We start from the raw sequence: 69,829 nt of genomic DNA on the forward strand, positions 1-69,829 counted from the left end.
AAGGCAAAAGATAACTATGGATCAAACTAAGATAAGTAAAGGCAAAAGATAGTCAGGGTGATACGATACCGGGGCACCTCCCCCAAGCTTGGCGCAAGCCAAGGGGAGTGCCCATAACCGATACTCAATTTTCTTTTGGTGATGAAGGAGGTGGTGGTGAAGTGGTAGCGATCTTGTCCTTCTTCCTTAGCTTACACTTGAGGAAGAAATCACCTTGCAAGCCAATACGCACGATAGCCCAAACAACAGGTTTATGACCAAGAATATGCATTTTCATCTTATGCTTCCAACAAGCAAAATTAGTACTATCAAATTAAGGAACTCTATAGTGGTAATTTCCCTCGCTAGACGCCATACTCTCCTAGATTGTGAAACCAAGGATATGATCACCAAAGCTATGGAAATCAAGGCAAATGAAGACCAAAGCTCTGATACCACTTGTAGGATCGAAAGTATGTCCAGGGGTGTCGTGGAATTATCACGACAGATGTCCTAGTGAAAGGACTTAGTCGTGGAGCCATCGCAACTAGGAAGCTTAAAGGGGTTAATCGAGACAAAGGACATGAGAGGTTTATACTGGTTCGGCCCCTTGCGGTGAAGGTAAAGCCTAGTCCAGTTGTTGTGGTATTGCTAGGTTTCGATGACCAAGGAGCGAAATACGCTAGCTTGGCTCTCGATCTGTTGTTTCTTGCCTAAGCTGCCGCCGGGTCGTCCCCTTATATACACGGGTTGACGCCTGGCGGCCTACAGAGTCCCGGCCGACTCATACAGCGTGTTTGGCTCGGTAACTTCTTTTACATGCCTTTCTTTACAAGTCTTATTCATACATGGCGGTTTACAATTACGGGCCTTAAGCCGCCTCTAGGCTTGGGCCTATTACAAGCTCTATCATGAACCGTCACCTTTTATACTCGTCGGCCTTCTTTTAAGTAACCCGCCATGGTGATTGACCCGGCCCATCCTGGGCGGGTCATACCTGGTAGTTATATCCCCAACATTAGGCCCCAGGTTGATTTGAACTCTGTTCTTGTCAATCTCCAACACTTAGACGAAATCCATCTTCTCCTGTTTGTAAAGCTCTGGAACCTGCCATGGCGTCATCTTGAGAAAATTTGGAAACCCGCCACGACGTCATCTGTAACGGATCTTTATCTTAAATGGTTTCCGAAAATCGAGGCGTCCATTTAGCTGGATAATCATTTACTTTTAGCCTTCCTCGATTTTTGTGCCTGCATGTTCACCTATCTCCTTATAAATAGGCACGGCTGGTCCTTCCTCTTTCTTCTTCTTCCTTCTCTCGCCACCTCTCTGTCATTCGAGCTCCGCCGCCGCCGCAGCGCTCACCGTCATCCTCAACTTTGGCCGCTTCATCACCCTGAGCTCGTCCAGAGAACGGCGACGATCCTCCGCAGTAGATCTGCATCCGTAAGTTCTTGCTTTCTCACACCTTAGATCTGCATTAGGGTTCGTGAGTTTCTTTCTTGTGTTCTTCACTGTTCATCGCAGATTCCTTGCAGTTTCTCCACCGCCCCGTCCTTTGATCTAAAAGAAGTATCGAACCGATGTGGTAGTTGTTTTGCATCCATTTCAGATGCTAGCAGATCCCTTTCTCTTGTACAAAGGTCCCCTTAGAACCGATGAACTCCTCTGTGCTGGTTTTTTAGGTCTAGATTTATTTTTCTTTTTTGAACCATCTTGATCCAAAATAATAGCAATAGCTTGTGAAACTTGTTTGCCTCAGAACTTAGTCAATTCTGTCTCAGACAACCTTCAAATATCTTTCGCCATGGCGGCTTATCATACCAGCTCATTTCTCCTTCATATATCATTAGCCCTTACTTAAGCCGCCATTACTCATCTGTATTATAATCATTTAACCTGTAATTACACCAATTGATTTGAACTGGCAAATTACTTTCTTTTCAGCTTGTCCTTTTTCATCATGCCGTCAAAAGCGCCAACAGTCTGCAACTGAGTCCCTTCCACAGTTACTGATGACACCTTGAAAGATTTTGTCACCATCGGATATTTGCCGGAGAAGAATATTATGTCCTATCATGCTCCTGACCCGTCCGAAGAACGACCTCAACCCAAAGACGGTGAAGTCATCATCTTTACTGATCACATGAATCAGGGTTTTTCTCCACCCGGCTCAAAGTTCTTCAGAGACGTTTTGTATTTTTTCAAGCTTCATCCACAAGATCTAGGACCCAACTCCATATCCAACATCTGCAACTTTCAAGTTCTCTGTGAGGTTTATCTTTAAGAAGAACCTACTATTGAACTCTTCAGAGAGTACTTCTATTTGAACCGCCAGAATGAGTGCACCAACGGCCTTAGCTAGAACTTGGTGGAATCTCAATTCAGCGCCGACAGGGTGCTGTTTTTCCCTTAATAGTCTTACCAAGCCATCCCAAGGATTGGAACCAAACTTGGTTTTATTGCAAAGACACATCACCAGCTGATGAAAGACCATTGCTGGGTTATCGCGTGGAGCGCCTTGATTCTAAGTTTGTGCTCCCTGACAAGCTTACTGTTGTTGAACGCAAGAAGCTTATCCCGTCTATCAAAAGGATTCAAGCCTTATTGGGAAAGGGCCTAAGTGGAGTTGATCTGATCCGTTGCTAGATCGCATGGCGGGTCATCCCTTTGAGCCACCGTTCTGCCTTGATGCATACCTATGCCGGAGGACCAGATGACCCTCTGCGTCATAGCCCTCTGGAACTGACTGAAGAGGCCATTGTGGAGATGTCAACCACCCTTGTAAACAGTAAATACGAGGACTGCAGTAAGGTTGGATTAAATCCTTTCTGCAAACTTAACCCGGCACCAGAGGTGAACCCCCTTGACCTCCTTTTTTCTTCAGTAGTTAAATACTTGCATGACTTTTAACCTGTTATTTGCCTATAGGCCAAATCTGACTTCTGGAAGGCCAAATATGATCATGAAGCCGCCAAAAAGGCTAGAGCCACTGCCATAGCCACCAGGAAGACAACCCGAAAGTCCAAGAAGAAAAAGACTGCTTCTAATATGTTCAAGCTGGATGATGTTTCTGAGTCGGAGGTAGCCCTTGGCTCCCTTGGCATGTTTTTTAACAACCTTATTGACATTGACTATTGCCAGGACGACACGGGGGCCAGCCAGGCAGTAGAAAAAGAGGTAACTATTTCCTTCGACTCAGAACCTTTGCCAAGACCGAAACCTCGACTGGTAACCCGGAAAGTAAGGTTTTCACACCCTTTGGCTTATTTGGATCCTCATTTTCTTTTGAAAAAGCAGCAACATGAGAGCCGCCGTCAGGCCCGGACCAATGACGATAATGAACTGCCCTCTGGCTTACAAAAAACTCCTCGAAAATGCCAGAATGAGGTTTCTTTCACCTTTGTCTCTTGCTTTTATCAATGAATCTATTTCCTTACTCTCTTAACTTTATTTTACTTTTGCAGGAGGTTTCTTGCTCTTTTGGCGATTCTTAACAAACTCAATTCCCGGCTTTCAAGACTGCCCCTGGGTAAGGAAAATTATGTTTCTTCTGCATCTTTAAGTCTGCATCATTATACTAACTCATGAAATCCTTCTTAGCGGTCAAGCAAAGTCCAAGAAAGCCAAGGTGGCTAAACCGGCGGAAGACCCGAAAGACCCTGCTCCTGAACCGGCAATACCAACTCCTCCTGAACAATCTGAAGCACCAGAAGATCCTGCTGTCCACGTTCAATCAGACCCTCCTGAGTCGTTAGTTGATGAGACCATTCTCAATCCGTCTACCGCTGAGCCATCTAGCTTAGATAACCCGCCGTCGACTTCTGACAATGATGTCTTAATTACTGGTAGTCGATTCGTTGATCCGGGCAACCCAACTGTACTGGCCCGGCACTCTGCCAAGCAAGAGGCTTTAGAAAGGCAGAAGGTGCGGTTTGACGTCTCTCACTACGCTCACATGAATGTTAGTGATGTGTTGTCTGGATACCTCAGTCATGTGCATTCCAGCCGTGACTCGGAAATTGAGATGGTCAAGCAACTGCAACTGAAATATGAGGTACGTTCTCCGGCTTTCACTAGTGTACATATGCTCTGCTAGCCCCCAAGTCTCCGGATTATGATGAAACTGAATGATCTGTAGACTTGTGATATAGGTTGATGCTCTGTCTTTAGATTTTCCTTAAGTCCAGCATAAATTTCACCTGTAGTCCCCAAGGGCCGGCTCAATTTATCATAAAATAAGCCGGTACTTGACTTCATAACTGTCTTGAATCAGTCCAAACAAATAGTGTGATTCGGCTCAACATGAAAAACTTTCTTAATATCATGCATTAGCCCCCAAGTGCCAAGCATTGTTACTTGTAAAACACTTGGGACTTTAAACATAGAAGAGCCATTTTGCATTTAAAAATTGCTTTGGCAGACATTAGCCCCCAAGTGCCGAGTGGTGTTGTGTTGCAAAGCACTTGGGACTTTAATCATTAGAACTTTTATTGAAATAAACTTTGACACACCTGTGCATGTTTGTAGACCGCCCTAACTGAAGTGGGTTCTCAATTGACTGATGCAAAGACCCGGCTAGTGGATCAAGAGGCGGAGATAAAGAACGCTGACTCCAAACTCCAGTTGAGCCTCTCTGAAGCTGAAAAACTGAAGACCAGTTTTGACGCGGAGAAGAAATCCTGGGCCGATGAGAAAACCTTGCTGATACAGCGTGCCGAGACAGCGGAGGCGGCTCTCAAGGAGGTTACCACGGAGCTCACCGGCTTAAAAACCGTGTGTCTCAGATGGTCTCCGCAATCTTTGGTGAGTCATTTGCATTAGTTACTTGCACTCTATTTTTGCCAGAAATATAAGCTGCCTCCTTAACCTTTTTAAAATACTCATAGGTCCGCGGAGTAACAATCTGAGTCAAAACAGCGTGACAAAACTCAAGGCGGTTTACACCTTGGTGGAGCAATTGTATACTGGGGCTCAACGGGCGCTTGCTATTATCTCCCCAGCCAACCAAGGACCCAACCTCTTGAGTGAAGTTTTGAAGAAGCTATCTATTTTACCCATCAGATTCCAAGAGGTCAAGTGGTCTTGTGCAAGAGCCGGAGCCCTAACTGCCCTAAGTCGTTCCAAAGCCTGTGTGTCGGAACTAGACCCGGCTGACGTAGCCAAGGGGTATCCCCCTTTGAAGGAAGACGGGGCTTTGTTTGATCAAGATGACTTTGTTGCTTGTGTGAGGGGAGTTCGTCCTCATGCTACCATCCTTGGCGAGGAAACCAACATTGATAAATATCAGCCGGATTTTGATGTTGATAATAAGAAGATGGCGACTCCCTCGTATAAAGTGACAGATCTTATCCCGCCGGTTCGCCAACACACCTTTGCCCTAGAAATTGACCCGGCTGGTCTAATTGACGATGAAGCTAAGTTCGTTGCTCTGAATGACTTTGATTGGTCCAAGCCCAGCTTCCAACCAGTGGAGGGAGGTGAACCGGCGAGGGAGGAGTCATAACTGTCCGAATAATCCGGCCAAGACTTAATGAACCGGCCTTAGCTTGACATCTGGTTAGGAGAGAAAACAATTTTAACCTTTTGGGCTCTCAATGCCTTGTAATAGGTTAGCTTGAAAACTGCATGTTTTGCTTATGCCGTCATGCATATGATGTTGCATATGATTGTTTTACCCGTCATGTCAATGTATGCATTATATCCTTTATCACATTTGTAGTGTTTAAATCTGTTCCTGTATGCAAAAGTGAAAAAACTGTCCTAGCGGTTTATCGCTGGACGGGTCAAAACACCCGATACAAAACTATGAAATTATCATAGTGGAATAATCCGGACCAGATGTAAAGATAAACAAGGCTGAAAAAGCCTTTGATTAACGAAAAACACAGATAAGTCTGCTTATGAACGATAATGTCATACCTATGTTCTTTGATTTTGAACTGCCGGCTTATATGACCCAGATAGTAAGGGTGATAACCCAATCGTTTTATAAGTCAATACTCCATATGCCCGATGACTGTTATACATTGGCAACTTATTGTCAAAGGATGAAGCCGGTTTAAATTGAAACCAATCTTATAGTTAGATTCGAGACAACAAAAAACCAATAAAACAAAAGAGTATCTTTCAAATAATGTAAATCAAGCGGTAAGAAAAATTTGGAGGCTTCTGATTCGAATACGATCAGTAAACCAGACCAAAGGGGTTAAGCTAGGATTCGAATACGATCATGTAGCCCCCAGTGGCTTTGGCGTTGCGCCGATCAAGAGGGTACCGACAGCTATGTTCTCTTTTGTTCGAATACGACCTATGTTTGAACAGGAAGCCCCCAAATGACCTTGAGAGGTTTTTAACGACCCTGATTCGAATACGATCCAAGTTGGACCCAAAAGGGGTTAAGTTACGATTCAGGCACGATCAAGAAGCCCCCTAGTGAGTTTGGCTTTGCGCCGATCAAAAGGGTTACGACAGCTATGTTCTCTTTGGTTCGAATGTGACCTATGTTTGAACAGGAAGCCCCCCTGGTGACCATGAGGTTTAACGGCTAGATTGGAATACGATCATGAGCCGGACCAAAAGGGTTAAGCTAGATTCGAATACGATCAGCCCCCAACTACTCGTTTTGAATAATTAGAATGATAAAGATATATGATCAAAAAAGGACAAAGGTCTTGCTTTATTACTTATCATAATATATACAACATCAAAGTATGTACATTATGAGAGCCGGTGGCTCAAGTGTAGTAAGGCCGAAGATGAGCAATATTCCACGGCCGGCGGGTCTCCTCCTCCGACTTACGTGAGTCTTGGTGCTCTTGAACATCGATAAGGTAATATGACCCGTTGTTTAAGTTCTTGCTGACCACAAAGGGTCCTTCCCAAGGTGGGGATAGCTTGTGTGCATCAGACTTATCCTGGATGAGCCGGAGCACCAGGTCACCTTCTTGAAAGGTTCTGGACTTAACCCGGCGGCTGTGATAACAGTGCAGGTCTTGCTGATAAATTGCTGATCGGGCTGCTGCCAAGTCTCGCTCCTCATCTAGTAAGTCAAGCGCATCCTATTGGGCTTGCTCGTTATCAGCTTCAACGTAAGCCGCCACGCGGGGCGAGTCATGATGGATGTCACTAGGCAGAACTGCCTCCGCTCCATAAACCATGAAGAAAGGCGTATAACTCGTAGACCTGTTAGGAGTAGTATTGATCTTCCATATCACAGAGGGTAATTCTTCCACCCAACAACCTGGCGTCCGTTGTAAAGGGACCATAAGCCGTGGTTTTAGACCTTTCAGGATTTCCTGATTGGCTCTTTCAGCTTGACCATTGGATTGGGGTGAGCTACTAATGAAACATCAAGTCGGATATGCTCCCGTTGACAGAACTCTTCCATGTCTCCTTGGGACAAGTTGGTGCCATTGTCAGTGATAATGCTATGTGGAAAGCCAAAACGAAAGATCACCTTCTTCATGAATTGAACCGTCGTGGCCGCATCACACTTACTCACCGGCTCTGCCTCAACCCATTTTGTGAACTTGTCCACTGCCACCAAAAGGTGCGTCTCATTATCTTTAGACATTTTGAAAGGTCCAACCATGTCAAGCCCCCATACTGCAAACAGCCAAGTGATTGGAATCATCTGCAATTCCTGAGCCGGCACGTGCGCTCGTCGTGAAATTTTTTGACACCCATCGCACCTACTGACCAGATCCTCCGCATCAGCGTGAGTCGTTAGCCAGTAAAAACCATGACGAAAAGCTTTGGCCACAAGAGACTTTGAACTGGCATGATGGCCACAATCTCCTTCATGGATCTCACGAATAATTTCTTGACCTTCTTCAGGAGAGACACAACATTGAAACGCTCCGGTGACACTGCGATGATACAACTCACCATTGGAAATTGTCATTGACTTAGACCGCCGGGTTATCTGTCGAGCCAAGGTCTCATCCTCCGGCAACTCACCCCGGGTCATGTAAGCCAAATATGGCACTGTCCAATCTGGAATGACATGAAGAGCCGCCACCAATTGTGCTTCTGGGTCTGGAATAGCCAAGTCCTCTTCTGTAGGAAACTTGACAGAAGGGTTAGGCAGAACATCTAAAAAGGTGTTAGGCGGCACCGGCTTACACTGAGATCCCAACCGGCTTAAAGCATCGGCCGCTTCATTCTTTTTGCGGTCAATGTGCTCCACCTGATAACCCTTGAAGTGTCCAGCAACAACGTCAACCTCACGGCGATAAGCCACCATGAGAGGGTCCTTGGAATCCCACTTGCCTTATACTTGCTGAGCCACCAGATCTGAGTCGCTGAGGCACCGTACACGGCTTAAACTCATCTCTCTAGCCATTCGAAGCCCATGGAGTAAGGCCTCATACTCAGCTGCATTGTTAGTACAAGGAAACATCAATCGCAACACATAACAAATTTTTCACCTTGAGGAGAAGTTAAAACAACTCCAGCCCTCGAGCCTTCCAATTGTCTCGACCCATCAAAATGAATCATCCAATATGTGTTGTCTGGCTTCTCTTCAGGTATCTGCAACTCCGTCCAATCGTTAATGAAGTCCACCGGTGCTTGAGATTTGATGGCAGTACGTGGCACATACTTTAAACCATGAGACCCAAGCTCAATGGCCCACTTGGCAACTCGTCCCGTGGCTTCTCTATTTTGAATAATATCTCCTAAAGGAACAGATCTAACCACAGTGATAGGATGACCCTGAAAATAATGCTTAAGCTTCCGGCTTGCCATGAACACCCCATAAACAAGCTTCTGCCAATGTGGATATCTCTATTTGGACTCAATGAGCACTTCACTGACGTAATAAACCAGCCGTTGAACTGGATGTTCCTTGACAGCCTCCTTGCGCTCGACAACAATGGCCACACTGACAACACGTGCGTTAGCAGCCACATATAACAACAGTGGCTCCTTCTCAACCGGAGCAGCAAGGACCGGCGGTTCGAAGAGCTGTCGTTTCAGATCTTCAAAGGCAGAGTTAGCAGCGTCACTCCAGACAAAATCATCCATCTTCTTCATCATTTGATACAAAGGCATAGCCTTCTCACCCAACCGGCTTATGAACCGACTCAAAGCTGCAACGCGACCCGCCAGCCGCTGAACGCCATTGATGCACGCCGGTTTAGCCAAAGATGTAATTGCCTTAATTTTTTCTGGGTTAGCCTCAATGCCTCTGTTAGACACCAAAAAGCCCAAAAGCTTGCCAGCTGGGACTCCAAAAACGCACTTGGCCGGGTTAAGCATCATCTTGTAGACCCGGAGGTTATCAAAGGTTAATTTCCTTCAGATCAGCTACCAAGGTTTCCTTCTCTCTGGATTTCACCACTACATCGTCCACGTAAGCATGAACATTGCGCCCAATCTGATTATGAAGGCAATTCTGTACACACCGCTGATAAGTCGCCTGGGCACTCTTAATCCCAAAAGGCATAGACACATAGCAGAAGGCTCCAAACGGAGTAATGAAAGCCGTCTTCTCCTGGTCCTTAACTGCCATTTTGATCTGATGATAGCCAGAATAAGCAACCAAAAAGCTCAAACGCTCGCAACCCGTCGTAGCATCAATGATTTGATCAATACGAGGGAGAGCAAAAGGATCAGCCGGACAAGCTTTGTTTAAATCTGTGTAATCCACACACATAGGCCAAGTGCCATTCTTTTTGAGCACAAGCACCGGGTTAGCCAACCACTCTGGGTGAAAATCTTCAACAATAAACCCGACCGCCAAGAGTCGGGCCACCTCTTCTCCAATAGCCTTATGCCTTTCCTCGTTGAACCACTGAATAAACTGCCTGACTGGTTTAAACTTGGGGTCAATATTGAGAGTGTGCTCAGTGAGTTCTCTCGGTACAACCGGCATGTCAGAAGGCTTCCATGCAAAGATGTCCCGGTTCTCACAGATGAACTCGATGAGCGCGCTTTCCTATTTGGGATCCAAGTTAGCACTGATAATGAATTGTTTGGATGAGTCGCCAGGCACAAAATCAATCATCTTGGTATCGTCAGCTGACTTAAATTTCAACGCCGGCTCATGCTCAGTAGTTGGCTTCTTCAAAGAGGTCATGTCCGCCGGGTCAACATTATCCTTGTAAAACTTCAATTCCTCTGTTGCACAAACAGATTCGGCGTAAGCAGCATCACCTTCTTCACATTCCAAGGCTATCTTCCGGCTTCCATGCACTGTGATAGTGCCCTTATAACCCGGCATCTTGAGCTGCAGATAAACATAACACGGTCGTGCCATGAATTTTGCATAAGCCGGCCGTCCAAACAGGGCGTGATACGGGCTTTTGATTTTGACCACTTCAAAAGTTAACTTCTCTGCCCTAGAATCATGCTCATCTCCAAAGGCTACTTCCAGCTCAATCTTACCAACTGGATATGCCGACTTACCAGGCACTACTCCATGGAAAACGGTGTTGGATGTCTTAAGACTTTTGTTAGTCAACCCCATGTGACGGAACGTCTCATAATAGAGAATGTTGATACTACTACCTCCATCCATGAGTACTTTAGTGAATTTGTATCCACCAACCTGAGGGGCCACCACCAAAGCCAAGTGACCCGGATTATTGACCCAGAGAGGGTGATCTTACCTACTCCACACAATAGGCTGCTCAGACCATCTCAAATAACATGGAACCGCCGGTTCAACCGCATTCACAACTCTCTTATGAAGTTTCTGGTCCCTTTTGCATAAACTGGTGGTGAACATGTGGTACTGCCCACTGTTTAGTTGCTTTGTGTTACTCTGATACCCGGATTGCCGCTGCTGTTGACTACCTTGGCCAGATTGCTGATTATAGCCGCCTTGATTGCCCCGAGGGCCCTGGCCATGAAAACCTCCACCACTTGAGCCGCCGCCCGGGCCATGGAAACCTCCACCGCCTGAGCCACTGCTAGGTCCATGTTACCGTCAAACATGTTAGAATTCTTGAAAGCCTTCATGATCGTACAGTCTTTCCATAGATGGGTGGCCGGCTTCTCCCGGGTGTCGTGTCTCGGGCAGGGTTCATTTAGCAACTGTTCGAGAGTGGGACCTGGCCCGCCTGACCGAGGAGGTGGCCTCCCCTTGCACCGTTGATTGTTTCCCTGTGCGTTGGTGTTAGCCACAAACTCCAGACTACCATCAGCCTTACGTTTATTGTTACCTCCTTGATTTGCCGGGTTATGCTGGTGACCCTTGTCGTTCTTCTTTCCCTTCCCTGTCTTCTCTTTGTCAGACGCGGGATCCTTGGTACTATCAGAGTTGGCGTACTTGACCAGAGCATCCATCAGCTGGCCCATGTCATTACAATCACGCTTGAGCCGCCCCAGCTTCTGTTTTAGAGGTTCAAAACGGCAATTTTTCTCCAACATTAAGACCGTGGAGCCGGCATCCATCTTATCAGATGAATGTATTATTTCCTTCACCCGGCGCACCCAATGGGTCGTGGATTCACCTTCCTATTGCTTGCAATTAGTCAAATCCACAATCGACATGGGCTGCTTGAATGTATCTTTGAAGTTCTGAATGAACCGGGCTTTTAACTCTGCCCATGAGCCGATGGAATTGGGTGGCAACCCCTTTAACCAAGTGCGAGCTGTTCCATCTAGCATCATAGTGAAGTACTTGGCCATTGCTGCTTCACTGACCTCCAACAATTCCATGGCCATCTCGTAACTTTCAATCCATGCCCCAGGCTGTAAGTCGGCTGTGTAATTAGGCACCTTGCGAGGCCCCTTAAAGTCCTTTGGCAAACGCTCATTATGCAAAGCTGACACCAGACAAGGGACACCTCCTGTCCTTGTGGCCACACCTGCTTCAATAGAGGCCATTGGATAAACCGGAAAAGCCTGGTGAGCCGCCTGCTCCGCTGCCTGTTGAACTGCCCGCTCAGCCTCTTGGCGGATCCTCTCCTAGTCCACCAAGTTAAGAGCTCCATCATGCGTCGGGTCATACCTGCGTGGCTGGTTATGACGCTGAGCATTGCTTGACATGGCCACTGAATCCATATGCCTGCTATAGCCTGGGCTCCGGCTTGGGCGAGGATTGAATGGATCCTGTCTCGACTATAAGAGTATGACTCCTGCTGTGCCAGAGCTGTCTGAAGAAGATCTCTGACCCTTCGCGTTTCGATCGCCGTCAGGGAATCGCCTTCCATTGGGAGAGCCGCCAGACGTGTCGATGCAGCAATCAGATTCTCCAAAGGGCTAGAAAAATGACCCGGCGGTGTTGGTGTATGACGAGACGAAGCCGTATTCACCCGAGGGGGTTCCATAGCTCGCGGCTGACCCAATGCCCTAGCCCTGGGTGTTGCAATCTGGTTGGCCTCCGGCGGGTTACTGGGACCAGCCCCAGGTGTGTGGAAGAGATTCCTAGGATCATAAGTCAGGGGCAGACGTGATTGAGTCTTCTGGTGCCTTCTCCTCATGACCTCATTTGACGCGTTTAGATTCATCGAAAGCTGAAAAGCCTCTGATTGAAGCGGTTGAGCCCGAGCGTCGAAAGCTGCCCGTTCCGTAGCCATCTAGACGTCCTCTGCCGCCAAGTTTTCCTTGGCTTGAGCTACCTCCCCACGTAACCGTGCCACCTCCGCATCATGCCGAGCTTTGTCCGTCGGTTCAACCACGGCGGTCAGTAAGGTCGTCATCCTATCCATGAGATCCATCAGTACCTGAGCCGGCGGGCGTGCGGGGTCTCCTGACCTGGCTGCTCCTGACCCAGAGGTTATCGCTGCTGCAGCCGTAGAGTTTTGAACAGGATGCGTACCATCCATGAAGATCCCAGCTCTGTTCGGCGGCTCAAAGGGGTCTGGAATACTACTGCCATTGGAACAGCCCCCAAGCCCGCCATCCTGTAGTTGATACAATGAATCTGTCTCACCTGTGGACGACTCGCCGTCAGAGTGGATAGTCGTCTCACCGCCATCCACAGATCCTTCAGAAAACTCCCCTTCATGGATGCAACCCACGAAGGCATGCCTCACGGCGGGCTGAGTCTGGGTGGGTCTCGCACGCTGAGCCGTCTCGATGAGGTCTGTGCAGATGTCCGGCTCAGGGCCCGGCTCGCCGATCCGGCCGATGAAGACATGGATTACATAGAAGGGGACCCAGTACCCGTACTCAATTGAGCCTGCGTCGTCGATGCAGAGTTTGCCGCGACGACTCTTGGTCATCTGGCCCACAACATATCCCTTGAGCCCTTCGAAGCTGCCCTTCAAGAACTCAAATCCACCGTGCGCTGGCCCCACGGTGGGCGCCAACTGTCGTGGAATTGTCACGGCAGATGTCCTAGTGAAAGGACTTAGTCGTGGAGCCATCGCAACTAGGAAGCTTAAAGGGGTTAATCGAGACAAAGGACACAAGAGGTTTATACTGGTTCGGCCCCTTGCGGTGAAGGTAAAGCCTAGTCCAGTTGTTGTAGTATTGCTAAGTTTCGATGACCAAGGAGTGAAATGCGCTAGCTTGGCTCTCGATCTGTTGTTTCTTGCCCTAAGCCGCCGCCGGGTCGTCCCCTTATATACACAGGTTAACGCCTGGCGGCCTACAGAGTCCCGGCCGGCTCATACAACGTGTCCGGCTCGGTGACTTCTTTTACATGCCTTTCTTTACAAGTCTTATCCATACATGGCGGTTCACAATTACAGGCCTTAAGCCGCCTCTGGGCTTGGGCCTATTACAAGCTTTATCATGAACCGTCGCCTTGTATACTCGTCGGGCTTCTTTTAAGTAACCCGCCATGGTGATTGACCCGGCCCACCCTGGGCGGGTCATACCTGGTAGTTATATCCCCAACAAGGGGGGTGATTAAACTACTTGACCAAATAAAAATCTAACTTTTCCCAATTTTAGTTGTGGGCAGATTTTGGCAACTAACACAAGTCTGGCAACTAACACAAGTCAAGCAATCAACCTACACATGTAATTCTAAGAGTGTAGCAGCGGAAAGTAGAACATTGCATATGAAGGTAAAGGTAAGGGTTTGGAGAGTGCAAACGCAATGAAGACATGGAGATGTTTGGCGTGGTTCCGATAGGTGGTGCTATCGTACATCCACGTTGATGGAGACTTCAACCCACGAAGGGTAACAGTTGCGTGAGTCCATGGAGGGCTCCACCCACGAAGGGTCCACAAAGAAGCAACCTTGTATATCCCACCATGGCCATCGCCCACGAAGGACTTGCCTCACTTGGATAGATCTTCACGAAGTAGGCGATCTCCTTGCCCTTACAAACTTCTTGGTTCAACTCCACAACTTGACGGAGGCTCCCAAGCGACACCTAACCAATCTAGGAGACACCACTCTCCAAAAGGTAATAGATGGTGTGTTGATGATGAACTCCTTGCTCTTGTGCTTCAAATGATAGTCTCCCCAACACTCAACTCTCTCTCATAGATTTGGATATGGTGGAAAGATGACTTGAGTGGAAAGCAACTTGGGGAAGGCTAGAAATCAAGAATCTTGTGGTAGGATTGGAATATCTTGATCTCACACATGAGTTGGTGGTTCTCTCTCAGAAAATGTATGTTGGAAGTGTAGGCACGTTCTGATGGTTCTATCACAAATGGATAAGGGAGTGGAGGGGTATAAATAGCTTCCACACAAAATCCAACTGTTACACACATTTGACCCAACTCGATCAGACCGAATAGATGAACTCGGTGAGACCGATTTTAGTTCAAAATGTGAATGTTAGGAATCTCGATGGGACCGACTGGAACAACTCATTGGGACCGATGTGCTAGGGCTTAGGGAAAACCTCATCTCGATGGCGTCGATTGCATCAACTCGGTGAGGCCGAAGTGAAGCAATAGGGCAACAGAGAATTGGCAAGGTCATCTCGGTGAGACCGAGATCCATATCGGTGTGACCGAATTGTCAGGGTTTCTGGCTGTGGCTATGTCATATGAACTCGGTGGCTATGGATAGGATGAATCGGTGGGACCGAGTTGGAGTTTAGGGTTTTGACATATCTGGAATGAGAAAGTGGTTGAGGGTATTTGGAGTAATATCACTAAGCATTTGAGCAAGCAAGCCATTAAGAAACACCTCATCCCATTTAATAGTATTGGCTTTCCTATGGACTCAATGTGATCTTGGATCACTAAAAAAAGATGAAGAGTCTTGAGCTTTTGCCAATATGCGTCCTTAACATTTTGAGGGGTCCACATTCCTAGTCCATGCCATGCCATTCATTGAACTTCCTGAAATATTTATCTTGAACGGATGTTAGTTCACTGAGCTATATGTTGTTATGAATTAACAAAATCACCCGGGGATTAGTTGCACTTTCACAAGTGACTCAACAAATATAGCTATGCTCCCCGGCAACGGTGCCAAAAAAAGGTCTTGATAACCCACAAGTATAGGGGATCGCAACAGTTTTCGAGCATAGAGTATTCAACCCAATTTTATTGATTCGACGCAAAGGGGAGCCAAAGAATACTTGTAAGTATCAGCAGTTGAGTTGTCAATTCAACCACACATGAAGACTAAATATCTATAGTAGCACCATAGTATGATAAGTTGGTGGTAGTGGTAATAGCAGCAACAGGAGCGGCAATAGTAGTAGCAGTAGTTTTGTAGCAGTTGTGACAGTAGTTGCAACAGTAGTAACTTAGCAAGAACAATTATGTGAAAAGCTCGTAGGCATTGGATCGGTAATAACGTTGATAATATTCATCATATAACAGTCATAAACTAGGGCGACACAGAACTAGCTCCAATTCATCAATGTAATGTAGGCATGTATTCCGTAAATAGTCATACGTGCTTATGAAAAAGAACTTGCATGACATCTTTTGTCCTCCATCCCATGACAGCGGGGTCCACAAGGAAACTAAGGGATATTAAGGCCTCCTTTTAACAGAGAACCGAAACAAAGCATTAACACATAGTGAATACATGAACTCCTCAGACAACGGTAATCACCGGAAAGAATGCCAATTATTGTCACCTTGGGGTATGCAGATCATAACTTGTAGCAGGTGCATATAACTTGCATGGTAGGATCAAGAACACAAATATATTCATGAAAAAACAAAGGGTTCAAATCTGAAATCATGGCACTCGGACCCTAGTGACAAGCATTAAGCATAGCAAAGTCATAGCAACATCAATATCAGAACATAGTGGATACTAGGGATCAAGCCCTAATAAAACTAACCCGATTACATGATGAATCTCATCCAACCCATCACCGTCCCGAAAGCCTACGAAGGAATTACTCACTCCCAGCGGTGAGCATCAAGAAATTGGTGATGGAGGATGGTTGATGATGACGAAGACGGAAGATCCCCCTCTCCGGAGCCCCGAACGGACTCCACATCTGGCCTGCCGATGAAGAACAGGAGGTGGCGACGGGTTCGTATCGTAAAACGCGATGAAACTTGTTCTCTTATTTTTTTTCTTGAGAAATATGAATTTATAGTGTCCAGATTAGGGTCAGCGGAGCCACGAGGGCCCGACCACCCACCAGGGCGTGCCTGGGAGGGGGGTAGGCGCGCCATGGTGCCTTGTGGGCATAGGGTGGCCCTCCTCCATTGGGTCCTGGCTCTAGTATTATTCATTTATTTCATAAAAAATCTCCAAAAAGTTTCGTCCAATTCCGAGAACTTTTATTTCTGCACAAAAACAACACCATGGTAGTTGTGCTGAAAACAGCGCCAGTCCGGGTTAGTTTCATTCAAATCGTGCAAATTAGAGTCCAAAATAAGAGCAAAAGTGTTTGAAAAAGTAGATATGACAGGGACGTATCAGTCTAATCCGTCCCAACGAAAGAACTTGAGGAGGATTGGAGCCCGAAAGACAAACTCGGAGAAGAATCGTCATCCATCAAACACCGTCCCTGCGAGGACTAAAACCCTAACTATCAACTAGCCAGAGCCAAAAGCACTAGGAATCCCTCCCCGCCACGGGCCGCCGGAGTGCCAAGCGGAGGGGAGGTGAATCCACAGGCTTGCTGACAGAGATTGAGGGACCGAAGGCTTTCCGTAGTCGCCTTGCGGGAGGGGGAAGAAACCATTGTGTAAGACCATAAAGTTATACATATAATTATTTTGTATAAATTACTATTAAGAGGCCAACAGGGCTCAAGAAACTGATAAGAAAATATTAATGTCGCCAACACTTTGTTAATAATGGGTCAAAATATATGCTCTAATCAAGTCCAAAAGGGGAGATGATTTTTTTGATCTTCAATGCTACGGTTGCAAAGAAAACTATAAACCGGCAAGGATGAGAGGAAAAAAACACCCATCGAGATACCATCGTCGCGATATTATAGTTTTGCCACAAGACCCGCTACCACAGGCTCATCCATTTGTTTTGATCCGAATCACACTCTGTGTCAGCTCTTCTTATAGATAAGGAACTCCACTCCTTAAAAACTGATTCATCTAAGTGCTCATTCAAATGATATACTAAAAACAACATATGCCAACTTGAATGAACTTGGTTAAATAAAGTCATTCCATAGCATACTTTCTAAATATAGATGTGTAAGCACCGCCGATACAAATGCCACATAATATCACTTATTAATCATAGAAACCCATCAACAACCCCCACGTGTATGCCAATGGGCTGGGTATCAAATTACTCCCTCCGTTCGAAATTACTTGTCTCGGATATGGATGTATCTAGAACTAAAATACATCTAGATACATCCATTTCCGCGACAAGTAATTCCGAACGGAGGGAGTAATACTCAAGATACATACTAACTTTGAGCATAATTGTTATCATATCCGTATTTGTTTACTTACTAGGTTGTATACCATTTTATTTTGCAACAAAATACATCTTTATTACTTTGCATAGAATTACAATTAGCCAAACATGAAATCCTATGTGATCTAGAACAGTGCAACCCAATACCGCCCCCCTAAAGGCAAACACTAGTGCACTCATGTTGTGCTGACACATGACTTTCTTGAGCAAGAACTCGCCGTTTGTAGAAACAAGCCACTTAATCACAAACTATGTGACGATGAACTAAAGCGTATGTTGATTTATCAAAGCCTCATAGTCTAATGAACAACCATTGAGCGATCAGATCCTCAAGGACTATAGCAAAACCTTGAAAATTCCATTTCAAGAGGCTTGTCATAAATCGTCAAGTAAGTCTCCATGACGTGAAGAGGAAATCATAGTATATGGCACGCAAGACCATGCTAGCAATGGTTGAACCATGCAAACGGTAATTCATTGATGGTCATGTTGTGGTACACTGGTACAATGTACATATCATACACATCATTCTAGAATCAACGACTCACCCAAGGTGCCATAGTGATTGTTTGATTTTGATGGAAGCTATATTCATTTGTTGCCAGAATTTCTATGGTGAACCAAAATAATTAAATATAACTCCTTAATACTACCTCTACTCGATTTACAAGTCGGGCACATGTTTTTAGATCCTTAATTTAAATAGCAAAATGTGTGTCATATGTTAGTACAAAAAATATAGTAACCTGAGATTCATCGCTGAATGAAGTTTCTAAACAGATATTGTTTGCGCATATTACACATATTTTGTTTTGTTATTCAAAATCAAAACCTAGAAAATCATGTCGAACTTACAAAAACCGAACGAAGGAAGAACTTCAACCTTAAAAGCTTTGTCCAGCACAGCACCACCTCATTTCACAGCCCCCAAATAACACGGATATATTAATAGCAAAAAATGCCGTATTTATTTGGTTCTTTATTTGCCAAATGCTGTCGCAAGACACTCAACCATACACTGATTTATGACAGCATAATAAATCCGCATCATCATAATATAAACCAGCAACAACACTCCCGGAAAAGAAAAAGAAAAAGAAAAAGAAAAACACTTTCCAATCGCACTCCCAAACCACAGGGGCCCACACTGGCAGCGCTATAACGGCAGCTACCAACGCGCTCCAAATCTGGGACCTCCCACCGGCCCTACACGTTAGCCTGCCTCCCCCGTTCAATCAACGACCAGCACAATAACGAACTCCTAGATCCGACGGCCTGGATCCGCCGCCAGCCCGCTATATATCCAGTCACCTCACCCACGGGCACCCTCTCTTTCCGCCCTCCGCAACCTCACGAGACTCCCCCAACCCCAGGCGACCCTCCTCGGCGGCGGCGGCGCGGGCGGCGATGCAGATGGCGGCGACCACAACGGAGCCACAGGTGGCCGTGCCGCCTCACCACCCCCACGCGCACCCGCATCCGCACCCACCTCCGCATCACCCGCACCCGCACCACCACATGCCGCAGCCGCGGTGGGTCGTCCTCCCCTACCCGCCGCCGTCCATGGTGGCCGCCCCGCCGCCTCCGCCGCCGCAGTTCGCCAAGCACTACGCGCCGGGGCCGCCGCCTCCCCCTGCCGCGGCCGGGCGACGCACGCCGACCCCACCCGCGGCCGGATCCGGCGGGAACGGCTGCGAGGAGAATAAGACGATCTGGGTCGGCGACCTCCAGTACTGGATGGACGAGAACTACCTCCACAACTGCTTCGGCCCCAGCGGCGAGGTTCGTGTTCTCTCCCGATCCGGACTTGTCCGTACTAGATCTCGCGAATACAGTAAGATTCGCCCCATTCCTTTGTCCTGATTCATGTGTCGTGCCATCAAATTGCCATGAAAGCGTATATTTTGTGCTTTGTTGTCGCTTGATGCGAATAAAAGGCGATCCTTCTATAATTAGCCGTGAAAAGTTGCTCAAGGCGCCAACTTTAAGGCCATTCAATACAGTACGGATGGAATGCTCTTCTTTGAATGGCTATTACTTCCATAGCTGCGAGCCATTTCTTCTTTCTGAATTGTAATAACAAACAAAATAGCATTATTCTTTGCGATGCTAGCTTCCAAAGGTGCCGACTTTGGGGATTTATACTAGTAGTAGTTTGGTTAGTACTCGTTTGGAGGAAACGGTCTTGACACGTACTATAATTTAATGAACATTGTGAATGAGCTGAGCTAGTTATTGCATTTTGGTGATTACGGAATAAGTAAACAGTTGGAGGGGTGAAAGGAAGCCATAATGAAAGCCTTTACCAATTACGACTATCTTTTATTGGGAGGTTTGCTTACTGACGTGGACAGGAATTGGGAAAGGTGGCAAGTACTTTGTCTGGAAGATGGTTAACGAAGAAAGCAAGTTGTACGCGTTATTGTGTTTGTACAATTTTCCAGAACTATCCTTCACGCACATAAACAATGATAGGTTCATTAAAAGACATAATGAATGTTAACCATTCATGGGTTCATCTCCCCCCCCCCCCCCCCCCCCCCCCTAAATCATTAAATCATTGCGTATTTCTTCTCTTATCCAACTACTAGTTACTCACCTTTTTCTCTACATCTGCTTCATAGGTGGTAACAATAAAAGTTATCCGCAATAGGCAAACTGGACAATCAGAGGGATATGGTTTTGTAGAGTTCTTTTCCCATGCATCAGCAGACAAAGCTCTTCAGAATTTTACTGGTCATGTGATGCCCAACACTGATCGAGCCTTTAAGTTGAACTGGGCATCCTATAGCATGGGTGAAAAGCGATCAGAAGTTGTCTCTGATCACTCAATTTTTGTTGGTGATTTAGCTGCTGATGTTACTGATGAAATGTTGATGGAGCTTTTTGCTAGCAAGTATCGCTCCGTCAAAGGAGCTAAAGTTATCATTGATGCAAACACAGGCCGTTCTAGGGGCTATGGATTTGTTAGATTTGGAGATGATACTGACAAAGCTCATGCAATGACTGAAATGAACGGTGTTTATTGCTCTACTAGACCGATTCGCGTAGGACCTGCAACGCCTAGAAGAACCTCTGGTATGCCCCTTCTTCGCTGTTGTTCTGCAGCCCTAAACTGTACAACCTTCTTTTTGGTAGTTCGTGGATTGTCTTGTATTTTTTGTACAAATGCTTTAACTTGCACTAAATTTGACTCATTTTATGGCCACATTGTACCTACCATTACTATCACTATTTGTCTTGGAAAAATCTACTCATACCTTGTATGACCCTGATGTTGTCGTAGTGTTCTCCTATTACTCCCTCTGTCCTACAATATATAGGATTGTTTTTCAAGCTATGTATATTGTGGGACGGAGGGAGTAGGTTTTTCAGTACACATCCTGTTTTTGATGAAGGAAGTTACTGATCATCTATCTGTACTTGTTTTGCCTTTCTGGACTATGTACATGACCTGTGTAGATTAACAGATAGTATCAAACAAACAAATCCACTTCCACTGCAGTGCTAGTTTTCCTACTGCCTGTAGCGGCGCTAGTTCTACTGCTTCAATTGCTGCAAGTCCTTATATTCATATATGGAGCATGTCATGTATTCTGCTTCTTTGTTAAGGGCAATATGGAATTGGTTATTTTCTCATACGAGATCCGTATAGGTTTAATCCCTTGTTGCGCAACTTAATGACTATTAACTTCAGGTGATTCTGGTTCCTCAACACCTGGTCATTCAGATGGTGATTCAAATAACAGAACGGTGTGTATACTGGTGTTTCCATAGTGTTTGTTAACCTTGTAGCTTCTTAGTTTCTAATCTGAAATTCTCAACCTGCTTTAGGTATATGTTGGTGGGCTCGACCCAAATGTTAGTGAAGACGAGCTGAGGAAATCATTTGCCAAATATGGTGATGTTGCCTCTGTCAAAATTCCTCTAGGGAAGCAGTGTGGCTTTGTTCAGTATGTCAACAGGTACGTTTCTGAAGCTCTTGCGTGTTTTACTGGTTATTTCTATGTAACTTACAAGCTATACTTTTATTTGTGCCACTGTTTTTAGAACTGACGCAGAAGAAGCACTGCAAGGATTGAATGGGGCTGTCATTGGAAAGCAGGCAGTTCGCCTTTCGTGGGGCCGCAGCCCATCACACAAACAGGTTGGCCATGTGCCTCTTAACTGTTTCCTTCTTTGATCGTTCCTTGCTATAGTATGAGTTTGCATTGAACCAATCATCTTGGTAAAAGTATAATGGCCACTATGTTTGAAAACTCTTAAGTTACGTTTGGAAAATTTGGCAGTAACCTATGGATGACTATAAATTTGGATGCACTATAGCAAATTAGCCTTGCAAGATAATTTTCATATATGATATTATCTTTTCCTATATGATATCCCATGAAAGGCTACTTTGTTGTGTCCATGTTTAATTGATTTATGACTAATACGAACTAGCACTGACTTGATGATGTGGGAATTGAAACGTTCCTGCTATAATGGATCTGTTCCTTGTCCCGTATGCTAGCAATTATTCCAACACAATTATTTTGTATAGTTGCAGCCTTACGCTTGGTAGTAGTTTCTAGTCTAATGCCAAATAAACTTTGAACATGCAGACTGGTTTAATCCTGTTTAGTTCAGCTCTCATTTTGCAAACCTAGTTTTGGTACAACTAAGCAACCAAGCTTCCTATCCTCTCATTTAGCCTGTGATCTGTTTTACATACCTTGCGTGCTGTGTGGCTATGTATAAAGGGCAATGCCATGATTGTGTAATATGCCCTGTGGCCCCTCTGTAGCCTGCATTTTGAGGGTGCTTGTTGACTGAATGCCATGCCTTCATGGAAAACGTTTGAGCTCAGAGATAGCAGATAAGTCATCACTCTGTTGTTAAATAAAAATGTTGAGACCAGCCTAGACCAGCCCTTGGCGGTATTTTTCTGATAGAAGGAAATGGCCTGAGCCACCTGCGGAGTGTAGGAAGACAACCAAGCGATGCTCGGTTCTCACTTCATTGTTAAATCAGACATCTGTATAGGGAATTAGTCACAAGGGGTCTTCTATCTCTTACCACCCAATATAGATAACTTTGAATGATTTACTATTTGCTTTTCAAAAGTCTCATTCGGCACACTTGTGCGTAACATGAGCAAACATTAGCACAGCACTGGTCCTTGAAATTTTAAAATAGACCGTGCAATTGTTCTTTTCCTGCAGCTAAGACAGGTTGCCTTTGCTACCCCTCATCATAGTGCTTGTTAACTCTTTGTTTCTGTCAACTGTATATAGAATCTGTTGATTTTAAAGGTATTTGTCTTTTGGATTCCATGATGCTAATCCACTGTTTTCTTGTTTTCAGTCTAGGGGCGATTCCGGCAACAGGAGGAACAATAACAACATGTACTATGGTACGCCGTTCTATGGCGGGTACGGCTACGCGTCCCCCGTGCCGCACCCCAACATGTACGCCCCTGCGTATGGAGCCTACCCCTTCTACGGTAACCAGCAGCTGGTGAGCTAGAGAGAGAAAGAGCTTCGTCCCACTCCCTCCGATGGGGAACAAGGTTTTGATCCGGTGAGAGCATAGCAGCGTCAGAAGAGAGAGTGAGAGAGAGAGAGAGAGAAAGAGAGAGAGAGAGATTATATAGATCGTCCTAAAGTAAGAGGGTGAGACAGGTTATTAAAGAGTGAAAGAAACGAGTGGTGTCTGTACTCTGTAGCGTCTGTTGTGTGTGTGTGTGTGTGTTGCAAGAACTAGAAGAGCCTCTAGGCTTGTAGACACGGTCGGAGCGTCATGGATGTTGATTCATTCAAGAAATTTTGACTTGCTTAATAAGTTACAACACTGTTTGTGCCTTACATTTGTTTTTATCTCTTTTGGGTCTCTCACTGCTGCTGCCATTTTTTTAGACTAGTATATTATGCTTTCTTGGTCTTGTATCTTTTGAGTTTCATTGCAACATTGTGTGTTCGGCTTATTCGTTTTTGAGATGCTACCTCCGTCCTCTTTGTATTTTGTGTCAAATTTTGATCATAGATTGAACTAACAAAATGTTTGAACTAACAAAATGTTTATGCATGTCATTAAAAATTAAAAAATATAAACTTTTTTTGTTTTTTTTTCTCAAATGCTCTGCGCGATCCCATTGAGTAGGGCACCTTTCCCAGCCTGCCCTTCCCTTTTCGCTTCGCTAGCAATTAATCCCCTTAATTGGGGCAACTTCCTAGTTTGCATGCAGGGACATAAGGCCACTTTCAATGCATTGATGCTTAGATAAAGTGCTATGCATATTAAAAAGTTTAGCAACTAAGACTAGTCATAATGGGGAGTAACTTAAAGTAATAATATGCATATGTTACTAATCTATATTACTATCTTCACAGTGGGTAGTAAAATATGTGTTATGCAATGCATCACTTCATTTATTAGGTTGTAGACTCATTTTTTTTATATGTGTGATATTATAGTAACTAGCTATGTTACCACAACCACATACTTCCCTTTCTTCATTAAATACATGGCACATCACCTATTTTGTCTAGATAAGCGTGATGTTATCACCTATGTTACTCCCACTATGGGTAGTCTAATGTCCACAATGCATAGGTGCTTTACTTGTTGGTGCTAAGCTCCCCTTGTTTCATGCATTGGTGGGTTTCTTTCGTTTAATTGCTTTTGCCTAGGTTCATGTGCTTGGCATTGGTTTTTTCTGGGATCACCAAACTCACCTCTCTCCTCTTTATTACCTTGCCACATCAGATTTTTTTACCTACATGGTAGCCTTAGCACATGTACAAGATGAAATATTGGGGAGGTCCTAAGTGGAGGAGAGAGAGAGATTACGTGTGACATGCATGGAGGGATTCGAGGCGACTAGTACTCTAACCCACGCAAAAGTAGGGGCAAAATTTTTTCTTTGCGAGATAAACTTCCGTCTATTCATCTTCAATCATGATAGTACAACAAACACTAGAAATGATAAAAATTACATCCAAGATTCGTAGACCATCTAGCGACGACTACAAGCACTGAAGCGAGCCGAAGGCGCGCCGCTGTCATCGCCCTTCCCTCGCTGGAGCCGGGTAAACCTTGTTGTAGTAGACAGTCGGAAAGTCGTCGTACTAAGGCCCCGTAGAACCAACACCAGAATAGCAACCGTTGCCGATGAAGAGTGTAGATAAGAAGGATCCAACCTGAAGACACACGAACAAAGACGGACGCCGAACAGATCCGAGCAAATCCACCAGAGACAGATCCACCTGAGACACACCTCCACACGCCCACCGATGATGCTAGACGCATCACTGGAACGGAGACTAGGCGGAGAGACCTTTATGTTGGGGAACGTAGTAATTTCAAAATTTTCCTACGCACACGCAAGATCATGGTGATGCATAGCAACGAGAGGGGAGAGTGTTGTCCACGTACCCTCGTAGACCGAAAGCGGAAGCGTTAGCACAACGCGGTTGATGTAGTCGTACGTCTTCACGGCCCGACCGATCAAGCACCGAAACTACGGCACCTCCGAGTTCTAGCACACGTTCAGCTCGATGACGATCCCCAGACTCCGATCCAGCAGAATGTCGGGGAAGAGTTCTGTCAGCACGACGATGTGGTAACGATCTTGATGTTCTACTGTCGCAGGGCTTCGCCTAAGCACCACTACAATATTATCAAGGACTATGGTGGAGGGAGGCACCGCACACGGCTAAGAGATCAATGATCAACTGTCGTGTCTATGGGGTGCCCCCTACCCCCGTATATAAAAGAGCAAGGGAGGGAGGCAGCCGGCCTAGGAGGAGGGCGCGCCAAGGGGGGAGTCCTACTCCCACCGGAAGTAGGACTCCTCCTTCCCTTGTTGGAGTAGGAGAGAAGGAAAGAGGGGGAGAGGAACAAGGAAAAGTGGGCTGCACCCCTTGTCCAATTCGGACCAGAGGGGGGGCGCGCGCCTCCTTCCTTTTGGCCTCTCTCCTCTATTCCCGTATAGCCCAATAAGACCCATATACTCCCCGGCGAATTCCCGTAACTCTTCGGTACTCCGAAAAATACCCGAATCACTCGGAACCTTTCCGATATCCGAATATAGTCGTCTAATATATCGATCTTTACGTCTCGACCATTTCGAGACTCCTCGTCATGTCCCCGATCTCATCCGGGACTCCGAACTCCTTCGGTACATCAAAACTCATAAACTCATAATATAACTGTCATCGAAACCTTAAGCGTATCTGGATGCTCAATAGCGGAACCTTAAACCTATGGGTTCGAGAACAATGTAGACATGACCGAGAATTGTCTCCGGTAAATAACCAATAGCGGAACCTGGATGCTCATATTGGCTCCCACATATTCTACGAAGATCTTTATCGGTCAGACCGCATAACAACATACGTTGTTCCCTTTGTCATCGGTATGTTACTTGCCCGAGATTTGATCGTCGGTATCTCAATACCTAGTTCAATCTCATTATCGGCAAGTCTCTTTACTCGTTCCGAATACATCATCCTGCAACTAACTCATTAGTTGCAATGCTTGCAAGGCTTAAGTGATGTGCATTACCGAGAGGACCCAGAGATACCTCTCCGATAATCGGAGTGACAAATCCTAATCTCGAAATACGCCAACCCAACAAGTACCTTCGGAGACACCTGTAGAGCACCTTTATAATCACCCAGTTACGTTGTGACGTTTGGTAGCACACAAAGTGTTCCTCCAGTAAACAAGAATTGCATAATCTCATAGTCATAGGAACATGTATAAGACATGAAGAAAGCAATAGCAACAAACTAAACGATCAAGTGCTATGCTAACGGAATGGGTCAAGTAAATCACATCATTCTCCTAATGATGTGATCCCATTAATCAAATGACAACTCATGTCTATGGTTAGGAAACATAACCATCTTTGATCAACGAGCTAGTCAAGTAGAGGCATACTAGTGACACTCTGTTTGTCTATGTATTCACACATGTATTATGTTTCCGGTTAATACAATTCTAGCATGAATAATAAACATTTATCATGATATAAGGAAATAAATAATAACTTTATTATTGCCTCTAGGGCATATTTCCTTCAGTCTCCCACTTGCACTAGAGTCAATAATCTAGTTCACATCGCCATGTGATTTAATAGCAATAGTTCACATCACCATGTGATTAATTAACACCCATAGTTCACATCGACATGTGACCAACACCCAAAGGGTTTACTAGAGTCAATAATCTAGTTCACATCGCTATGTGATTAACACCCAAAGAGTACCAAGGTGTGATCATGTTTTGCTTGTGAGAGAAGTTTAGTCAACGGGTCTGCCACATTCAGATCCGTAAGTATTTTGCAAATTTCTATGTCAACAATGCTCTGCACGGAGCTACTCTAGCTAATTGCTCCCACTTTCAATATGTATCCAGATTGAGATTTAGAGTCATCTGGATCAGTGTCAAAATTTGCATCAACGTAACCCTTTACGACGAACCTTTTTGTCACCTCCATAATCAAGAAACATATCCTTATTCCACTAAGGATAATTTTGACCGCTGTCTAGTGATCTACTCCTAGATCACTATTGTACTCCCTTGCCAAACTCAGGGCAGGGTATACAATAGGTCTGGTACACAGCATGACATACTTTATAGAACCTATGGCTGAGGCATAGGGAATGGCTTTCATTTTCTCTCTATCTTTTGCCGTGGTCGGGTTTTGAGTCTTACTCAACTTCGCACCTTGTAACACAGGCAAGAACTCCTTCTTTGACTGTTTCATTTTGAACTACTTCAAAATCATGTCAAGGTATGTACTCATTGAAAAACTTATCAAGTGTCTTGACCTATCTCTATAGATCTTGATGCTCAATATGTAAGCAGCTTCACCGAGGTCTTTCTTTGAAAAACTCCTTTCAAACATTCCTTTATGCTTTGCAGAATAATTCTACATTATCTCCGATCAACAATATGTCATTCACATATACTTATCAGAAATGTTGTAGTGCTCCCACTCACTTTCTTGTAAATACAGAATTCACCGCAAGTCTGTATAAAACTATATGCTTTGATCAACTTATCAAAGCGTATATTTCAACTCCGAGATGCTTGCACCAGTCCATAGATGGATCGCTGGAGCTTGCATATTTTGTCAGTACCTTTAGGATTGAAAAAACCTTCTGGTTGCATCATATACAACTCTTCTTTAATAAATCCATTAAGGAATGCAATTTTGTTTATCCATTTGCCAGATTTCATAAAATGCGGCAATTGCTAACATGATTCGGACAGACTTAAGCATAGATACGAGTGAGAAACTCTCATCGTAGTCAACACCTTGAACTTGTCGAAAACCTTTTTACGACAATTCTAGCTTTGTAGATAGTAACACTAATATCAGCGTCCGTCTTCCTTTTGAAGATCCATTTAATCTCAATGGCTCGCCGATCATTGGGCAAGTCAATCAAAGTCCATACTTTGTTCTCATACATGGATCTCATCTCAGATTTCATGGCCTCAAGCCATTTCGCGGAATCTGGGCTCATCATCGCTTCCTCATAGTTCGTAGGCTCATCATGGTCAAGTAACATGACCTCTAGAACAGGATTACCGTCCCACTCTGGTGCGAATCTCACTCTGGTTTACCTACGAGGTTTCGATAGTAACTTGATCTGAAGTTATGTGATCATCATCATTAGCTTCCTCACTAATTGGTGTAGTAGTCACAGGAACAGATTTCTATGATGAACTACTTTCCAATAAGGGAGTAGGTACAGTTACCTCATCAAGTTCTACTTTCCTCCCACTCACTTCTTTCGAGAGAAACTCCTTCTCTAGAAAGGATCCATTCTCAGCAATGAATATCTTGCCTTCGGATCTGTGATAGAAGGTGTACCCAACATTTTCTTTTGGGTATCCTATGAAGACGCACTTCTTCGATTTGGGTTTAAGCTTATCAGGTTGAAACTTTTTCACATAAGCAATGCAACCTCAAACTTTAAGAAACGACAGCTTAGGTTTCTTGCCAAACCATAGTTCATACAGTGTCGTATCAATGGATTTAGATGGTGCCCTATTTAACGTGAATGCAGCTATCTCTAATGCATAACCCCAAAACGATAGCGGTAAATCAGTAAGAGACGTCATAGATCGCACCATATATAATAAAGTACGGTTACGACATTTCAGACACACCATTACACTGTGGTGTTCCAGATGGCGTGAGTAGTGAAACTATTTCACAATGTTTTAACTGAAGACCAAACTCGTAACTCAAATATTTTCCTTCTGCGATCATATCGTAAAAACTTTTATTTTTGTTACGATGATTCTCCACTTCACTCTGAAATTCTTCGAACTTTTCAAATGTTTCAGATTTGTGTTTCATCAAGTAGATATACTCATATCTGCTCAAATTATCTGTGAAGATCAAAAAATAATGATACCTGCCGCGAGCCTCAATATTCATCCGACCACATACATCAGTATGTATGATTTCCAACAAAGCTGTTGCTTGCTCCATTGTTTCGGAGAACGGAGTCTTAGTCATCTTGCCCATGAGCATGGTTCGCAAGCATCAGTTGATTCATAATCAAGTGATTCCAAAAGCCCATCAGCATGGATTTTCTTCATGCGTTTTACACCAATATGACCTAAATAAGTTGCACTATCATTATTAACTTTTCATCTTTTGGTTTCAATATTATGAATATGTGTATCACTACGATCGAGATCCAATGAACCATTTTCATTGGGTGTGTAACCATATAAGGTTTTATTCATGTAAACAGAACAACAATTTATTCTCTTACTTAAATGAATAACCGTATTGCAATAAACATGATCAAATCATATTCATGCTCAACGCAAACATCAAATGATACTTATTTAGGTTCAACACTAATCCCGAAAGTATAGGAAGTGTGCGATGATGATCATATCAATCTTGGAACCACTTCCAACACACATTGTCACTTCACCCTTAACTAGTCTCTGTTCATTCTACAACTCTCGTTTCGAGTTACTACTCTTAGCAACTGAACCAGTATCAAATACCGAGGGGTTGCTACGAACACTAGTAAAATACACATCAATAATATGTATATCAAATATACCTTTTTTCACTTTGCCATCCTTCTTATCCGCCAAATACTTGGGGTAGTTCCGCTTCCAATGACCAGTCCCTTTGCAGTAGAAGCACTCAGTGTCAGGCTTCGGTCCAGACTTGGGTTTTTCACTTGAGCAGCAACTTGCTTGCCGTTCTTCTTGAAGTCCCCATTTCTTCCCTTTGTCCCTTTATTTGAAACTAGTGGTTTTGTTTACCATCAACACTTGATACTTTTCTTGATTTCTACCTTCGTCGATTTAAGCATCACGAAGAGCTTGGGAATCGTTTCCGTTATCCCTTGCATATTATAGTTCATCATGAAGTTCTACTAACTTGGTGATGGTGACTAGAGAATTCTGTCAATCACTATTTTATCTGGAAGATTAACTCCCACTTGATTCAAGCGATTGTAGTACCCAGACAATCTGAGCACATGCTCACTGCTTGAGCTATTCTCCTCCATCTTTTAGCTATAGAACTTGTTGGAGACTTCATATCTCCCAACTCGGGTATTTGCTTGAAATATTAACTTCAACTCCTGGAACATCTCATATGTTCCATGACGTTAAAAAACGCCTTTGAAGTCCCGATTCTAAGCCGTAAAGCATGATGCACTAAACTATCAAGTAGTCATCATATTGAGCTAGCCAAACGTTCAAAACGTCTGCATCTGCTCCTGCAATAGGTCTGTCACCTAGCGGTGCATCAAGGATATAATTCTTCTGTGCAGCAATGAGGATAATCCTCAGATCACGGATCCAATCCGCATCATTGCTACTAACATTTTTCAACTTAGTTTTCTCTAGGAACATATAAAAATTAAATGGGGAGCAACATCGCGAGCTATTGATCTACAACATAGATATGCTAATACTATCAGGACTAAGTTCATGATAAATTAAAGTTCAATTAAACATATTACTTAAGAAGTCCCACTTAGATAGACATCCCTCTAATCATCTAAGTGATCACGTGATCCAAATCAACTAAACCATAACCGATCATCACGTGAAATGGAATAGCTTTCAATGGTGAACATCATTATGTTGATCATATCTACTATATGATTCACGCTCGACCTTTCGGTCTCAGTGTTCCGAGGCCATATCTGCATATGCTAGGCTCGTTAAGTTTAACCTGAGTATTCTGCGTGTGCAAAACTGGCTTGCACCCGTTGTAGATGGACGTAGAGCTTATCACACCCGATCATCACGTGGTGTCTGGGCACGACAAACTTTGGCAACGATGCATACTCAAGGAGAACACTTTTATCTTGAAATTTAGTGAGAGATCATGTTATAATGCTACCGTCAAACAAAGCAAGATAAGATGCATAAAAGATAAACATCACATGCAATCAATATAAGTGATATGATATGGCCATCATCATCTTGTGCTTGCGATCTCCATCTCCGAAGCACCGTCATGATCACCATCGTCACCGGCGCGACACCTTGATCACCATCGTAGCATCGTTGTCGTCTCACAAATCTTATGCTTCCATGACTGTCGCTACCGCTTAGTGATAAAGTAAAGCATTAAAGCGCAATTGCATTGCATACAATAAAGCGACAACCATATGGCTCCTGCCAGTTGCCGATAACTCGGTTACAAAACATGATCATCTCATACAATAAAATTTAGCATCATGTCTTGACCATATCACATCACAACATGCCCTGCAAAAACAAGTTAGACGTCCTCTACTTTGTTGTTGCAAATTTTACGTGGCTGCTACGGGCTGAGCAAGAACCGTTCTTACCTACGCATCAAAACCACAACGATAGTTTGTCAAGTTGGTGTTGTTTTAACCTTCGCAAGGACCGGGCATAGCCACACTCGGTTCAACTAAAGTTGGAGAAACTGACACCCGCCAGCCACCTGTGTGCAAAGCACGTCGGTAGAACCAGTCTCGCGTAAGCGTACGCGTAATGTCGGTCCGGGCCGCTTCATCCAACAATATCGCCGAACCAAAGTGTGACATGCTGGTAAGCAGTATAACTTATATCACCCACAACTCACTTGTGTTCTACTCGTGCACAACATCAACGCATAAAACCTAGGCTCGGATGCCATTGTTGGGGAACGTAGTAATTTCAAAATTTTCCTACGCACACGTAAGATCATGGTGATGCATAGCAACGAGAAGGGAGAGTGTTGTCCACGTACCCTCGTAGACCGAAAGCGGAAGCGTTAGCACAACGCGGTTGATGTAGTCGTACGTCTTCACGGCCCGACCGATCAAGCACCGAAACTACGACACCTCCGAGTTCTAGCACACGTTCAGCTCGATGACGATCCCCAGACTTCGATCCAGCAAAATGTCGGGGAAGAGTTCCGTCAGCACGACGGCATGGTGACGATCTTGATGTTCTACTGTCGCAGGGCTTCGCCTAAGCACCACTACAATATTATCGAGGACTATGGTGGAGGGGGGCACCGCACATGGCTAAGAGATCAATGATCAACTGTTGTGTCTATGGGGTGCCCCCTACCCCCGTATATAAAGGAGCAAGGGAGGGAGGCGGCCGGCCTAGGAGGAGGGCGCGTCAAGGGGGGAGTCCTGCTCCCACCGGGAGTAGGGCTCCTCCTTCCCTTGTTGGAGTAGGAGTGAAGGAAAAAGGGGGGGGAGGAACAAGGAAAAGTGGGCTGCACCCCTTGTCCAATTCGGACCAGAGGGGGGGCGCGTGCCTCCTTCCTTTTGGCCTCTCTCCTCTATTCCCGTATGGCCCAATAAGGCCCATATACTCCCCGGCGAATTCCCGTAACTCTCCGGTACTCCAAAAAATACCCGAATCACTCGGAACCTTTCCGATGTCCGAATATAGTCGTCCAATATATTGATCTTTACGTCTCGACCATTTCGAGACTCCTCGTCATGTCCCCGATCTCATCCGGGACTCCGAACTCCTTCGGTACATCAAAACTCATAAACTCATAATATAACTGTCATCGAAACCTTAAGCGTGCTGACCCTATGGGTTCAAGAACAATGTAGACATGACCGAGACACGTCTCCGGTAAATAACCAATAGCGGAACCTGGATGCTCATATTGGCTCCCACATATTCTACGAAGATCTTTATCGGTCAGACCGCATAACAACATACGTTGTTCCCTTTGTCATCGGTATGTTACTTGCCCGAGATTCGATCGTCGGTATCTCAATACCTAGTTCAATATCATTACCAGAAAGTCTCTTTACTCGTTCCGTAATACATCATCCTGCAACTAACTCATTAGTTGCAATGCTTGCAAGGCTTAAGTGATGTGCATTACCGAGAGGGCCCAGAGATACCTCTCCGACAATCGGAGTGACAAATCCTAATCTCGAAATATGCCAACCCAACAAGTACCTTCGGAGACACCTGTAGAGCACCTTTATAATCACCCAGTTACGTTGTGACGTTTGGTAGCACACAAAGTGTTCCTCCGGTAAACAAGAGTTGCATAATCTCATAGTCATAGGAACATGTATAAGTCATGAAGAAAGCAATAGCAACAAACTAAACGATCAAGTGCTATGCTAATGGAATGGGTCAAGTCAATCACATCATTCTCCTAATGATGTGATCCCGTTAATCAAATGACAACTCATGTCTATGGTTAGGAAACATAACCATCTTTGATCAACGAGCTAGTCAAGTAGAGGCATACTAGTGACACTCTGTTTGTCTATGTATTCACACATGTATTATGTTTCCGGTTAATACAATTCTAGCATGAATAATAAACATTTATCATGATATAAGGAAATAAATAATAACTTTATTATTGCCTCTAGGGCATATTTCCTTCACTTTATTCCATCTTCAGGGAGTAGCCGCCGTCTCGCCTTCCTGAGTAGGACACAACCCTAACAAATCTCAAAAAAGGATCTAAAAAGGAGCCCTCCCACCGGCAAGGGCCGGGATCCACTCCGTCCCCATGGCCCTAAGGCCACGGTAGACGGGGCGGACTGACGCCGGGGCGGGCGGGAGGCAGAGAAACCCTACTTTTTTGGGTAGGAGGCGGCTTGATGTGACTTCTCGTAAAACAATAGAATTTCGAACGGGCCTCTCCTTGGTATGCGAGCGACGAGTTATGCGCAAAGTAAAAAAGAACAAAGAGAGTATCATTGGCAAGGGTTCGCAAGTGTTGTTCTGGAGGGATCATTGGATCAATGGATCTAACGTCAGCGAGATCGCGCCACTCCTCATTCGCAAAGTCAGGAAACAAGTGGTGAATAGGAGGAAGGTCAATGAAGCGCTTCACTTCGATGCTTGGACCTAGGATATTATGGGTGAATTGAACACGGAGGAGCTGCTCCAGTTCATAAGAATGTGGGAGATAATGCTCCAAATGGAGTTGAGGCCAAACATGGAGGACGTCTTGATCTGGCAGTGGGAGGCTAGCGGCACTTATTCGGCAAAATCGGCCTACAAGATGATGTGCCATGGAGGCATTCGGTTTCAATGCGCTTCGGCAGTTTGGCGATGTTGGGCTACGCCAACGTGTAAGATCTTCATGTGGCTAGCCCTATAACATAGGATTTGGACATCTGACCATAGGCACAGACACGGAATACAAGAGCATAGTTCGCCTTGCTTTCTGTGTGAGCAGGAGGAGGACACGGTGGAGCACCTTCTCGTACAATGTGTGTATGCCAGGCAAGTATGGTTTCCCTGTTTCAGGAGACTTGGCATCGACACTGAGCTCACGCCTACCAGGGATCATACATTGGGTGATTGGTGGATGGCCTCCAGGAAGCGCATCAACAAGAGAGATCGCAAAGGTTTCGATACCCTTTGCACGTCGGCATGTAGGAACATTTGGAAACAGAGGAACGATAGAGTCTTTCGCGACAGCACCACGGCCTTTGAAGTGGACGTAGCCGAGGCAGTTCACAAGGAATTATTTCTGTGGGCAGCAGCGCGAGGAAGAGGAGAACACAACGTCATAGAGTAGTTGCTTTGCGTGTGTGGAGTGGATGTGGTGATGACAGCCGTTTGTGGCTGGGCACCTGGGTATAACCTCTTGTAATTATTTCTTTCTCTTCTATAAAGCCAAGGTACGCATTTTACGTACTCTTAAAAAATATATGAGGGGATTAGTAAATCAGAACGAAGGTAGTACAATATACCTAAAGCTGGTGCGCTCACGCCGTGGCATCAGCTTATGGGAGTAGCGTAATTCAGGTGCAGGCATGTAGACATAACTGAGATTTTTTTTCCCGTAGGATTCAGCGAGGCATAATCTAATCTTGTTCTGGGATGATCCCCCTTGTTTCTATGTTGGACGGGAATGCCCGGTTTGGAAGATCCAAAAGAGGAGGATTCAGCGCATTCTCGCCGTGGCCTAGGCAAAATCTTCTTCTGGTCCTTGTTTCTTGGATGGGGAGTGCCCGTTTGGAAAGATCCAAAGGCGGGGAGGACGGCAGGGTGTGCAGGATGCTCGTCTTGCCATATTTTCCCAATGAATTAACAAGTGCTCCCACACGCTTTCAAAAGATCTCTCTCCGTAATTAGACTTGGACCAGGCGTGGTTGCCCTAGACTAGTGCAGATATCATGAGCTCAGTCACTCACCCCCTGACGCGGGATCAGAATCAGATCAAGCCACGAACCAGTTCACACCGCCTGTCTCGACGATAAGACGACGCCGACGTGGGTGGTGCGTGGTACTACTACTCACAAAGATAGCCATCGACGTCCCTTCGCGCCCAAGGAAGACCCGAACGAGTAAACCAAGTCCGAGTCTTCAAGTCAGTCTCCTCGGCTGCGTCTGCGTGCGTGCCTTTAATTTTTTGTCATCTCTTGTACGGCACACGAGCAGACCACGCGCATGCAGCAAACTCAAGACTTGTTTAGCGCAGGGATTAATTAATTCGTCAGAGGGCACGGGCGGATCCTACACGTCTTCGAGCCCGTCAGTTGCTTTCACTTTTGCCTCTTTCAGGGATTTTTGTTCCTGTGAATATGAATAATGGCCTGCTCCGGTGCCCAAAAGCTATGTACTGAACCTCACACTGATTTCTACTAATGGTAATAGCCTAATAGGAGCAATGCTTATATTTCTCTACGAAAAGGAAGAGGCCGATCGAAGAAGCGATCGTGCGTGCCAGCTTTGCTTATGCGCACTCGCCCCGGAACATTTTCCTCCCTTAGCTAGCGAGAGGTTTAATATTCCGCCTGGCGGGCGCGCGGATTTTATTCCGGAACAAAATATCCTCAATCTGTCGTGTCATCCTATCTGGTCGAAATGCAAGCCGAGAAATTCTGCACCGATGGACGGCTGCTTACACGTATAGTGCTCAGAGTTAATTAAGAAGCCCGGGTTTCTTTTCGCTGCACCAGCAGGATATGTTGATCTTTCAGCGAGTAGCATCAGGATGATATGTCGGCTCAGTCTTTTAGAAATGCTCATAGAGATAGGATATGCGTGTATATGCGTTCATAAAGGTGAGTATATGCGTGCCGCGTTGGCCCTGGACAAGGCGCCCGGTCGACGGCGGCCCTGGGACCTGGCGATGGTGTGCCGGCTGCTGTGGCTGTTGGGGCAGCGAGGCAGCTGGACCTGGTGGTGCTTGATGGTGGTTTGGCCACGCCGGCTCGCTCGAATCTGGCGTCATGGCCATGGGATGGGCGGCTAGGTGGTGGTCGGGTGGAGCGTGCGCAGCGCGGGGGCTGGCAGCACGGCAGCTGGCACGAAGGCTGCGCGTGGCCACCGGGTCGGCCTGCTCTGGTTCGGCCGGATCTAGCCAGCGGGCTGCGGGCGGCGCGTGGGATCATGTCGGTGCTCCGGGGATGGTACGCTGGGACGGAGGCGCGACGAGGTGGATGGCCGGGCATCATGGCTGGTTGTGCAGCGGTGTCCGGGCGGCGCTGCATTCCCTGGCCGTGAGGGCGGCGGGGCTATAGCGGGTTGATGCAGGCCTTGGTCTTCCCCGACTGGGGGTTGCAGTGGACTCGTCGGTTGGCGGCATGACGACATCCGGCTCCTCCCCTCTCCGCAGTGATGGCCCAAGGTGGTTGCCCTCCCTTCTAGTTTGCTACGCTCGGACGTTGATGGACATGGCCAAGGAGAAATCCAGCGCGGCTGCGGCTGCGGGCAACGGCGACGCTTGTTGACGCCGTCTCCTCCCTGGGGGCATTGTCATGGCTGAAGAAATATGCCCTAGAGGCAATAATAAAGTTATTATTTATTTCCTTATATCATGATAAATGTTTATTATTCATGCTAGAATTGTATTAACCGGAAACATAATACATGTGTGAATACATAGACAAACATAGTGTCACTAGTATGCCTCTACTTGACTAGCTCGTTGATCAAAGATGGTTATGTTTCCTAACCATAGACATGTGTTGTCATTTTATTAACGGGATCACATCATTATGAGAATGATGTGATTTACTTGACCCATTCCGTTAGCATAGCACTTGATCGTTTAGTTTGTTGCTATTGCTTTCTTCATGTCTTATACATGTTCCTATGACTATGAGATTATGCAACTACCGTTTGCCGGAGGAACACTTTGTGTGCTACCAAACGTCACAACGTAACTGGGTGATTATAAAGGAGCTCTACAGGTGTCTCCAAAGGTACATGTTGGGTTGGCATATTTCGAGATTAAGATTTGTCACTCCGATTGTCGGAGAGGTATCTCTGGGCCCTCTCGGTAATGCACATCACATAAGCCTTGCAAGCATTGCAATTAATGAGTTAGTTGCGAGATGATGTATTACAAAACGAGTAAAGAGACTTGCCGGTAACGAGATTGAACTAGGTATTGAGATACCGACGATCGAATCTCGGGCAAGTAACATACCGATGACAAAGGGAACAACGTATGTTGTTATGCGGTCTGACCGATAAAGATCTTCGTAGAATATGTGAGAGCCAATATGAGCATTCAGGTTCCGCTATTGGTTATTGACCGGAGACGTTCTCGGTCATGTCTACATTGTTCTCGAACCCATAGGGTCCGCACGCTTAAGGTTTCGATGACAGTTATATTATGAGTTTATGAGTTTTGATGTACCGAAGGAGTTCGGAGTCCCGGATGAGATCGAGGACATGACGAGGAGTCTCGAAATGGTCGAGACGTAAAGATCGATATATTGGACGACTATATTCGGACATCGGAAAGGTTCTGAGTGATTCGGGTATTTTCGGAGGTACCGGGGAGTTACCGGAATACGAGGAAGAAGCAATGGGCCTTAGTGGGCCTTAGTGGGAAGGACCAGGAGGTGGCGCGCGCCCTTCCCAAGCCCAGTCCGAATTGGACAAGGGGTTTGGGGCGCGGCCCCTCTCTCCCTTCCTTCCCCTCTTCCCCCTTCCCCCCCTTCTCCTAGTTGGACTAGGAAAGGAGGAAACCTACTCCAACTAGGAGTAGGAATCCTACTCCCTGGCGCGCCCCTCCTAGGGCCGGCCTCCTTCCCCTTGCTCCTTTATATACGGGGGCAGGGGGGCACCTCTAGACACACAAGTTGATCCTCGTGATCGTTTTCTTAGCCGTGTGCGGTGCCCCCTTCCACCATACTCCTCGATAATATTGTAGTGGTGCTTAGGCGAAGCCCTGCGTCGGTAGAACATCAAGATCGTCACCACGCTGTCGTGCTGATGGAACTCTTCCCTGACACTTTGCTGGATCGGAGTCCGGGGATCATCATCGAGCTGAACGTGTGCTAAAACTCGGAGGTGCCGTAGTTTCGGTGCTTGATCGGTTGGGTCGTGAAGATGTACGACTACATCAACCACGTTGTTATAACGCTTCCGCTTTCGGTCTACGAGGGTACGTAGATTACACTCTCCCCTCTCGTTGCTATGCAACACCATGATCTTGCGTGTGCGTGGGAAATTTTTGAAATTACTACGTTCCCCAACAGTGGCATCCGAGCCTAGGTTTTATGTGTTGATGTTATATGCACGAGTAGAACACAAGTGAGTTGTGGGCGATATAAGTCATACTGCTTACCAGCATGTCATACTTTGGTTCGGCGGTATTGTTGGATGAAGCGGCCCGGACCGACACTACGCGTACGCTTACACGAGACTAATTCTACCGACGTGCTTTGCACATAGGTGGCTGGCGGGTGTCAGTTTCTCCAACTTTAGTTGAACCGAGTGTGGCTACGCCCGGTCCTTGCGAAGGTTAAAACAACACCAACTTGACAAACTATCGTTGTGGTTTTGATGCGTAGGTAAGATTGGTTCTTGCTTAAGCCCGTAGCAGCCACATAAAACTTGCAACAACAAAGTAGAGGACGTCTAACTTGTTTTTGCAGGGCATGTTGTGATGTGATATGGTCAAGACATGATGCTAAATTTTATTGTATGAGATGATCATGTTTTGTAACCAAGTTATCGACAACTGGCAGGAGCCATATGGTTGTCGCTGATGAAGCTATGGACCTAGGGTAGGGTCATGGACCTGTCCTAACTGCCCTACCCAAGGACATCTCTAGAAGGAATCGCCTTTCAATCGACTTGAAGGTGTCCCACTCGACAGACTCGAAGACACTCGACCAACAAGCAATCGCTCGACCAAGACCCAACCACTCGACGGCCAGGAGACCTAAAGGCGCCCGTACGCTAACGGTCGGTCATTAAGTAGCTTTTATGATCATCATAGCACTTTATTACTAGCGTTACTAGAAACGCCCTGCTTTAATGTACATTGAACCCTTCGTAACGTGGGCTGGCCGGGGTCCTGGCGCACTCTATATAAGCCACCCCCTCCTCCGAGACAAGGGTTCGCACCTCTGTAACTCATACACACATAATCCAGTCGACCGCCTCCGGGCTCCGAGACGTAGGGCTTTTACTTCCTCCGAGAAGGGCCTGAACTCGTAAACCCTGCGTCCTTACAACCTCTCCATAGCTAAGACCTCGCCTCTCCATACTTACCCCCTACATTACTGTCAGACTTAGGACCACGACAGTTGGCGCCCACCATGGGGAAGTGTTTTAGCGTTTTGTTGGAGGAGTTGCGATCTTTTCCGACCCGAATCATCATGGTTTTCGACGGAGTTTTGGTGGAGAGCCGCGAGATCCGTCTCGGCGTGCTCACGTTCATCGCCGACGACTCCGCCTGGCTTCAAGAGGCTCCGCTCGACGTGGACGCACTCCCTGTCCGCGGGGCAACGCACTTTAGCACGTGCGTCCGCGGTGTTCTCCTGCGGCAACTGTCGACCCCCTACCGGTCGGCTCCTGCGTTGTCCTCCCTCCCCGTTTCCCGCCGGCGCAAGCGCTCCGGTCGGTCGAGACTTCAGCGGTGGGTGAGACACGCGGTGGCCCGTCAGTCGGCCATCCCTCAAGTCGCGGCGATCGAGCCCGATGAATCCCTCTACGGCCTGTTCGACTGGCTCCGAAGAGACTGCATCCGAGTGCGACAGCAGCGATCCGGGGGCAGAGGTTCTGATGGTCGACGGACCGCCCAGTCCCCCCGGTTTTACCCGCACCGACGGAGGCCCGGGAGGAGGCGACCTGTCGCGTCCCCATGAGGAGTATCTTCCCGAGCCTCTCATGTCGCTGCAGAGAGAAGAACTTCGCCGCCAGAATGTGGATGCGCTGCACACTTCTATCGTTGGAGAAACCCCCGAGGCTCGTGCCTTGGAGGACGCGCTCCTGGCAAACTTGGCCGAGCGCACTCGACTGGAGAACCTCCAGCGAGCACTCGACGAGCGGGCGCGACAACGGGTTCCCGAATCCAGTCGACGCCAGCTCTTCCTGCCCCCGCAGGTATATCGGACTCCGATTCAGAATTTAGCAGCTGCGGCCCGTATAGTGGAGTCGATTCAGCCTTCCCAGTCGGAGGCTGGCAGAGGCTTGTTGTAGATCAGAGCATTACTCCGGGTAGCAGGAGATCAGAATTCCGCTGTTTCTCAGTCGCGGAACAGAATTCACAGCAGATCCGTTGCTGCGGACACAGTCCAGTCGACTCACAGCCCGAGATCGCCCCCGAGGCGTGAGGGACGTGGAGACCGGCATGACCAGTATGGGAACCATGAGCAGTATGATCACCGAGTCGATCGTGACGGTCGACGTCGAGTGCCCACACCTCCCCCGAGGAGCGGGTCGTATGTGCCTCGCCAGCAGGATGACAGGCGCCCTCATAGTGGTGGGCGAAGGATTCCAGTCGACCCCAGAGGGCCAGGCTTTGACGCGAGATCCATCCTCGTCCAAGGTCTGGTCGACAAGAACAGGGCTCACCAAGAAGGCCATGACAGAGATGCGCCAGCCAGCAGCAGAGTACATGTTTCGGGGCCAGAATGCTTTAGTAGAGCCATCAGGGCAGCTGTAATTCCTCCCAACTTCAGGTTGGCGGCTGGAGTCAGTAAGTTCACTGGCGAGTCCAAGCCCAATACTTGGCTTGAAGATTACCGAGTGGTCGTCCAGATTGGCGGCGGCAATGATGAAGTGGCCATGAAGCACCTGCCTCTCATGTTGGAGGGCTCGGCTAGAGCGTGGCTGAACCAGTTAGCGCCTAGCAGCATTTACACTTGGGAGGATCTCTCCCGAGTGTTCGTCACCACATTTGAAGGCACATGCAAGCAACCGGCAGGATTGACGGAACTGCGGTCCTGTGTGCAAAAGCCGAATGAAACTTTGAGGGATTACATCCAGAGATGGATCACGTTACATCACTCGGTGGAGAATGTGCCTGACCACCAAGCAGTTTGTGCCTTCAAGGAAGGCATCAAATACAGAGAACTGAATTTGAAATTCGGTCGAACCGGAGATATGTCCCTGAATCGGATGATGGAGATTGCCACCAAGTACGCTAACGGCGAAGATGAGGATGGACTCAGGAGTGGCAAACTCAAGTCAGTCGCCCAAGAAACCGGAGGCAATTCCAGTCGGAAACAGAAGCGGAAAGCCGAGCCAGCGGCTCCCGGGGAAGCCTTAGCTTTGGCCCAAGGAAAGTCTAAAGGGAAACCTAAAGATCCTTGGAACCCCAAAAAGGTTAAAGACCAGGAGGGAAATGATGTGTTGGACTTACCGTGTCTTGTCCACACGAAGAAAGATGAAGAGGGTAATTTTATTTACCCGAAACATACCACTCGGCAGTGTCGACTCTTGATCCAGCAGTTCCAGGGCAAGCAGCCCAAGGGTAAGGAAAAGGAGTCAGACAAGGTCGAAGACAAAGAGGACAGTGATGACGGATACCCTCAAGTCAATTCCACCCTGATGATTTTTGCTGATGTTGAGAGCAAAAGTCGACTGAAAGTTATTAACCGAGAGGTGAACATGGTCGCTCCGGCGACACCTAGTTACCTGAAATGGTCTCAGACTGCCATAACATTCGACCAGTCCGACCACCTAACGCACATCGCCACCCCTGGGAGGCAAGCTTTGGTGGTCGATCCAGTTGTTGAAGGCACTCGACTGACCAAAGTCCTGATGGATGGTGGCAGTGGTTTGAACATATTATACGCTGAGACGTTGAAGGGGATGGGCATTCCGATGTCCAGACTCAGTGCCAGCAACATGAGTTTCCATGGAGTCATTCCTGGGAAGAAGGCTGAATCACTCGGCCAGATTGCTCTTGATGTGGTTTTCGGTGATTCCAAGAATTACCGCAAAGAAAGATTGACATTTGAAGTTGTAGACTTCCAGAGTGCCTATCACACTATTTTGGGCAGGCCGGCTTATGCACGCTTCATGGCCCGACCATGTTACGTGTATCTCAAATTGAAGATGCCTGGCCCCAAAGGTGTGATCACCATTACAGGCAATCGGAAGAAAGCGGAAGAATGTTTTCAGAAGGGTTCGAAGATCGCCGACGCACAGATGGCAGTGGTGGAGTTGCAGGAATACCAGAAGACTGCAGACCCGAGTGATCTGTTGCGAGCCAAGAAGCCCGCTACAGAATCAGCTTTCCAATCGACTGGCGACACGAAGACAGCTCACATCCACCCGATCGACCCCAGCGCCACCCCGACTCATATCTCGACAACACTCGACTCCAGATAGGAAGAAGCGCTCATCCAGTTCCTCCGTGAGAACTGGGACATCTTTGCGTGGAAACCTTCTGACATGCCAGGTGTTCCCAGGGAGCTGGCTGAGCAGCGCCTGAGAGTCGACTCAAAAGTAAAACCTGTCAAGGAACATCTTCGATGGTCCGCCGTCCAAAAAATAAAAGCTATTGGCGAAGAGGTAGCTCGGCTCTTAGCAGCGGAGTTCATCCGAGAGATCTACCACTCCGAGTGGCTCGCCAACGTTGTCATGGTCCCCAAGAAGGACAAGTCACTTCGCATGTGCATTGACTTTAAACATATCAATCGGGCCTGCCCGAAAGATCATTTTCCTCTCCCCCGCATCGACCAGATAGTCGACTCGACTGCGGGATGTGAGCGGCTGTCTTTCTTAGACGCCTATTCCGGGTACCATCAGATCCGTCTGTATGGACCTGACGAGATCAAGACAGCTTTCATCACTCCATTCGGGTGCTTCTGTTATGTTACCATGCCGTTCGGCCTCAAGAATGCTGGAGCCACATTCATGAGGATGATTCAGAAGTGTTTACTCACTCAAATCAGTCGGAACGTGGAAGCATACATGGATGATATTGTGGTCAAGTCACGGAAGGGTTCCGACCTGCTGACTGACCTTGCTGAAACCTTTGCCAACCTCAGGAGGTATGATATCAAGCTTAATCCATCAAAGTGTACATTCGGAGTCCCTGGCGGAAAGTTACTCGGCTTTCTCATTTCCGAACGGGGAATCGATGCCAATCCAGAAAAAGTTGGCACTATACTCCGAATGAAAAGCCCTGTGCGAGTGCACGACGTCCAGAAGCTTACTGGTTGTTTGGCGGCCCTAAGTCGATTCATATCTCGTCTCGGTGAAAAGGCATTACCTCTTTACCGATTGATGAAGAAGTCCGACAAGTTCGAGTGGACTCCCGAAGCTGATGCAGCGTTTGCAGAGCTCAAAGCTCTGCTCTCCACCCAGCCGGTGCTTGCTGCCCCAATCAGCAAAGAGCCTTTGTTGCTTTACATTGCAGCCACAGGACAAGTCGTCAGTACGGTACTTACGGTCGAGCGGGAAGAAGAAGGGAAAACCTTCAAAGTTCAGCGACCAGTATATTATATTTCTGAAGTCTTGACCCCATCGAAGCAAAGATATCCTCACTATCAGAAGCTTGTATATGGGATCTATATGACCACCAAGAAAGTTGCTCACTACTTCTCTGATCATTCCATTACAGTCGTCAGCGACGCTCCATTATCAAAGATCCTGCATAATAGGGATGCAACTGGTCGAGTGGCAAAATGGGCGATTGAACTCCTTCCCCTTGATATCAAGTTTGAGGCAAAGAAAGCTATCAAGTCCCAAGCAATCACAGATTTCGTCGCCGAGTGGATTGAACAGCAGCTGCCGACTCAGATTCACTCGGAGCATTGGACTATGTTTTTCGACGGCTCCAAGATGCTGAGTGGTTCTGGCGCCGGAGTGGTGTTGGTCTCCCCCAGAGGAGATAAACTCAAATATGTTCTTCAAATCCATTTGATTCCTCCAATAACGAGGCAGAATATGAAGCACTTTTATATGGGTTGCGCATGGCCATCTCACTCGGTGTCCGTCGCCTCATGGTCTATGGCGACTCAGATTTGGTGGTTAATCAGGTGATGAAGGAGTGGGATGTCAGAAGTCCAGCCATGACTGGTTATTGCAATGTAGTGAGAAAGCTGGAGAAGAAATTCGAGGGGTTAGAGCTTCATCACATACCCCGACTGAAAAATCAAGCAGCTGATGATTTGGCAAAAATAGGTTCCAAAAGAGAAGCCATTCCCAGCAATGTGTTTTTGGAACACATCCACACACCATCAGTCCAGGAGGATCCCTTCACGGAAGAGGCCCCGCAGCCAAAAAGCGCCACGGATCCAACTGAAGTTGAAGTTCCAGCTGTGGTCGATTTGATAATGGAAGTGCTGGTTATCACTCCTGTCTGGACAGAACCGTACATCGCGTACATTCTAAGGAAAGAACTCCCAGAAGATGAGGAAGAGGATCGACAGATCGTCCGTCGATCCAAGGCCTTTACAGTCATAAAGGGAGAGTTATATAGGGAAAGCGCGACTGGGGTCGGCCAGAAGTGTATCACACCAGAAGAAGGTCAGATGATCCTTACCGATATCCACTCAGGGACCTGTGGTCATCATGCGTCCTCTCGGACCATTGTGGCTAAAGCATACCGAGCGGGGTTCTACTGGCCAGGGGCCAATGAGATGGCTAAAGAGATAGTCGACAAATGTGAAGGGTGTTAGTATTACTCCAATATGTCGCACAAGCGCGTCAGCCTTGAAAACCATTCCACTCGTCTGGCCCTTCGCTGTTTGGGGGCTGGACATGGTTGGGCCACTGAGAACAGGCAGGAGCGGCTTCACTCATGTGCTGGTAGCAGTCGACAAGTTCACCAAATGGATTGAAGCCAAGCCTATCAAGAATCTCGATGCTTGCACCGCTATCAGTTTCATCAAAGAATTGATATTCAGATATGGAGTTCCGCACAGTATCATCACGGACAATGGATCAAACTTCGATTCCGACAAGTTCAGGGCCTTTTGCGCCTCTCAGGGCACTCGGGTCGACTATGCTTCGGTCGCTCACCCCCAGTCAAATGGACAAGCAGAAAGGGCAAATTGCCTAATTCTCAAAGGGCTGAAACCCCGATTGATGCGCGATCTCAAGCACGCAGCAGGTGCATGGGTCGACGAGCTCCCATCAGTCCTTTGGGGATTGAGGACAACTTCAAATCAATCGACCGGAAGAACCCCATTCTTTTTGGTCTACGGAGCCGAGACAGTCTTACCGAGCGACCTGCTTCACAACGCTCCCAGAGTCGAGCTCTACTCAGAAGATGAAGCAGAACAAGCCCGGCAGGACGCAGTCGACCTCCTAGAAGAAGAAAGAGAAATGGCCCTGATCCGATCGACCATCTATCAGCAAGACTTGCGTCGATTCCATGCCAGAAACGTGAAGAGCCGAGCCTTCCAAGAAGGAGACTTAGTCCTTCGAGTGGATCAGCAGAAACCACACAAGCTTGCTCCTACTTGGGAAGGCCCCTTCATAGTCACCAGAGTCCTCCACAATGGAGCATACCACCTCTACAATGTCGATCGCCAGATTGATGAGCCACGAGCCTGGAATGCGGAGCTACTCTGCCCCTTTTATACTTGAATTCTCACTCGGACGAGATGTAATAAGAAAAACTCCTGTAGTTTATTTATCAAAGACAAGAGCGTTATAATTTTCCCAGTAATTATTATTGTTTTTGTTTGCGTAAGAAATCCCCCAGCGGGTGGCTTAGCTGCGAATCTGCTTCGCCTAAGTTTGAAAAATCCTACTGAGTGGAGAGCAATCCTCCCACTTGGGGGCTTAGCTGCGAATCCGTTTCGCCTAAGTTTGAAAAATCCTACCGAGTGGAGAGCAATCCTCCCACTCGGGGGCTTAGCTGCAGTCCAGTACTCGCCTAAGTTCTCCCACTCAGAGACTTAGCTGCGGTCAGGCACTCGCCTAAGTTTGTAAAAATCCTACCGAGTGGAGAGCAACCCTCCCACTCGGGGGCTTAACTGCAGTCCAGTACTCGCCTAAGTTCTCCCACTCAGAGACTTAGCTGCAGTCAGGCACTCGCCTAAGTTTGAAAAATCCTACCGAGTGGAGAGCAACCCTCCCACTCGGGGGCTTAGCTGCAGTCCAGTACTCGCCTAAGTTCTCCCACTCAGAGACTTAGCTGCAGTCAGGCACTCGCCTAAGTTTGAAAAATCCTACCAAGTGGAGAGCAACCCTCCCACTCGGGGGCTTAGCTGCAGTCCAGTACTCGCCTAAGTTCTCCCACCTAGAGACTTAGCTGCAGTCAGGCACTCACCTAAGTTTGAAAACCCCTACCGAGTGGAGAGCAATCCTCCCACTCGGGGGCTTAGCTGCAGTCCAGTACTCGCCTAAGTTCTCCCACTCAGAGACTTAGCTGCAGTCAGGCACTCGCCTAAGTTTGAAAAAATCCTACCGAGTGGAGAGCAACCCTCCCACTCGGGGGCTTAGCTGCAGTCCAGTACTCGCCTAAGTTCTCCCACTCAGAGACTTAGCTGCAGTTAGGCACTCGCCTAAGTTTGAAAAATCCTACCGAGTGGAGAGCAACCCTCCCACTCGGGGGCTTAGCTGCAGTCCAGTACTCGCCTAAGTTCTCCCACCTAGAGACTTAGCTGCAGTCAGGCACTCGCCTAAGTTTGAAAAAACCCTACCGAGTGGAGAGCAATCCTCCCACTCGGGGGCTTAGCTGCAGTCCAGTACTCGCCTAAGTTCTCCCAAACACATCTCAATCCTCAAGGACGATGAGGGGCAGGTCGACTGCCACCTTCTCCTGGAGAGCTTCGCCACAAATACAATGCGCGATTCATCCCGCTCTACAGTAACGAAGTACGAGTCGACTGCCACCTTCTCCTGGAGAGCTTCTCCACAAATATAATGCGCGATTCATCCCGCTCTACAGTAACGAAGTACGGGTCGACTGCCCCCCTTCTCCCGGAGAGCTTCGCCACAAATACAATGTGCGCTCCGGCCCACTCTGCAGTAACAGGGTGTGGGTCGACCGCCGCCCGCCCCTGGGGAGCTTCGCCACAAATACAAGGCATGGGTCGACTACTTCCCCCTCCTTCGGAGCTGTGCTGCGAATACATAAAGTTGTCTCGAATGAAGAATGGGTTCACTCAGCAGGAGATTCATAAAGATATTCAACGGTAAACCAAGTTCAGATAAATTCTAAAGGTTCCAGACCACAGATCGAAGTACTCGGGCATGTAGCCCGAAAAAGTTTAACGGTTACAAAAACCACTCGACATTCCGAGGCAAATTTAAGGTGAGACATAAGAGTTTGTTCACTCCGCGGGAGGAGGGCTGGCAGGCTCGACGAACTCATCCAGGTCGACGCCGTCGGCTATCCGAGTGGCTGCAGCGATGAAAGTCTCCATAAAGGTTCAGAAGTCATGCTTCTGGGTGTTGGCGACCTTGATTGCTGCCAGCTTGTCTTGTCGCACCTCCTTGCAGTGGACACGAACCAAGGACAGAGCCACATCAGCGCCACACCGAGCAGAAGACTTCTTCCACTCCTGCACTTGGTCAGGGATTCCGTTAAGTCGAGTCATCAAAGACTCGAGATCATTTTGGAGCGTAGCCTCTGGCCAAAGTGCCGGGTCGATCCGTGACATGGCGACCTTCAGTCGAGCCAAGTAGTCCACGGCACCGTCAATGCGAGATTCCAGTCGGAGCAGATTCATGGCAGCTTCATCTTTCACGGGAGAGTTGATTGGATCCAAACCTGGTTCGATCCGCCCAGTCTCCTCTTCAAAGTTCTGGCAAAACTCTGCGTTCACGATCCAAGGATAAGTCAATTTTCATACACTGAGTCGACACAAAAAAAATCAGTCGGAACTAAATGTGCACCTTCAAGTTTGATATACAACTTCTTGGCAAGGCTCCTCAGGTAGCTCTCCAGATCGTCCCTCCTACGAGCGACGCCTTCCATCTTTTCGGTCAGGTTGAGGTTCTCCTTCTTCCAACGTGTGCACTCCCTGTTGGCTTCATTTAGAGCAGTCTTCACCCTGGTATTCTCTTCTTCCAACTGGCCGACTGAAGCCAGCTTCTGTTCGGCCAGAGCGGTCCTGTCATCAGCCTCCTTCTGGGCAGCAGACAAATCCTGATCCTTTTTCGCCAAAGCCTCTCTCAGTTTTTCTGCAAAGAAATGATGATTGATTCAGAAATAGCAGAAGGGTGCTCGAGCCTAAAACTGACCAGTCGACAGACTTGTCTTACCGGCGCGCCGTCTCTGACCGTCTGCAGTTCTGTCTTGGCCAGCTCCAAGTCAAGTTTCAGTTGAATCTGCTGACTTTCCAAATCAGCGAAGCGAGCTCCAAGATCACAAGATTTCTGAAATCAAAGGGGAGAAATTATTCCATAGCAAAAAATGACAAATACTAAGACTATAGTCGACTGCCCGCAGTCCACCATAGTCTCGGGGACTACACCCAGTGGGTGCACGTTGCGTGCCCCCACTGGTTCTGATTCCACTCGACCGGCCCGCCGGAGTCGAGTTCAAAAAAAGAAGAAGAAAGAGAGACAAAGTAGAACTCAGACCACGGTCGACTGCCCGCAGTCGACCGCGGTCTCGGGGACTACACCCAGTGGGTGCACTTTGCGTGCCCCCACCGGTTCTGATTCCACTCGACCGGATCGAGCAGAAGAAACAAACTACCAGTTCGGTTTTACTTGACAAAATACAAAGACTACGGTCGACTACAGCAGTCCGTCGTAGCCTCGGGGACTACACCCAGTGGGTGCACTCAGCGTGCCCCCACTAGTCCAAAAAATTCAATCGACACACCCAGTGGATGTACAAATGAAAAGATTTTCGGAAAGAATCTCCAAATAGCATATCCTAACAGAACAAGCGGCGACCAACTAACCTGAACATTGCTCTGGAGAGCCGAGCTGGCATCATAGGCGGCTTGGCTGGCGTCCCGCACCGTCTTCATCTTCTCCATCATAATGCCTACCTGGCGTATGGCTTCCCTAGCAGCATTCACCTCGTCCTTCGGGACATGATGGGTTGCAAAAAATGAAGGCGGGTCGACATGGGCCTGAGCGGTCGAAGAAGAAGGCAAGGCACTCGACAGGGGCTCCGCGAAGGTAAAAGAACCCCGATTGACGTCACCAGTGTCCTGAACGACTAGTTCCGCCCTCGGCGTCGACTGTAGCGCCTCACTTATAGGAGCTCGCCTACTCTTCCTCGTCAAAGACCTCTCGGGCTCTTCATCATCAGGGAGGTCAATAATGCTGGGAGTTGTACAAAGTTCAAATTGCCAAAATCACGTCACCCAGTGATGCACGATGCAGTTGAATCGACCAAAGAAAGATACTATGGCAGAAATCATACCCGGATTAGAAGTGACCGCATCCTCCATCACCTCATCATCGTCCCTGTAAGCTGAGGTCCCGGAAGTAGCAGCGCTAACAATTCCAAAGTTCGTCCAGTTAAAACAAGAAAAACAAACAGCGCGGAGCGTCGAGTGAATACAAGGAGAGACACTCACGCGGAGGCGACAGGGATATCGATCTTGATCTTCGGCAGCGCCTTCCGAGTCTTCGGTTCTGCAACTTTGGGATGCTTTGGCGCCTTCTCAGTCGTGGTTGGTGAAGAGATCCGAGGACGCTTCGAAGACTGACCAGCCTGAGCAGTCGCCTTGTCGCAGGCACTCGGCCGATCCTGGTCAAGCTTGGATCGTCTCTCTATGCGAGGAGGCGGCTCGACTTCTTCCTCATCACTCAAGTCGTCGCTTCCTCCATCCCCTTCACCATCGGAAGTCCACTCGCCACTTTCGCCACCACTCGCCTCGCCTTCCAGAGCTTGCTCTTGCTCCCCGTTGGGCATCGAATACATTTCAATAATGGCCTGAAAGAAAGCAGGGAGAAAAAAGTCAGTCGACGCAATACAGACAGCTGCGCGAGTGAATTCAGATTACAAGAAAAAACTCAGAATCAGACCTGCTCTAGTGCACGCGACTGGTCGAATGGGGGAACTCTCCTGGCTCCTCTGGGGTTGTCCTTGTTCCTGGTGATGCTCGACAACCACTTCTCCAGCATGTCGTCATCGACCTCCTCCAGGTGGATCCGAGTGGAGTCTTCTAGACCCGAATACATCCACATCGGGTGGTCTCGGGCTTGGAGAGGCTGGATGCGCCGCCGAAGGAAGACCTCCAAGAGATCCATACCAGTGACCCCGTCACGAATGAGCTGGACCACTCGGTTGACCAACACCTTCACGTGCGCCTTCTCCTCCGGGAGCACCTTCAAAGGGGAGGGTTTTTCCACTCGGTCCATGGTGAAGGGAGGGAGGCCAGTCGATTGCCCTGGCGTCGACTGGTCTTTGAAGTAGAACCAGGTCGACTACCACCCGCTAACTGAATCGGGAAGAATCATGGCCGGAAAGGAGCTTTTTCCCCTCGTCTAGATGCCAAGACCCCCACACATCTGGATCACTTGGGTCCTCTCGTCACCCGGGTTAGCCTTTTTCACTGTCTGGGAGCGACAAGTGAAAATATGCTTGAAAATACCCCAGTGAGGTCGACAACCCAAGAAGTTCTCACACAAGGAAACGAACGTGGCAAGATAAACGATTGAGTTGGGGTTAAAGTGGTGGAGTTGAGCCCCGAAGAAGTTCAGAAACCCTCGGAAGAAAGGATGAGGAGGCAAGGAAAACCCACGGTCGACGTGGGTGGCAAGAAGAACGCGCTCACCCACCCGGGGTTGCGGCTCGGATTCCTTCCCCGGAAGCCGCGCCGAGTCGTAAGGGATCAACCCTCCCTCGGCCAGGTCGTCGAGGTCTTCTTGGGAGATCCTCGAGTGGATCCAGTCGCCCTGGATCCAACCCCTCGGCAGGCCAGTCCGCGAGGAAGATCCGCCCCGGCTCGTCGCCTTCCCCTTCGATTTCGCCGTCGCCTTCTTCGCCCGCTCCAGAGCCGCTGTCTTCTCCTTAACCATTGTCGCCGACGAGGCGCGTGTGGTGCGGTGGCGCTGGGGCGAGAGAGAGCGCAGTAGAGAGGCGTGAGGAGGAGAAGAGGTAATGGGACGCACTGTTCGGGGGACTCCGGTCCAACGCCTTATATGAGGCCGCTTCCGAGTGGCTGACTGGTAGGCCCAGATAGCTCCGTCAAATCCCGTAACGACCGCGCGAGCGATACGTGGCGAAAAGGGTGGCGCGGGGATCGAGGCGGCTCCGCTCTATCCCATCCGATTACTGCGGCCTCCCCCGTCCCGCGCGCTTCCCAAAATTCGGATCCCACTAAATCCGCGGGAAGCAAACAAACTTGTCAGACTAAAAGATCTCCTCCGCACCGTCACTCGGAGCCTTACAGGTAAAGAAACTCACTCGACGAAGAATTAAGAATGGATCAAGGCGACTGAAAAGGAAGTTGCCGTCATCACTCGGGTCCATTGATCCGGAGCAAGATATGCTCACGGCATGAAAAACGAGTCGGAGAGGTCCTCAACTCCTTCCCCACTCAAACCTTGATCCATTCGGGGGCTAATGATGAAGCTATGGACCTAGGGTAGGGTCATGGACCTGTCCTAACTGCCCTACCCAAGGACATCTCTAGAAGGAATCGCCTTTCAATCGACTTGAAGGTGTCCCACTCGACAAACTCGAAGACACTCGACCAAGAAGCAATCGCTCGACCAAGACCCAACCACTCGACGGCCAGGAGACCTAAAGGTGCCCCGCACGCTAACGGTCGGTCACTAAGTAGCTCTTATGGTCATCATAGCACTTTATTACCAGCGTTACCAGAAACGCCCTGCCTTAATGTACATTGAACCCTTCGTAACGTGGGCTGGCCGGGGTCCTGGCGCACTCTATATAAGCCACCCCCTCCTCCGAGACAAGGGTTCGCACCTCTGTAACTCATACACACATAATCCAGTCGACTGCCTCCGGGCTCCGAGATGTAGGGTTTTTACTTCCTCCGAGAAGGGCCTGAACTCGTAAACCCTGCGTCCTTACAACCTCTCCATAGCTAAGACCTCGCCTCTCCATACTTACCCCCTACATTACTGTCAGACTTAGGACCACGACAGTCTCTTTATTGTATGCAATGCAATTGCGCTGTAATGCTTTACTTTATCACTAAGCGGTAGCGATAGTCATGGAAGCATAAGATTGACGAGACGACAATGATGCTACGATGGAGATCAAGGTGTCGCGCCGGTGACGATGGTGATCATGACAATGCTTCGGAGATGGAGATCACAAGCACAAGATGATGATGGCCATATCATATCACTTATATTGATTGCATGTGATGTTTATATTTTATGCATCTTATCTTGCTTTGATTAACGGTAGCATTATAAGATGATATCTCACTAAATTTCAAGATAAAAGTGTTCTCCCTGAGTATGCACCGTTGCCAAAGTTCGTCGTGCCCAGACACCACGTGATGATCGGGTGTGATAAGCTCTATGTCCATCTACAACGGGTGCAAGCCAGTTTTGCACACGCAGAATACTCAGGTTAAACTTGACGAGCCTAGCATATGCAGATATGGCCTCGGAACACTGAGACCGAAAGGTCGAGCGTGAATCATATAGTAGATATGATCAACATAATGATGTTCACCATTGAAAGCTATTCCATTTCACGTGATGATCGGTTATGGTTTAGTTGATTTGGATCACGTGATCACTTAGAAGATTAGAGGGATGTCTATCTAAGTGGGAGTTCTTAAGTAATATGATTAATTGAACTTAAATTTATCATGAACTTAGTCCTGGTAGTATTTTGCAAATCATGTTGTAGATCAATAGCTCGCGTTGTTGCTTCCCTGTGTTTATTTTGATATGTCCCTAGAGAAATTGTGTTGAAAGATGTTAGTAGCAATGATGCGGATTGGATCCGTGATCTGAGGTTTATCCTCATTGCTGCACAGAAGAATTATGTCCTTGATGCACCGCTAGGTGACAGACCTATTGCAGGAGCAGATGCAGACGTTATGAACGTTTAGCTAGCTCAATATGATGACTACTTGATAGTTTAGTGCACCATGCTTAACGGCTTAGAATCGGGACTTCAAAGACGTTTTGAACGTCATGGACCATATGAGATTTTCCAGGAGTTGAAGTTAATATTTCAAGCAAATACCCGAGTTGAGAGATATGAAGTCTCCAACAAGTTCTATAGCTAAAAGATGGAGGAGAATCGCTCAACTAGTGAGCATGTGCTCAGATTGTCTGGGTACTACAATCGCTTGAATCAAGTGGGAGTTAATCTTCCAGATAAGATAGTGATTGACAGAATTCTCTAGTCACCATCACTAAGTTAGTAGAACTTCGTGATGAACTATAGTATGCAAGGGATGACGAAAATGACTCCCGAGCTTTTCATGATGATGAAATCGATGAAGGTAGAAATCAAGAAAGAGCATCAAGTGTTGATGGTTGACAAGATCACTAGTTTCAAGAAAAGGGCAAAGGGAAAAAGGGGACCTTCAAGAAAAATAGCAAGCAAGTTGCTGCTCAAGTGAAGAAGCCCAAGTCTGGTCCTAAGCCTGAGACTAAGTTCTTCTACTGCAAAGGGACTGGTCACTGGAAGCGGAACTACCCCAAGTATTTGGCGGATAAGAAGGATGGCAAAGTGAACATAAGTATATTTGATATACATGTTATTGATGTGTACTTTACTAGTGTTTATAGCAACCCCTCAGTATTTGATACTAGTTCAGTTGCTAAGATTAGTAACTCGAAACGGGAGTTGCAGAATAAACAGAGACTAGTTAAAGGTGAAGTGACGATGTGTGTTGGAAGTGGTTCCAAGATTGATATGATCATCATCGCACACTCCCTATACTTTCGGGATTAATGTTGAACCTAAATAAGTGTTATTTGGTGTTTGCGTTGAGCATGAATATGATTTGATCATGTTTATTGTAATACGGTTATTCATTTAAGTAAGAGAATAAATTGTTGTTCTGTTTACATGAATAAAACCTTATATGGTTACACACCCAATGAAAATAGTTTATTGGATCTCGATCGTAGTGATACACATATTCATAATGTTGAAGCCAAAAGATGCAGAGTTGATAATGATAGTGCAACTTATTTGTGGCACTGCCGTTTAGGTCATATTGGTGTAAAGCGCATGAAGAAACTCCATGCTGATGGGCTTTTGGAACCACTTGATTATGAATCACTTGATACTTGCGAACCGTGCCTCATGGGCAAGATGACTAAAACACCGTTCTCTGGTACTATGGAGAGAGAAACAGATTTGTTGGAAATCATACATACAAATGTATGTGGTCCAATGAATGTTGAAGCTCGTGGCGGATATCGTTATTTTCTCACCTTCACAGATGATTTAAGCAGATATGGGTATATCTACTTAATGAAACATAAGTCTGAAACATTTGAAAAGTTCAAAGAATTTCAGAGTGAAGTTGAAAATCATCGTAACAAGAAAATAAAGTTTCTACGATCTGATCGTGGAGGAGAATATTTGAGTTATGAGTTTCGCAACTAACGCCACCTGGAACACCACAGCGTAATGGTGTGTCCGAACGTCGTAATCGTACTTTACTTGATATGGTGCGATCTATGATGTCTCTTACAGATTTACCGCTATCGTTTTGGGGTTATGCTCTAGAGACAACCGCATTCACGTTAAATAGGGCACCATCAAAATCCGTTGAGACGACGCCTTATGAACTGTGGTTTGGCAAGAAACCAAAGTTGTCATTTTTGAAAGTTTGGGGCTGCGATGCTTATGTGAAAAAACTTCAACCTGATAAGCTCAAACCCAAATCGGAGAAATGTGTCTTCATAGGATACCCAAAGGAGACTGTTGGGTACACCTTCTATCACAGATCCGAAGGCAAGACATTTGTCGCTAAGAATGGATCCTTTCTAGAGAAGGAGTTTCTCTGGAAAGAAGTGAGTGGGAGGAAAGTAGAACTTGATGAGGTAACTGTACCTGCTCCCTTATTGGAAAGTAGTACATCGCAGAAACCGGTTTCTGTGACACCTACACCAATTAGTGAGGAAGCTAATGATAATGATCATGAAACTTCAGAACAAGTTACTACCGAACCTCGTATATCAACCAGAGTAAGATCCGCACCAGAGTGGTACGGTAACCCTGTTCTGTAAGTCATGCTACTAGATCATGATGAATCTACGAACTATGAAGAAGCGATGGTGAGCCCAGATTCCGCAAAATGGCTTGAAGCCATGAAATCTGAGATGGGATCCATGTATGAGAACAAAGTATGAACTTTGGTTGACTTGCCCAATGATCGGCAAGCAATTGAGAATAAATGGATCTTCAAGAAGAAGACTGACGCTGACGGTAATGTTACTGTCTACAAAGCTCGACTTATCGAAAAAGGTTTTTGATAAAGTTCAAGGTGTTGACTACGATGAGATTTTCTCACTCATATCGATGTTTAAAGTCTGTCTGAATCATGTTAGCAATTGCCGCATTTTATGAAATGTGGCAAATGGATAAACAAAACTGCAATCCTTAATGGATTTCTTAAAGAAGAGTTGTATATGATGCAACCAGAAGGTTTTGTCAATCCTAAAGGTGTTAACAAAAATGTGCAAGCTCCAGCGATCCATCTATGGACTAGTACAAGCATCTCGGAGTTGGAATATACGCTTTTATGAGTTGATCAAAGCATATAGTTTTATACAGACTTGCGGTGAAGCCTGTATCTATAAGAAAGTGAGTGGGAGCACTACAGCATTTCTGATAAGTATATGTGAGTGACATATTGTTGATCGGAAATAATGTAGAATTATTCTGTAAAGCATAAAGAAGTGTTTGAAAGGATTTTTTCAAAGAAAGACCTCGGTGAAGCTGCTTACATATTGAGCATCAAGATCTATAGAGATAGATCAAGACGCTTGATAAGTTTTTTCAATGAGTACATACCTTGACAAGATTTTGAAGTAGTTCAAAATGGAACAGTCAAAGAAAGAGTTCTTGCCTGTGTTACAAGGTGTGAAATTGAGTAAGACTCAAAGCCCGACCATGGCAGAAGATAGAAAGAGAATGAAAGTCATTCCCTATGCCTCAGCCATAGATTCTATAAAGTATGCCATGCTGTGTACCAGATCTATTGTATACCCTGCCCTGCGTTTGGCAAGGGAGTACAATAGTGATCTAGGAGTAGATCATTGGACATTGGTCAAAATTATCCTTAGTAGAATAAGGATATGTTTCTCGATTATGGAGGTGACAAAAGTTTCATCGTAAAGGGTTACGTCGATGCAAATTTTGAAACTGATCTAGATGACTCTAAGTCTCGATCTAGATACATACTGAAAGTGGGAGCAATTAGCTAGAGTAGCTGCATGCAGAGCATTGTTGACATAGAAATTTGCAAAATACTTACGGATCTGAATGTGGCAGACCCGTTGACTAAACTTCTCTCACAAGCAAAACATGATCACACCTTAGTACTCTTTGGGTGTTAATCACATAGCGATGTGAACTAGATTATTGACTCTAGTAAACCCTTTGGGTGTTGGTCACATGTCGATGTGAACTATAGGTGTTAATCACATGGTGATGTGAACTACTGGTGTTAAATCACATGGAGATGTGAACTAGATTATTGACTCTAGTGCAAGTGGGAGACTGAAGGAAATATGCCCTAGAGGCAATAATAAAGTTATTATTTATTTCCTTATATCATGATAAATGTTTATTATTCATGCTACAATTGTATTAACCAGAAACATAATACATGTGTGAATACATAGACAAACAGAGTGTCACTAGTATGCCTTTACTTGACTAGCTCGTTAATCGAAGATGGTTATGTTTCCTAACCATAGACATGTGTTGTCATTTTATTAACGGGATCACATCATTAGGAGAATGATGTGATTGACATGACCCATTCCATTAGCTTAGCACCCGATCGTTTAGTATGTTGCTATTGCTTTCTTCATGACTTATACATGTTCCTATGACTATGAGATTATGCAACTCCCGTTTGCCGGAGGAACACTTTGTGTGCTACCAAACGTCACAACGTAACTGGGTGATTATAAAGGAGCTCTACAGGTGTCTCCAAAGGTACATGTTGGGTTGGTGTATTTCGAGATTAGGATTTGTCACTCCGATTGTCGGAGAGGTATCTCTGGGCCCTCTCGGTAATGCACATCACATAAGCCTTGCAAGCATTGCAACTAATGAGTTAGTTGCGAGATGATGTATTACGAAACGAGTAAAGAGACTTGCCGGTAACGAGATTGAACTAGGTATTGAGATACTGACGATCGAATCTCGGGCAAGTAACATACCGATGACAAAGGGAACAACGTATGTTGTTATGCGGTCTGACCGATAAAGATCTTCGTAGAATATGTGGGAGCCAATATGAGCATCCAGGTTCCGCTATTGGTTATTGACCGGAGACGTGTCTCGATCATGTCTACATTGTTCTCAAACTCGTAGGGTCCGCAAGCTTAAGGTTTCGATGACAGTTATATTATGAGTTTATGAGTTTTGATGTACCGAGGGAGTTCGGAGTCCCGGATGAGATCGGGGACATGATGAGGAGTCTCAAAATGGTCGAGACGTAAAGATCGATATATTGGACGACTATATTCGGACATCGGAAAGGTTCCGAGTGATTCGGGTATTTTCGGAGGTACCGGGGAGTTACGGGAATACAAGGAAGAAGCAATGGGCCTTAATGGGCCTTAGTGGGAAGGACCAGGAGGTGGCGCGCGCCCCTCCCAAGCCCAGTACGAATTGGACAAGGGGTTTGGGGCGCGGCCCCTCTCTCCCTTCCTTCCCCTCTTCCCACTTTACCCCTTCTCCTAGTTGGAGTAGGAAAGGAGGAAACCTACTCCAACTAGGAGTAGGAATCCTACTCCCTGGCGCGCCCCTCCTAGGGCCGGCCTCCTTCCCCTTACTCCTTTATATACGGGGGCAGGGGGGCACCTCTAGACACACAAGTTGATCCTCGTGATCGTTTTCTTAGCCGTGTTCGGTGCCCCCTTCCACCATACTCCTCGATAATATTGTAGTGGTGCTTAGGCGAAGCCCTGCGTCGGTAGAACATCAAGATCGTCACCACGCCGTCGTGCTGACGGAACTCTTCCCCGACACTTTGCTGGATCGGAGTCCGGGGATTGTCATCGAGCTGAACGTGTGCTAAAACTCGGAGGTGTCGTAGTTTCGGTGCTTGATCGTCGGGCCGTGAAGACGTACGACTACATCAACCGCGTTGTTATAACGCTTCCGCTTTCGGTCTATGAGGGTACGTAGATTACACTCTCCCCTCTTGTTGCTATGCATCACCATGATCTTGCGTGTGCGTAGGAAAATTTTGAAATTACTACGTTCCCCAACAATGGCATGTCCAACCCTTGTTCTGTCACCGGGGGAAACTCTAGGCTCGGTTTGCCGGGCCAGACAGTGGCGGCGTCTCGACGCCGTCCTCTTATTTGAGGCGCTGCCTAGGTGCTCAGGGTGCGTCCGGAGGAGCAGCTGGTTTCTTGCCTTGCACGCTTCGGCGGTGAGGCTTGGGGTGCCAAGTTGTCATGCGCGGGGTGTTGCTGGGGACATGAGCATCCAGGACGCTATGTACTCCATAATCAACACCTTTCCGACGGCGTCTTCTCCTAGTCAGACTATCTCCCGTTGTCCGCTCGCCGATCCTCTAGGCACCAAGAATGGAGAGTGCGTTGAGCTAGTTTGGTTAGGTGTTTTTGTCGTCTTTTGAGTTGTTTGGTATAGGGGGACGTGGCCTGTGTGCTCTGTGACCGTCCTCTTCGCCATTGTTGGCTCGAGTTTGGTCAAGGCGGGTTAGTTGACGGTATTGTCATAGTGAATGTGGGTGCTATCTTCTGTGGTCGCACGTTGCCGAAAAGCGTTGTACCAGCCGTTTTGGCTATTCTTCTTTAATATATAGTACGCACCCTCGTGCGTATTCGAGAAAAAAGTAGCATCAAAAGAATACAAATTGAATTATGCGACACGAGACCTCTGCATAGTTAGAATGCACACAACCAAAGACAACAAGGCGGGTTAATTGAATTATGTTGATCCATTCTTTCTAACCAGCCATGATGATGCGGCGCAATGAGCCGTCCTTGTCCCTAGCACCGAATCGTCAATGTCGCTGGTTGTCTCGAACCAGCCGAGCCGAGGTGGCCGGAGCGACGCGCCATCGCCCATCGGGATCACACGGCAGGACGAACAGATAGATGACGGGCGCATGGGTCCCATCATCAGAAAATGAAACTAAACCACAGCCCTTAATTGCAAGTCTTGTCCTCAGTCCACGGTGGCCATTCACATTCATCTCCCTCTCTCTCTCTCTCGCGCGCGCGCGCGTCGGAGGGAGAGTCCTTGGGTCTATATAAATAGGAAGGAAGGCCACCTCGTCTCCCTCTCCTACCCTACCCCCCGGGCGTACTCAACCTCACGGAAGCTGCCCCGGTACGCCCCGCAACCATAAACGCGACGCCCAGAGAAGATGTGAGCGCGTTAATGCCTAGCCTCGTACGCTACGAGCATCCACATATCTACCAATCCGCACACCCGGACCTTTCCCGGCCTCGGCCGTCTCACTTCATCCCATCCACCTGCAGCTAGCAGCGGCCTGCCGCGCGCGCTGTGGATCATAAGCAAGCTTCCATGGAGCCGCCACCTTCTCCGCTGGGCGCCGGCGCCTGCGCTGTCTGCTGCATGTGCGGCGACCGCGGCCTGCCGCACGAGCTGCTCCGCTGCAAGCTCTGCCGCGTCCGCCTGCAGCACAGGTGCGTGCCGGCGTGTGTGCCTTGCGCGATCGCTCCAGCTCTCCTTCTCCTATCGATCGATCCATCTGACCTGGGCGTGTGTTTGTTATGTGTGTAGATACTGCAGCGATCTGTACCCGAGGGCCACGGCGTACAGGAGGTGCAACTGGTGCCTGAGGGAGCCCGCAGAAGCCCACGCCCAAGCGCACGCTCAAGCTCAACTGGTGGCTAGCAAGAAGGCGGAGAAACGGAAGATGGTGCAATCAACGGAGACGTCCACCTCCGACGAGGAGGCGCGGCGGCAGCACGAGGCCGGATGCGCCACTGCTACGAGGTCCAGGAGATCGGCCGCGGAGGTTGGTCAGCCGGTCAAGAAGCCCAAGGTCGACGAGAGGCCACCGCTGCCCCCGTCGCCGGGCACGGCGGCGAAGCGGAACAGCGGCGACAAGAAGCCTAAGGTCGACGAGTGGCCAGCGCTGCCCCCGTCGCCCGGCACGGCGGCGAAGGGGAACAGCGGTGACAAGAAGCCCAAGGTCGACGACAGGCAAGCGCTGCTGCCTCCGTCGCCGGGCACGGCGGCGAAGGGGAACAGTGGTGACAAGAAGCCCAAAGTCGACGAGAGGCCACCGCTGCCTCCGTCGCCGGGCACGAAGGCGAAGGGGAACAGCGGCGACAAGAAACCTAAGGTCGACGAGTGGCCGGCGCTGCCCCCGTCGCCGGGCACGGCGGCGAAGGGAAACAGCGGCGACAAGAAGCCGATGCAGGCGGGGAAGCTGGCGCGGCAGGGTAGGGTCAAGGTGAGGCGGTACAAGCTCCTGGCAGAGGTGATTAGCTGCTAGCTAGGATCACGGAATCAAAAGGGGAAGTAGCTAGCCACCTTCGACATTTGGTGTCGATGTATGTAAATACCGTTTACCCGTCGTGTACGGGTTTTCTCTCTCTTTTTTGGGAGAGAGTCGACTACCATACTAGTGCTGTACACATCTTAAGCCGTCAGTTTTATACACCAGTTGACGTGCACAGAGGGGTCGGTTTGACTTTATGCCGGGGCGGCGATGAGCTGGTGCGACTGCTTTAGTCTGCATATTGCATCCGATTGCCCCGTGAAGCATAGATTGGAGGTGGTAGTGAGCGGTGGCATGTCGGAGCGATGACATCTAGAGATGAGTCAGTGCAACAGTCATGGTCTGTGAACGGTTACCCTTCGCAACATAGATTGTAAGTGGTTAGGTTGTGCGACACCGTAACTTGAGAGTGAGTGGTGGTATGTCGGGACGGCGGCCCTGAAAGGTGAGGTCAGTCAGCCCGTCAAGAAGCCAAGGTCGACGAGAAGCCAATGTTGCCCCTGTCGCTGGGGATGGCAGCGAGGGGGAACAACAACGACAAGAAGCTCTTGGCAGAGGTAAGAACAAAAGGAGAAGTAGCTGGCCACCATCGACATTGGTGTCACCTGTCTATACATGTTTTCCCTCCTCTTTGTTTTTGAGAGAGAGGGAGAGAGAGAGAGTCGACTAGGTGCTAGTGATGTACAAATCTAAGAGTTTCCAGTAAATTAATTCCTTTTTACCTTATATACACCATGGGTTTATGTGACAGTATTGTTAGCGAGCTTGTCGGCTTAGCGTTCCAAAGAGAGATCTGATTTTACATTGGAGCAGCGGCAGAATATCGTAATCTACGGACCATTGCCCCATGAAGCATAGGTTGTAGGTGGTAGCGAGTGGTGGTATGTCAATGGTGAACCTGGAAGGTGGTGTTGGTGGACCATGCCAATGGACGACTGAGGGGTCGGAAATCAAGGGGGTGGCCTTGAGAGTTTGACAATGTTGTGGTTGTGTGAGCGAGGTAGCGTGTACTGCTGGTCATTGGTGTATCAAGTGTCGCATTGCGCACAAATCCTCTATAGCTTGTGGAGTGCATGCGTCTTATCTTTATGAGAGCATACCTAGTTTGCTCCTTCAATAGCAGTCATGACTTCTTCTATCCCGACAGTGGTGCGAGACCTTCAATGGAGTAGGTTTCCGGTTGGTTCGTGTCTACTTGGTTGGAGCGTTTTGGTTGTGTATATTGCATCAGCGAAATGTGTGAGTTTAGCTGTCATTGGATGTTTGAGGCTTTTAGTGGGTTGGCAATGCATGTACTAGTTTTTACCCGTTTTCCTTAATTTTAACTAGATTATAATCCCTTCTTAATTACTAAAAAGGCAAATCTTTGCATTGGTACAAAAAATGTAATGGAGGCATGAAATATTATCGTATGGGTGTATTCACCGCTCATTGAGATCCCTCGCTCATGAAATTACATGTCAACTATTCAGGGCTCACTTAAACCCTATTACTTCAGAGCACTTTACCCTGATTTTGGCTCCTTTCGACGATGTAGATGATGCCACCTTCTTCATCCTCAAGCTCACCTTGAGGGTTGTTTTGATGATATAGGTGTTCACCTCTGCCTCCTCCATTATATTGTTAGTGATATTCTCATCATTAAGCCTTTGAAGCCTTATGTCCATGATCTATGATTCATCTTTCTGTGCCAAGCGATGAGGACATGAGAGGGGCATGGACGTGAGGGGGTGGGGGTGGGGGGGGGGGGGGGGGAGGTGATGTCTGACATGCAACTTAACATAGATGGGCGCACGCTCTTCCTAGGTATGGGGTCAAACTCGGATGTTTTAGTTTTTATGCACAACATATATCCAGCTTGAACTTTAGCATCTATATTCATTCTCCAAAACTATTGAAGGGTGATACTAGTTAGACGATCAAATTTTGTGCCACACTTGAGGCGGCATTGCTACACTTTTATGAAACCGATCTTGTCACAACCGTGGCCACACACCAAACAACGGTTAACTCGGTTAAACTTATCTAATTTGCGATACGATATAGTGCGGCAAACTTAGTATACCAACTAAACACGCCCTAATATGCGAAAACTGGCGGCAGCGGAAGCGTGAGACCGGAGTGACCGATCTGAGGTTGCACTGGACTTGCAATCCGATTTGGATAATGGGGTGATGAGCTTATTCTTTTCCATGTGTACGCATGGGCAGGGCTGCTTTAATTTGCCTTGTAGCGAATCTGTCAAGAAGTTGGACATTAGCGCCCGATCAGAAGTTCAACACCAGATGTCACATCGTATCAGTCCTTGAAGTATTCCATCAAACGGGCATGGGGGAAGCCACGCAAAAGAGAGAAAAAGAAAGACGGCATGGGGGGAGGATTCGATGGATGCCGTGTTGAGGCATGAAAGCCGACGTGGTTGGCCGCGGGTTGCCATCCGTCAGGGCCGAGGTGCAGCATGACAGCATGATGCATCCATCCGCGACGGATCAAGCAGCAAGCTAGCGATCGATGCCCGTGCGACCCGGCGGAGAGGCGCACGTAGTAGTAGGCCTACGTACGTACATCTAGATACATCTCTTTTTTATTCGTTTTAATGACAAGTATTTCCGGACGGAGGAAGTAGGTTGGTGGTATTGTATTGGTATATGGTTGTCCTGGTGTCCCACGCGACAAAAGGAACGCGCTGACGCCGCAGTGCAGCGGACCCGTTCGGTTGGGCCAGATGAGGTGATCCACCGTGCGCTTCTCCGATGTTTCCCGCCTATCATTTCGATCGGGAAAATCATTCCGTTTCCGCGTCGGTCGCGAGAACAGGGCGATCGCGAGATGATCTATGATCGATCAATTTATGGAGCAGTGCGAAGGTGAGGTGTGTGCGGCTAGGTGGCGTCCGGGTCACGCCCCGATCGGTTTCGGACGCCGAGAGAATGACCTGTCGATCGGTCCTGGTCTCCGCAGGACGTGCACGTACAGGTCCGAAGGTCCCAGCAGGCTAATGCAAACAAACCTATGACGCGTCCAGTTAGAACATTGTGATCGTACGGAAGATGGGCGGCCAACTACTACCTCCGTTCTGAATTACTTGCGTAAGTATGGATATATCTAGATGTATTTTAGTTCTAGATACATCCATTTTCGCGACGAGTAATTTGAAACGGAGGGAGTACCAATTAGGTAGACACGCGCGTTGATTCGTGAGTGGATGCATCCTAGTAGGAGTACACGACGTGAGAAGCTTTGGTTGCTTGTGGTTATATGTGTGCAAAAGTTGAGCATGCTGCGGCGGAGCTTCAACATACTCCCTACGTAAACTAATATCAGAGCGTTTACATCATTAAAATAGTGATCTAAACATTTTTATATTAGTTTACAGAGGGAGTACAAGATTTGTAGAGGGACCTAAACAAGTTTTGAATAGAAATTGAGAATGCTGATCTTGATAGAGTATAATGCCAAATTCAGCCAAGAATAGTCTAAATAGTCTGACCCTAACTAAACTCGGCCACCGTGAGCACGAGTCAGAATTGTAATTCCTGCAAAAGTCATCGAACCGTGATCCCAGCTTGACAAGATATAGCTTCCCTAAAATATGAAAAGAACTTGCGAAGATAGCAAGATGGATCATGTCGCCCAAGTTTGTACACTAGTTTGGACGAGGCCGATATGGGCCGGTTGTTGGCTAGGATGATGGATGGAGTGGGAGTGTAGGTCGCGAACAGTCGAATGGGATTTAGTTCCCCGCGAAAAATATAAGACGGGCTTTCTCAGGAAACAGAAGAAATTTATAATGGTGAAAGTGCTATAGAGATCAAATGCACCCTCCATGGACAATACAAAAAAAAGAAGTAAAACAACAACAAGATTTGATTTTTTTGGCATCAAACATTGTTGAATCTTCGACAGTCGTGGAAATTTCTGTGACGAAAAAATAATTCATAATGCCCTTGAAAAATGAAATAAAACAAGTGTTACAAAATGCTTTCAAAAGGAGTCTTTTTGGAGCATTGATGTTGATTGTTTTTTCTTCACGAAAATTTGCACGCATGTACAACATTCAGCAATTTCTATTGCCAAACAATACCAGGTTGCTTGAATTTATTTACTGTTTTCTATTTTACTATTCACAATTGTGCTGGATTAGAAACTCCATGTCTAGTATAATGGGCATAAGGCTGCAGGCAACAGAAGGGTGTGTGTGTGCGCACAGCCATTCCCGCTTGGGCCAGCCTATTATGCTAGGCTAGTTCTGGGTATTTCTGCTTTATGCTTTTATAGTTCTCCCCCCCCCCCCCCCCCCCCCCCTTTTTTTTTTGAGACAATCTCGCGAAGCTCTTTCTGTCGCTGTTAGTTCTGGTGTGGACCTACTTCATGTTCAGTCGAGGAAAAAAAAATCTGATGTGAGCACATGCTCGTAAGTAATAACACTCATATACGTGTATGTTCTAAAAAAACCAGCTATCTTTTTTATTTGAAAAATTCATTAAATCAAAAGATTTTCATGGATGTTTTTTTTGCAAAATTAGAACCATGGATTAGATTAAAAATGCAAATTTTAAAAATGTTGACATATTTTTTAAATGTCTGAAATTGAAATAAAGCAGCCCTGGAAGCTCCAAATTTAGGGAGCTTAGTTTCAGAGTAAAAATAAAGTTAACACATTTAAAAATGTTCACAAATGTTAAAAATATTCTCGAATGTAACACTCTTATAGAAGGCTCCCCTATCAGCCCCCACAGCTCCTGATGCACATCTCCAAATCTAGGGAGCTTGGTATTTAAATAGACTTACGATGCAAAAAATAGATGGTGCAAAAGTTTAAAAAAGTGTTTATAAAAATTTAAAAATGTTTGTACCATTTTTAAAAATGGTCATGCCATTTCAAAAATGTTCGCGTGTTTGAAACTGTTCATGGAAATTTTAGGAAATGTCCATGAAATGTAAAAGTTTTGTTCGTTTAATTTCTGATGAAAAAATGTTCATGACATATAAAATGAACATCGTATATTTTAAAAAATATTCTAAATATATTTAAAAATTGTTCATTGTGTACTAAAAACTGAACTTATATTTTAAAAATATACAAACATTTAATTAGAAAATGTTCAAAGACTATTCAAAAAATCCCAAGTGTATTCAAGAAATGTTCAACTTTTTTTTACAAATAAGTGTATTAAAGAAATGTTTAACTGTTATTTAAGAAAAACTCTGGTGTAATCAAGAAATGTTCATCATGTATTTTGAAATTTACGATTGTGTGTTTAGAAATGGGAAAAGAAAGTCACATGAAAAAGAAAATGGAAAAAATAAAAAAGTATTAAACATATAACAATTAAAATAGACTAAAAATCAGACCGAACATTTCCAAAACCAGGCTCAAGGTTCCAAAAACCGCATGAAACTGGCGAGTTGTCCGCTATTGAGCAATGACCCATGTCGCATCGCCAAAGGCGAGTGCTGTGTGTGCCTGACAGTTGGCGAGACATACTAGCATTTGCGGCAACGGGATGCCTAGGAGAGCCTAGGATTCGTCTTCCCTCTTTTCTGTTGCAGGTACCGTTGCTTCCGCTGCACCAGATGTCCGATTCTCGTGTCCAATCTTGAATGCTTACGATCGGGTAGCAGCTAAGAGCATCTCTAGCCATTGGCCTTCCAGGCGGCGATTTTACGCGCCTCCTGGGACGAGTTGACGCTTAAATCGGCACGGAGGCGAGCGGGTTCCCAGCCGCTCGCCCCAGGGTCACCCCGGATGCTTTTTTTTTATTTTTAAAAAAGCTGAATTCGGCGAAGTTCGGCAAAGTTCGTCTAAAATTCGGCAAACTTGATATTCATATTAAAAATGTTCGGCGTTTTACATAAATTATTAAAAAAGACTAATCTATGGGGCGAAGAACTCGATAAGCGCGACGAAGTCGCCGACGTCGCCGCCGTCCTCGTCGGCGGCGGCGGCCTTCTCCTACTTGGTGGCGCGGCCGTCCCTGCTGGATCCCTGCCCGACGTCTCCATGGCGGACAGGCGGTGGCAGCATGTCGTCGTCGTCGTCGTCGCTGTCCTCGAGGACGACGATGCCTCCCTTGTCCATGCCACGGCGACGAGCTCCGAACCGCGCGAGGGCGGCGCACTGGCGCTCCTTCTGCGCCTGCAGCCTATCTCCGCGCGCCCATTTGAGGGCCGCCTCGTCATCGAGCGCCTTCTCCTTGACGCCGCCGGCGAGCCCGGGCTCCGTCTTCACGACAGGAAGCCCTGGCTCTGTCTTCGGCTTGACGAGTCGGGGAGGGGCCGAGGACGAGGCGCGGCCGCCGCCTTCGTTGATGACGATGCCGGTCGGGCGGGTGCGCCGGCCGAGCGGGGTCTCCGTTGCAGGCTCGGCCTTGATGCCGAACACCGCCGGAGAACCGGAGGAGTGGGACGAGGAGTGGGAGGAGGAACGGGACGAGGACGACGAGCCGGAGATGAACCTCCTTGGCATCCATTGCCCGGCGCCGCGGCGGGGCACCAGAGCGGTGGCCGGCCCTCGAGGGTATGTGAGCGGCGGGTTGTTGCCGCCCTCGAGGTACACGAGAACCTCGCGGAGCGTCCGGCCGGGGACGGACCACCACAGCCGTCGCCCCTCGCTGTTCCACCGGTCGCCCGCCACCACCGGTGCCCTGTTGATTGAGGCGAAGCGTTGCTCTTGACGGCGCTGGAAGTATGCCGCCCACGCCTCGTGGTTGTTGGCGGCGTACTGCGGGGAGGTGCGCTGCTCCTCGGTCAGCGACGACCGAACACGGTCGACCTCGCCGGCGAAGTGATCAGGACGTGCGACGACGTCCGGCAGGGGGGATGGGGACGCCTCCGGCGCCGAGCCTTCATCCTGTCGGCCCAGCGGGCATGTCTGGAGGCGTCGAAATGTTAGCCTCGAACAGTAGGTACGCCTCCCACGTCTGCAGCGAGCGGCGGCCGAAGCCGTTGGCCGCCGCTCCGTCGCCGGGGAACCGCTCGCACATTGTCGTGGATGGGCTGGTGTAAGTGCAACTATCCCTAGGTGGTTTTGGTAATTCACAACAACATATAGCTCATTGAGCTAATGCTATTCCAAAATGATTATTTCAGGAAAACTCAATGATTGGCATGGCATGGATGTGAAAGTGGAACCCTCAAAATGCTAAGGACAAAGGATTGGCTCAAGCTCAAAAGCTCAAGACTCTTCATTTTATATTTTAGTGATCCAAGATCACATTGAGTCCATAGGAAAAGCCAATACTATCAAGGAGGGATGAGGTGTTGCTTAATGAGCCTCTTGCTTCATGTGCTTAATGATATGCTCCAAAACCCTCAAGTACTTTCCCATATCCACATATGACCTAAACTCTAAGCCAAACTCGGTCCTACCGATTTTTCCTATCCGGCGCCACCGAGTTTCAATTGTCATTAGCCGCTGCCAAACCCTAGCAATTCGGTCCTACCGATAAGGATCTTGGTCCCACCGAGATGGGGTTGCAAACTCTCTGTTTCCCTTTCGTAACTTTTCGGTCCCACCGAAAGAGCGAATCGGTCCCACCGAGATTGCAATGCAAACTCAGTGTTTCTCCTTTGTAACTTTTCGGTCTCACCGAGTTCCACTCGGTCCCACCGAAAGAGCAAATCGGTCCCACCGAGTTTGCCTGACCAACTCTCTGGTTAGCTAGTTACCAAACTCGGTCTCACCGAGTTTGTGTAATCGGTCTCATCGAGATTACGTTATGCCCAAACCCTAACCGAATCGGTCCTACCGAGTTGCATGTCAATCCCACCGAAATTCCTAACGGTCACTAGGTTTACTACTTCGGTCAGACCGAGTTTATTTATTCGGTCCCACCGAGATTGGAAAACTGTGTAACGGTTGGATTTTGTGTGAAGGCTATATATACCCCTCCACCTCCTCTTCATTCATGGAGAGAGCCATCAGAACACATACACAATTCCAACTCATATGTTCTGAGAGGGAACCACCTACTCATGTGTTGAGACCAAGATATTCCATTCCTACCATATGAATCTTGATCTCTAGCCTTCCCCAAGTTGCTTTCCACTCAAATCTTCTTTCCACAAAATCCAAATCCTATGAGAGAGAGTTGAATGTTGGGGAGACTATCATTTGAAGCACAAGAGCAAGGAATTCATTACCTACACACCATTTGTTACTTCTTGGAGAGTGGTGTCTCCTAGATTGGCTAGGTGTCACTTGGGAGCCTCCGACAAGATTGTGGAGTTGCACCAAGGAGTTTGTAAGGGCAAGGAGATCGCCTACTTCGTGAAGATCTACCGCTAGTGAGGCAAGTCCTTCGTGGGCGATGGCCATGGTGGGATAGACAAGGTTGCTTCTTCGTGGACCCTTTGTGGGTGGTTGCTTCTTCGTGGACCCTTCGTGGGTGGAGCCCTCCGTGGACTCGCGTAACCGTTGCCCTTGGGTGGAGCCCTGTGTGGACTCGCGCAACCGTTACCCTTCGTGGGTTGAAGTCTCCATCAACGTGGATGTAGGATAGCACCACCTATCCGAACCACGGAAAAAACATCCGTGTCTCCAATAGCGTTTGAATTCTCCAAACCCTTCCCTTTATATTCTTGCAAGTTGCATGCTTTACTTTCCGCTGCCAATATACTCTTTGCATGCTTGCTTGAATTATGTGATGATTGCTTGACTTGTCCTAAAATAGCTAAAATCTGCCAAGAACTAAAATTGGGAAAAGGTTAAGTTTTTATTTGGTCAAGTAGTCTAATCACCCCCCTCTAGACATACTTTCGATCCTACAGCTGGGAGAGAGGAGAGGTTCGTCGGCAGCGGAGAGAGAGACAGAAAGGTTCGGCGGCGCTAGAGAGAGACAGGGAGCACAACGTCTGTGGCCAACGACGAGGGTGGGGCGACGTTTTTTAT

The 69,829-nt window shown here is 47.3% G+C and overlaps 2 protein-coding genes across 3 annotated transcripts; both read left to right on the forward strand.

Moving 5' to 3' along the window:
- The first annotated feature begins 19,024 nt into the window (after positions 1-19,024).
- Positions 19,025-23,559, forward strand: LOC125538443 (polyadenylate-binding protein RBP47). 2 transcript variants are annotated; one of them, XM_048701697.2, is made up of 6 exons: positions 19,025-19,495; positions 20,338-20,791; positions 21,411-21,466; positions 21,548-21,678; positions 21,764-21,860; positions 23,060-23,559. In XM_048701697.2, the coding sequence occupies exons 1-6, from the start codon at positions 19,121-19,123 to the stop codon at positions 23,219-23,221; spliced, it is 1,275 nt and encodes a 424-aa protein (XP_048557654.1). In that variant the 5' UTR covers positions 19,025-19,120; the 3' UTR covers positions 23,222-23,559. The 2 variants fall into 2 exon arrangements, with proteins under 2 accessions (XP_048557654.1, XP_048557655.1); XM_048701698.2 differs by having other exon boundaries at positions 21,444-21,466.
- A 36,168-nt stretch (positions 23,560-59,727) lies between these two features.
- On the forward strand, positions 59,728-61,111 carry LOC125538450 (uncharacterized). The gene is made up of 2 exons (XM_048701718.2): positions 59,728-60,112; positions 60,210-61,111. The coding sequence occupies exons 1-2, from the start codon at positions 59,991-59,993 to the stop codon at positions 60,928-60,930; spliced, it is 843 nt and encodes a 280-aa protein (XP_048557675.1). The 5' UTR covers positions 59,728-59,990; the 3' UTR covers positions 60,931-61,111.
- Positions 61,112-69,829: the final 8,718 nt, after the last annotated feature.

Source organism: Triticum urartu, chromosome 2A (genome assembly GCF_056163025.1).
Source record: "Triticum urartu cultivar PI428250 chromosome 2A, HENAU_Tu73, whole genome shotgun sequence".
Taxonomy (NCBI): Eukaryota; Viridiplantae; Streptophyta; class Magnoliopsida; order Poales; family Poaceae; genus Triticum; species Triticum urartu.

What these genes read in the sequence shown, in the direction of transcription:
- LOC125538443 (XM_048701697.2), top strand. Translation starts at nt 19,121, where the DNA reads ATGCAGATGGCGGCGACCACAACGGAGCCACAGGTGGCCGTGCCGCCT. An exon ending in AACGCCTAGAAGAACCTCTG is followed by an intron (nt 20,792 to 21,410) that starts GTATGCCCCTTC and finishes TATTAACTTCAG; the next exon opens with GTGATTCTGGTTCCTCAACA. An exon ending in GCAGCCCATCACACAAACAG is followed by an intron (nt 21,861 to 23,059) that starts GTTGGCCATGTG and finishes TCTTGTTTTCAG; the next exon opens with TCTAGGGGCGATTCCGGCAA.
- LOC125538450 (XM_048701718.2), top strand. Translation starts at nt 59,991, where the DNA reads ATGGAGCCGCCACCTTCTCCGCTGGGCGCCGGCGCCTGCGCTGTCTGC. An exon ending in CGCGTCCGCCTGCAGCACAG is followed by an intron (nt 60,113 to 60,209) that starts GTGCGTGCCGGC and finishes TTATGTGTGTAG; the next exon opens with ATACTGCAGCGATCTGTACC.